Below are 72,089 nucleotides of genomic sequence, written 5' to 3' on the forward strand. Positions count from 1 at the left end.
TATTTTGAAATTATGAACCCAATAAAGCAACGTAGCAAATAACGATGCAAATACGCAACCTCGGACACCGGTATCTACAAAATATAACTTTTGTTTCTTTCTTTTAATTGGGATAGTTACTTTTAACTATCCAAACACAGCGTACATTCTTTAATTTTGGAATATTAAGGAAATGTTTTGTACCATATTAATCATTCTATTAACATGTTACATTTGAATCAGTTATCATTAAATGTGTTTGGTTCACTAAAATAATAGACCTGAATCAGTTTGTAAACCTTTTAACCAGTAAGTTTTAAAGTAATGCTCAACAAGCATTCTGTCCCCTTTATCCATTCACTTTTCTTCATAACCCTCAGTCTGCAACTCACGCACCACCTCCTTGATCCACCACATCGATGTACTCATCACTTAATAATGTAGAGATTACCAAATAATCCTATAACATATTAAATATGATACACAGAATGATCATATAATCTTCTTTTTGTTTCCTATTCATGATTGTTTTTATATAATACAAATAAATGCATTATACGAACCTCCATATATAAATGCTCTAAAATACAATGACACAAGGTTATAGTTAAGATATGAGATTTTATGGTCTTAGGTTTAAAACCTGATTTGAGTGGATTTTCCCATAATGATGGGTTTTCATCCTTGACGGTGTTTTTGAGTAAGTCAAGTCCATGACGTCAAAATCAAAATGAACGGTTTAATATCGCGTCTCATAAAGAATCATTTAAGTATTGGAAGCATTTCCGTAAGCTAATTCAATGTTGTGTTAATCTAGATTTTTTTCTGGAACGACGATTTTCTTGTGTGTTAAGCCACCGTCATATCCAATTTTGAACAACTTCGTTGCCCCACTATGACCAGACTATGTGTGTCTTAACCAGACCCACACTAACTTTAGAGTATGACTTAAGCGTCCCCCAATAAACCATACTGCCAACTGCCACTTGACAATCGTTGTGCCACCATAAGAACAAGACTCTCAGATGCAACACACGGTAGAACGAAAACTCGAGCAGATTCAAGATTCAAACTGACAATCTCGCAAAACCAAACTCAAATCATTTATTAACATAATATATCAAAAGTAACACAACTGACGATCAAACCTGAGTTCTCAAAAAAAAAAAAACCTTTACCACTATATCAAAAGTGGGAATAAATTGGACATGACTCAATGGTAGAGCACTCACTTTACTCGTGAGAGGTAGGAGTTCAAAACTCAATATTACCAATTTATACGGGAGATATGAGGGATGACCCTGACTTGCCAGGGTTCAAGTGCTAATCTCGCCCGGTTTTACCGGCTCCTCGCTGTCGTACCGTTTGGCGGGCGTGGGGGTCGGGTTTTATCCGGAGAATCCCTCAATAAGTGGACCGCTAGGGGCTCTGTCTGTCCAGACTCGTGACCGGCTCAGGCTACCTTTAACCAGTAAGGGCCGCGACGAAGTACCGGCGTTAGTCGTTAAAAAAAATAATTTAAAAGTGAGAACTTGTGATCTTCTAGATACTAAATCAGTGTTATAATATATACTCTTCAGTGACACGTACGTCAATAAATGATTACAAAAAGAATTATAATTATTACTTTTATATAATTTTTACAGCATAGTTTAATTAAATCGTACACAACCTACAGTGAACATGGCGTTTACCTTCTTCCCCGCATCCCCTGTATTTCTCTCTCTAAATCTCAAATCACCAAACTCGAAACCCTAATCCACCACCACTACTACTAAATACTCTATCCGTACAACCAATGATCACAATCTCCACCGTTAGATGAAGCAATTCCGCCGCCGCACGAGGATATGCATCCTCTCTTTACTCTTCCTCTCTGTATTCGCCCCGATCCTCCTTCTCTACGGTTCGATTGCTACTCTTTGTATTTGTTTCATTGATTATTACTATAAGGTGCGATAATATTATGTTATATTATTATTATCCGTGTTTTGTGGTGCAGGATCGGGTGGATTCGTTGAGGATTTATCGAGTTTGGTATGATCGATTCTGTTTTTTGTTTTTGTTAAGTTATTGTGTTTATTGTTGTTGATTAGACTGAAATTAGGTTTGTAAATAATATTAATAATAATAATAATAGTAATAATAGTAGTAATAATAATCATAATAATATCCGGTTTGATTTGGTTTTTGAAATGAGTTTGAGTCGAAGTAGAGTTTGTAATTGATGAGATCGGAGAATAGTTAAAACGATATGATTCATAAATATGTAAATGTTTCTTATAAAAATGATGTGATTTATATTACATGGGTTAAATAATGAAAGAAATGATCAGTTTATATAAATGTTCTATGAATGAACTTTATTTAATTTGTTATATTATATTTTTTCTTATACTTACTAAACTTAATAATAATATTCGGTTCGATTCGGTTTTCGAAATGAGTTTGAATCGAAGTGGAGATTGTAAGTGATGAGATTGGAGAATAGTTAGAATGATATGATTCATAAATATGTAAATGTTTCTTATAAAAATGATGTGATTTATATTACTAGGGTTAAATAATGAAAGAAATGATCAGTTTATATAAGTGTTTTATGAATGAACTTAATTTAATTTGTTATATTATATTTTTTTATACTTACTAAACTTAATTTAATTTGTTTTTGTGTTTATCTTGTTTTAGTGTTATATTATATTGTATATTATTAATATCCAATACTATTATCACTATCTTTATTTATTTATTTTTATTATGACTAGTGTTTTTATTATTCAATATTAATTTTATTTAATTTTTTATATTATTTTATCTACATCCCACCCTCCCAGACCCTGCTTATAGCATTGTTATTTGTGGGATTTTACTGGGTATGGTTGTTGTTTTATGAATGAACTGAACTTTTTGTTAAAAGTAGAAAACATTTTATTAAAATAATTATAGAAATCATTGTTATTTAATAGGAGAGAGATGCGGGAAACAAAAAAGTATAGAAAGATTAAATAATATGTATAATTAATTAGAGAGAGACGAGAAAGAAAGGGTGATGATGAACTCATATCATTTTACTCTTTTATTATGTAGTACTGTAGTATATAGTAATATAGATATAGATATAAATATAGATGTGGATGAACTCATAATGATTCATCATTCATTATTTTAATTATTTTTTCAGAAAGGAAGGAGGGATCTGCGGAAGCTTAATTTAGTAAAGCAGGTTAGTATTTGCATTTTGCAATGCTAGTTTCTACTTTGATTTGATTGAAAATTTCACGTGACAGAAATATTTTTGCTATTATTATTGTTTTTCGGTGGATTGAGTTGCTTACTGTTGTGTATTAGGAGGAAAGTGTTGGCTTAAGAGAACCAGTTTTAGAGGTTTACAAAGATGTAAATGTTGATCCCACTGTCAGCTCCAGATTCACAGATTTAGGTATTCAGTCTGATAATATTGAGTAACTTAATGTAACTTGATTGATCAATCGATGGATTTATTGATTAATGAGAACTGTCCGGTTCTTTATTATCAATGATTATCTGCTGAATACTTTCAGGAGGAGATGTTGATGCAAAAGGAATTAGTGGACAGAATCAAGAAGAGAAAAGACCGGTGACTTCAGTGATAGTGGTTTGATCCATGCTTTGATTTTTATATTGTAATTTATACATCTTATATTTTTGACTTTGAAAAATGCAAACAATTTATTATTTTATTTGTTTTGATGATGTGGCATGATCAGGATGCACAACCACAAGCACGGAGGGTAGTATTGGATGCAAAGATTAAAGAGATGAAAGATCAGCTGATAAGGGCTAAAGCTTACTTGAGTTTTGCAGTGCCAGCTGGCAATGCTCATTTAATTAAGGAATTGCGGTTACGAATTAAAGATTTAGAACGAGCCATGGGAGATGTCAGCAAAGACTCTGATTTGTCTAAGAGGTTACCGATCATTTTTTTTGCTTTTATATACATCATTATCGCTGCTCTTTAGGCGGTAGTAAAATGGATGGTTAAGCAGACTTTTTGACACGTGTCAAAGCTGGGCTTATTAGGCTGACCGAAAACACTTTTTGTGCAAAAGTTTTAAGTTTTGTACGGCCAATTAGCATGTCAAGTTTTATTACAAAACTCATATTTTTAAATACAGGTATGACCTGTTTGAGATGAACATAAGATGAATATAATGATTTTGGAGGTTTTGTAGATTTAAAATACACTTTCATCGGCGTTTGACTTATTTTATAGGTATGACCTGTTAGAGATGAACATAACATGCATATAACTATCAATAAGTAAATGAGGTGAAAGTACCCGCCTCTACTGTTTTCAATCAAAAATATCATCAGATTTATGTACTCGCAGATTTATCTTTGGATTTGTATACATTAACATGGTTTTAAAATATTTAATACTGATTTTTGGATATTGATCTCTTCAGGGCTTTTCAGAGGATGCGGTCGATGGAAAATTCCTTACAAAAGTCAGCACGAATTTACCCCGATTGTTCGTTAATGGTGAAGAAGCTTCGTGCGATGGCTAACAATGCTGAAGAACAGGTTCGGGTACATAAGGAGCAAGAGTCTTTTCTTGTACAGCTGGCTGGAAGAACGACTCCGAAAGGGCTTCATTGTCTTTCAATGAGACTAACATCTGAATATTTTGCTTTGAATCCTGAAGAGAGAAAGCTTCCTAGCAATCCAGATGTGCATGATTCAAATCTTTATCATTTTGTTGTGTTTTCTGATAATGTTCTGGCTGGTTCTGTTGTGGTGGACTCTACTGTTTCATCTGCAAAGGTATGCTGACCTGGCTTTATCTGACTGTTTCTTACATTTTTTATTATAGATAACTGCTGATAATTCTGACTTTGCTTCCGAAGGAAAAATAATAGATTGAGCGGGCTGGTTAACGGGTCAAAAGAGATTGGGATAATATGAACCACAGGCCCGATTGGTCTGGATACGCTCTTTTGTCTATTATTAATTTTTTTATAAGTAACTCTCTATAATCAGTAACAACCTTGTATTTTTTTTATCACACGACAAATGAAGAACTGAAGAAGTGAATAATGATTTTGATATAAAAATAGGTGGTTTGTGATTATACTTGAATATTATATTTTTGAAATATTAGAAACAAAATAAGGTAGTTGTTAACAGTAGCCCAGAGGGATATTGTTAGCAAAACCCTAAAAGTAGATTAAATCTTTCATTTAAAAAATGATTTGGAAGTTGTATGCGTTCCAATTAGCTTTTGTGAGACTTTCAATCCGTTTGGCTAATATGATCCATTCCATTTTTTATTTCTTGTTTCAAACCGTTTTGACCCTACCTGGTGGCTAATATGACTATCATACATATATTATTTAATTATTCAAAGGAAAAAGAAATAAAAACATTGTTGGTTCATGTAACACTGTCCGAACTGCTTTAGACTATAGAATTAGAAACTACTTGTTTTGACCCAAACCTGTTATTTAAACAATCATTTCCACTTATATATAATACTTATGTTATAGAATGAGCGGTAACTTTTTATTTTTTATTTTTTTTGTGGTGGATTCACAGGAGCCAGGAAAATTGTGTTTCATGTGGTGACAGATTCTCTCAACTTTGCAGCTTTCTCAATGTGGTTCATATTACATCTCCTAAAAAAGCTTCAATCCAGATTCATAACATAGACAATTTTGATTGGTTCTCTACCAAATACAACCCACCAAATACTGATGGCCGTGATTCACAGGACCCAAGATATACATCCACCTTAAACCACCTAAGATTTTACTTACCAGATATTTTCCCGACATTAAATAAGATTATACTTCTTGATCATGATGTGGTTGTACAAAAGGATTTAACTCCCCTTTGGAGAGTAAATATGATGGAAAAGTCAACGGGGCGGTCAAGACTTGTGGAAATGATCCTGCGCATCGCAGGATGAGTTTGTTACTCAACTTATCTGATCCAACGGTGGGAAAAAGATTTAGCAACGAGGGTGCACATGGGTGTTTGGTGTAAATGTGTTTGATTTGAAGAAGTGGAGGAAAATGAATTTGACCAGTGTTTATGGCAAATATCTGCAACTGGTATGTATTTTTTGTTTTTTCAGTAATTTATTTTCAGTTGAATTATTATTTGCTTTGAAAAAACATATATAATATAAGTGAAGACCGGGCTCGTGTATCAAATAAGTTCAGTTATAGAATTGAGCTTGGACTCGTGCTCGTTCAAACTCGGTTCGATTCAAGTTTTTAGCGAGCCGATACAGAGTAGCTTACGAGCGGCTCGGCTTGTTTACACCCCTACTTTTTTTATGACATTCTGTACCACATTTGGTTTTATGCATTTGAATACACGCATAATATTATGTTTGACCAGTTTTCTTTTTAGCTATTGTTTATAAATATTCTGTTTTTCGATATATATTGCAGGGGAAAAAGAAGCCAATGTGGAAAGCTGGTACCTTACCCTTAGGTTGGATGACATTTTACAATCAAACCATTGGTTTGGACCGGAAATGGCAAATTCATGGATTAGGATATTATTCTGGTATTAGACAAGAGGATATCGAGCGTGCAGCAGTCATACACTATGATGGAGTTATGAAACCATGGTTAGATATCGGTTTTGAGAAGTACAAAACATATTGGAGAAAACATGTCGAATACAATCACCCGTATTTGCAGCAGTGCAATATTGCCTAATATCCCTCACCCAAATTTTTATTTAAACACAAGAACACTAGTTTTTTTTTCTCATCCGATTTCCATTTGATACTTAGACACTAACACCCATCGAGCCATAGAATTTTTATTCGGTTTATTTGTTTATAATACCTGGTTAGGTGTAACTTTACTCGTGGATTGATAAGTTGCTCTTTCGGTTACATTAAATTGAATGAAGCTAACTCGATATAGTTATTTTTTCAGTGGTTGATTTGGTTATTTGTTTATTTGCACAATGTGTTTGATTCTTATGGCAATTGGGAAGAAGAGGCCGATTTGGCGGTTTAATGGTCGGGTTTTAACACAACTGCTCTTTTTCTCTTCGAAATAGTTAGATTGTATTAAAATTATAAAGATAGTTCATGAGTATAGTACGGGTGTAATATGAATAGCAATGGTTAGACGATTGGTAGATTTACATGAACGGTTTCAAGTTTCGAATTAGACTGAACCGTTCAATCACTAAACCTTTCAAAATAAACCATGAACCAAACTATGCGACTTAAACCAGCCAAAATGCCTACTAGGTCGGTTTAGGTAGATACTAATATTAATATGATTATAACTTTTTGATAAAAGAGTAAACTGCGGTTTTCTTCTATGTGGTTTATTCAAATATGCGGTTTTAGTCCAATGATTTTAAATATGCGATTTTCGTTCACGTAGTTTCATTTCACTTGCAATTAAACCCAACTGGCCCAACTAACCCCGTTAAGTGTGATCGTTAAACCCCTCACGTGAGGGGTAGATTTGTCTTTTTCTCCCCAAATAAACCGCAACCCTAATTCGTAAGCCCCCTTGCGTGAGGGGCTAAGGTGTAATTGGGAAAAAAAAGACAAAATTGCCCCTCACGTGAGGGGCAAACTGATGGGTTTAACGATCACTTAACGGGGTTAGTCGGGTCGGGTTTAATTGCAAGTGAAATGAAATCACAGAGACGAAAATCGCATATTTGAAACTATTGAACTAAAACTATATGTTTGAACAAACCATATGGATGAAAACCGCAATTTACTCTAAATAAAAACATTATATTTTTTGTTTTATTTGATCAATCACTTTTAATGAGAGTTGGCTGCAATGAGTGGTGGATAAAGGAAGATGTGGTGCAATCCAAGTTGTCTGGTTTGATTGGATAGACTTAAATTATTAAACCAATAAAAATGCCATTCTATTAAAAATAAACTCTTCAGCCACAGACAAATCACCACAGAGAAAATGGCATCCATTTCAGCTTGCACTCCAATTATTCTTCCAAAGAAACCTTCCACTCTTCTTGGTATGCTTTCTTGTTTAATTTTTATATCAATATAATATTATATAGTTTAATTTGTTTTCAGATAATATAATGATAAACAAATATGATTACTTTCACATATTTATGTATATATTTTGAACAAATTTTGGGTATATATCATCTTCAATTGATAGAATTGATGAAGTTTAAACTATCATTGTAGCAAACAAGTCAGATATGAAAAACCGGGCTGTGTCTTGTAGGGTTGACCCTTGCCTAGAGTTCTCGAATTGTTCTCGAGTCTAGATCCGAGCTGTAACATATAAATAAACTCGTTAGGTGACCCGATACGAAATTCATAAACATTCTCCATTGATCAAGTTAGTTTTATATTAAGATGATATAGAAATAAGTTTTGGAATGAAAAAATAAAATGAGAGGGCATAATCACATGTCTAAAACAACACCATATGCCATTGTCTAGTATTTTAAAGTTCATTAATTTTCTTTTTTTTATTTAAAATGAAACATGTTTTTTAATATTTTAGGATGAAGTTGCCAATGATTCTTTGTTTTACAAGAATTTAAAATTTTAGTTTAAATTTACAAAAAAGCTTATATTTAATATTTTAGTTTATAAAACTATATAACATTATAACATATTCAATATAATTTAATAAGTAATATTTACTATTTATTACATTTTGGCAATTTTTGTTACATCAACCACACACAATCATAGATTTGAAAGAACTAAGGTTGAAAGTTGGTTAAATTCTAGGTTACCGACTACATACAAAATGGGAAAAGTGCAATGTTCGGCTAAGCAAGATACAATAAAGGAGTGCGCATCACGTCTAGTGATGACTAGTGTGTCATCATTGGTTGCTACAACAGTGGTTGCAACCATGTCGAGCCCGATGGCCATGGCTCTAGTGGATGAGAGAATGAGCACAGAGGGAACTGGGCTACCCTTTGGTTTAAGTAACAATATTCTTGGTTGGATTTTGCTTGGCGTGTTTGGATTGATTTGGACCCTCTACTTCGTGTATACAGGAAGCCTTGATGAGGATGAAGACTCAGGTTTATCACTCTAGGGCTTTTTAAGTGTAAATTACATTCTTGTTTCGATTATTGGTTCTTTATTAGAAATCATGTTCATCGATTTCAACTTCTGGTTTATCATGAGATTGCAATGGAGTGAAATTGTGTTCTTGAATCCTATTCTTATGTGAATACGTGATTGTATGTCGTATTTTTCGATTTTTTTTGTTCATCTTTATCACCAAATACATTTCATATATATTTTTTTCTTCAGTTGATACATACATTTCATAAAAGTAGGAATTAAAAATAATGTGATAAGTACAATAATTGAAAGAATTATTGTTTTACATAAACACCATTGCATCAAAAAGTATTTGCAATTAGAAAAAAAAAATATTTGATTGATTGAAGTTTTTTTTAAAAGGAAGATTTTATTTGATCTATTCAATACATATATGAGATAGTAAATTGTGGTTTTTGTCTCTGTGATTTGTTCAGATATGCGATTTTACTCTAATAGTTTCAAATTTGCGATTATTGTCTTTGTGATTTTATTTCACATGCATTTAAACCCAACAACATTACCTGTTAAGGATTGTCCTTAAACCTATCAGTGTGCCCCTCACGTGAGAGACAATTTTGTTATTTTTCTCCCCAAATAATCTCCAACCCTAATTCGCAAGCCCCATCACGTGAGGGATTGGGGTATAACTGGGGAAAAAAGGGGGGATAATCTGCCCCTTACGTGAGGAGCACGCTGATGGTTTAATGACCAGACTTAACATAGTCAGTGGGTTCGGGTTTAATTACAAGTGAAATGAAACCATATAAACGAAATCACAAATTTAAAACTATTTAACTAAAACCATATATTTAAACAAACCAAGAGAACAATAACTAGAGTTTACTCTACATGAATTAATTGGATGTGCCTCAATAGTATAGCACTCACTTTACTAGTGAGAGGTAGGGGGTTCAAACCTCACTATCACATATTTATATGGGAGATATGAGGGATGACCCTGGCTTGCCAGGGTTCGAGTCCTGATCTCACCCGGTTTTACCGGCTCCTCGTTGTCGTGCCGTTTGGCGGGCGTGGGAGTCGGGTTTTATTCGGTGAATCCCTCAACAGGTGGACCGCTAGGGGCTCCGTCCGTCCGGACTAGTGGCCGGCTCGGGCTATCTTTAAACAATTGGGACCACGTACGAAATATCCGACGTTACTTAGTTAGCCGTTCAAAAAAAAAAAAAACTCTACATGAAAAATAAATAATTAGATGCTTGAATATGTAGAATGCAGTGATGAATTCGATGTGTTTGGACCCACATGACCGCCTTTGTTTGAAGATATTTATGAACTGATTTTTAACCGCCAGTTCTTACTTGATGTCACTTTGTACCCCCTTATATATTAGAAGTATTCAACAACAGACCCTGTAGTTATGAAAGGTTTCAATTTCACCCTTCATGTTCCAACATTTTTCTTTGTAAATGTAGGGTTTCTTTTACTCATTTATTTGAGCACAAAGAAGCTACATAGTTCCTCTAGCAAATTATCGTTCATGCGAAAAATAAAATGCTAAGCGAAACATAGTTATTGAGATGCCTCAAAATTGTAATGGTGATTTCTTAGCTTTAGGGGTTATTTGGTTAATTTAGATCTGAATGAGCATCTGTCCCATTCAGTAACAACAGAAGTCTGAATGATTCAGACCTAATTTTAGCCATTCAGATGTTTTTCTGTTTGGAAACAAACAGTCTGAAGTCTGAATGAATCATATGTTTACATCTGAATGGTTCCATTCAGATGCAAACAAACAGCCCCTTAGAACATAGGGTCATGTGTTGTGAATCGGTAGTTGCAACTTGCAAGTTAATAGTTTGATAAGATGGAAAATTGTCTAAAACCTTGTTTAAAACATGTATGGGCTAAACAGGGAACATCGCTACTGTCGAGAAGTAGTTACAAGTTAATAAACCATTCATAAGTAAATCAATCAGTTTTGAACAAAGTAGAAAAAACAAGCGAAGAATGCCAGATCAAAATCGTTGGAAAACCATTGATAATCGCTCCCTTCTTTTGTTAGCCAACAACTTGACCTAGTGAATCGTTGTAACTATCGCTTTTATAACCAATTCAATTCAAATTTTTATTTTTTCTAAAACAAAATATAAATTAATCAACATCACTTCGAGTGTTTTTAACTATTTCCCTACTCGTTAAAGTTAAAACAACTAACCTTTTAAGAAGATATATTCAATAAGATATTATAGTTTCCCTGTCTCTAAATATTTTAATTTCAACATACGGTACAAAACTTTTGATTTTCTTTACCTTAGAGCATCTCTAACACTCTATCTTTTAGGCGTTTTAAGCTCACGTAAATAAGAGTGGGAGAAGATGTCACCCAACGAGACTTTTTCAGAAAAAAAACATTCTCAACCAATTTCTACGAGAGAGAAAAAAATAACACCCGAGATAACTTTTGAAAGCAATCCGAACAACATGACCTGACAACATTTAAACATGGACGATAAGTCGATAACACCCGTTTTCCCATCAGTATCTAATTAACAACCTAACCAATAACCAAACATCTATTTTTCATTACCACCGCAAAACCGCAAGGACCACTATAGTCCATTCTTACAACTAAAAACACCAAACATTTAAAATCTCAAAACATAGTAACAACCATCCACATTAATCCGTCACACATTCTATCCATCCCACCAGCCAATCTCCAACTCACCAAACCAAACCACAACAACGTTAACATCAACTTTAACTTCATAAATTCACTAACCTAACCTAATGGCCAATGAAGGCCAGTTAATTGTACCAGTGGATTCATTCTCACAACCAGCTTCATTAATCAAGAAAACTGCTGTATCTAGAAGTTGGGTGTCTGTTGATACTAATGGACAGAGTACGGTTTTGGATTTGGATAAATATGGGATCATGAAACGAGTATCGATTCATGCTCGAGATCTGAGACTGCTAGACCCGTTGTTGTCGTACCCGTCTGCGATTTTGGGTAGAGAGAAAGCTATTGTTTTGAATTTGGAACATATTAAGGCAATCATTACAACTGAAGAGGTAACATTTGTTATTGGTACCTTACCGTACTGTACTAGTGTAACGTGCCAGTAATTCACTTTTTGGTGTAATTAATGGTAACGGTACAAACTGAACACAATCTGTAAGGTATTTTTAAATTATTTTTTTGTAATTTTTATGTTTCATATTTTTGGTATCGGTACAGTTTGATTTCAGTTTTTTAGCAGTACTGTTGTACCTGTACCAATCACCGGACTGAAAAATGGGTATGCGGTTCGGTGTATGTAGGGGGTGTAAACAAGCTGAGCCGAGCCTAAACTTGATTAATTAGGCTCGAGCAGTGGTTGTTTTGACTTACAAGAGCTCGAGTTTGGCTCTTTTAGGATGAACATTTTTTTACATTACACTGGTACTGTACCGTGTGTCGTGCACTGTACAGTGCCAGTAATTCACTTTTTGGTGTAGTTAATGGTAACGGTACAAACTGAACACAATCTGTACAGGTATTTTTTAAATTTTAAATTTTTATATTTTATATTTTTGGAATTGGTACCGATTGATTTCAGTATTTTCAGTAGTACTGTCGTACCGGTTCCGATCAACACCTGACCGAAAAATGGGTACGCGGTTCGGTGTATGTAGGGGGTGTAAACAAGCTGAGCCGAGCCCAAGCTTGATTCGGCTTGAGCTCCGCTCGTTTTAAATTACAAGAGCTCTAGCTTGGCTCGTTACGAGCTCTTTTTCTAAAGCTTGTGAAGGAAATAATATTGATTTCACATATAAACAAAGATTTTGTGAGAACTCATCACACTCTTTTCTTGTTTATTAATAAAGAACAAAAGACAATTCAACCACAAAATTATCGGTGTTGTTCGTGTTGCTCGATCTACTTAATCGTGCAGCTCGTGGGTTGCTCTTTTAAGCTTGAGCTCGGCTAAGGCTCGACTCATTTGTTATTTATTAATTCATTTATATACGTTTTTTTTATATATTTTGAGAAAAACTTTTAACGAGCCGAAGCTTGGGTCAAGCTCGTATAGTACCTTAAACAAGCCACAACTTGACTTGGGCTCAACTTTGTTGTTTAAATTTAATACATAGAAGTCCAAAAGAGGAGAAACTTAAACATACACAAGGCTCGTTAAGGCTCGACAAGCCTAAATGAGACTTACAATAGTTATAACTTATTTCAATTTGAAAGTGTGTTAACTAGATTAAGTTCTAGGATTGTAACACCATTGGTATTTTAGTATATAAATATATATAAAGTTATGATAATAATATTAATTATTATATAGGTATTGCTTCGTGATCCACTTGATGATAATGTTATCCCCATTGTTGAAGAGCTTCAAAGAAGACTGCCACCTGTCAGTGCTAATTGTTTACGCCAAGGGGATGATGAAGATGGTGTTGGTGTTGGGGGTCAAACTGAGGGTCAAACAAGTGAATCAATTGGTATATTATATAATTAAATTTATAAAAAAAAACTTATGGTTTTGGATAGTTAATGTTACTTAATAATATATTGATTAGTGTTCTTATTAAAGTTATTATTTTGGGTGTAAATGATGTTAGAATTCCCATTTGAGTTCCGGGCTCTTGAAGTTGCGTTAGAAGGTATTTGTAGTTTTCTTGATGCGCGCACACGAGAATTGGAAACCGCGGCTTACCCTGCGTTGGATGAGCTCACCTCTATGGTATGTTCATGTTGACGGGTTGAAATTGTGTAACCCGAACACGTCATACCTAACTTGTTTATCTGAATGTGATAAAATGGTTTAGTGGGTTGGTGGGTAATAAACTAATAATTAGGTTGTAAACGTGTTAACTGGGTTGGTGGATTGTGAAAAAATGGGTTAAGCGGATTGTTAGGTTGTAAAAAGATGGGTTAAACGGGTCATAAGGGGGTTCGTGTGTCGAATTGTTTAGCTAAAGGTGTTAAAATGTCAAACCAAAAAATGGTTCATTTGCATAAACATGCTTAACCCATCTATCTAAACGTGTCAAACATGTTGGCGGATGATAATCAAGTTGTAAGTAAAAATGGGTTAAAAGGGTTGGTGGGATATAAAAAAAAAATAGTTAAACAGGTTAGTGGACAACCTGTTTATTTAAACAAGTTAAACATGTAAATCCAAACACGACCCCTTTTGATTAAACATGTCAACCCAAACATGAACTGTTTTTTAAACGGGTTAGATATACTAACTCAAAACCTGATAATTTTCGTGCCGTTTCAAATATTGCTACCCATATTATTTGATGTAATTAACTTATTATTTGATCATGTATACAAAATATCTATATGACATATTGTGATGTGGTTAAGAGGGTCTTTAGATGTGCATTTAAATTTATAAGTTTAAGAGGGTCTTTAGAAGTTATTATGATTATAATGTCACACTAACATGAAGATTAACATGAAAGGGCTTTCATATGTTATGTGATTTTTGTTGCAGTTTAGTGATGTCCATTTTCGGGTTGTATTATAAATGTGAACAATGTGCAGATAAGCAGTCGCAATCTGGACAGGGTGCGAAAGCTCAAGAGTGCAATGACACGATTAACCAATCGGGTTCTAAAAGTACGAATTTTTTCTATTAAGTATTAACTTATAATATTCATCTAGAGATAGATGTAAATTTAACAAATTATCCTCTAATATTATAGCATGTGATTCATTTTTATAGGTACGAGATGAACTCGAACAACTATTGGATGATGATGATGACATGGCAGACCTCTATTTATCAAGGAAATTATCCTTCGCTTCTTCCCCGAGTCATGATAGTGCAGACTTAACGTGGTCTCCTCCGTCTCCAACCATAGAATCTAAAATATCACGAGCAAGTCGTACCACACCATTTTCGACCCATGGGGAAAACGATGTTGAAGAACTTGAAATGTTACTCGAGGTTCATTTTTCGCCAAATTTTTAATACTTATTTTTATTTTTTTAAATACTTGTGTTTATTGTATTTCTTGTATTGATTTTGTTTTGTTTTGTGTAGGCTTATTTCATGCAAATTGAATCTACATCAAATAAGTTGACTACAGTAAGTAATCACAAATGTTTTATCTTTCTTCTTTGGGCCCATTTGAATAAACAACTCGGGCCTGTTCCCAAGAACGATAAAAAAAAATTATGCCTCGTGCGAGATGAAACTTGGGCCTCCTTCGTATAATATAAACTCATCAATTATATATAAAAAACCACAATACGAATGCAACTTTTATAAAATAAACAAAACAACAGTAGTGTGTAACAAAATGATCAAACTTAAACGGATTTTGAGGCTCTCCTAACGTTTTGGGGAGCAACGCTCTTGATTATCCGACTCGATTATCGATTACATAGCCCATGTACCCAATGATATACATGATTGTAACCCGCCATAATAAAATTTTTTATAATCTATTTTATATATGTTAATATATATATATATATATATATATAAATTATAATATACATTATTATACTCAAACACTCAGTATACCTTAAAAGACTAAAAATCCAACTAGAAGGTAAACCGCCCTTTCTTCCTCACATTCGTGTCTTTCTGAATCAATAAGTTGCATCGGGTTTGGGCCTCATGCTCTCATATAGTGATATATATATATAAAAGTTATGAAACTATTGGCCCCTTTAATCTTTTGGGCCTCGTGCTTTTGCACGGATTGCACAGCCCAAGAATCGGGCCTTTAACAACTCAAAATTAAGATTTAAATATTTTATTATGTTTATAAATGTCAAGTTTAATATAATATTTTTTGGGTGTTTGCAGTTGCGTGAGTACATTGATGATACAGAGGATTACATTAATATTCAGGTAGAACAAACAACCTAAAATTAAGATTAGAGAAAATTGCATAAATAGTCCCTAAGGTTTCATCATTTTACAAACTTAATCCGAACACTTGTGAGAGTGTAGCACGTTTAGTCTCTACTGTTAATCTCAGTTAGTTTTAAAGAAAGCTGATGTCACGTATCATTGATGTGAGGGTAATTGTGTATCTTTTTAAATTTGAAAAACTAATAACATATTCTTTCAAACTCCGGAACTCCTAACGTTGGCTTCGTATACCTTCGGTTTTAAACTGAGCATTCGATTTTATTAGGATTTTAAATAAAAATGAGATTAGCCTCACATGAAAGACTATTTTATTAAGGTTTCATATTTGACAAAACACAATTACTTTAACATGAATGACACGTTGCATCACTTAACAAATTAATTGAGATTAACAGTTAATACTAATCGTAACCCTCAGGGGTGGATGACGGGCCTACCCTTACGGTGGTTGACCATCCCTTGTGATTTTTTTTAGTATTATCAGTGTAAAAATCTCAACCGAGCCATGTGAGTATATAAAGATAGTCAACTGAGAAGTTTTCGACCGTGTGAGAAATTTTTCTAGGTTCGCTACCGGCAGCGAACCCTCTTACAAATGTGTGGACTAAGTTTGCAGCTTTTTGAAATATGTGACCAGACTTGCTATTTGATCCAACCACAAAGATTATTTGTGTAATTTTCTCTTAAGATTAAATATTATTCCTAAGAAAAATGATATAATAATTTTTCTTTATATAGTTGGATAATCATAGAAATCAGCTAATCCAGGTAAGTATTATCATCCATTTCTTCATTTAATGTAGTTTATTTCTAAAAAAGTATTATTATTTTTTATTAATTTGTTTTTCATAAAATAGTTAGAACTCTTCCTACTATCCGGAACAGTTTCATTGTCTGTTTACTCATTGGTGGCTGCTATATTTGGTATGAACATTCCATACCCATGGAATAAAAACCATGGTTATGTATTCAAATGGGTAAGCACTTGTACCATGTGCTTTTACACTTGTACCAAATACATTATGAATTTTTAATAAATGTTATTTTCTTGAAGGTGGTCATTCTTGCTGCAATAGTGAGTGCATCAATCTTTATGTCAATAACCACTTATTCAAGACACAAAGGTCTTGTAGGATCTTGACAAGGGTTTGAATTACATGCTTTAAATGATTGTACTCCATATGCTATTCGGGTTGTACTTTCATGACCGAAAAGTATTGCGGGCTTGTATGGGTTGGTTTGGTTCGACAGTTGTATGTAACTATTGATTTTGTATCTGGTTGGAGAATCTGGTTTGTTTCGTGGGCGGCTTTAGAAATGTATAATAAACTTGTTGGTAGTTTTTAAACGTTCTTAGAGAAGATTAGAGAGTTTAACATTTTAACTCGAATTTTATAAACGTTTAATTAGGAGACTAGATGTTACATATTATAATTAAATCAAATGAAGTTAGAGATAATTATAACTATTGAAATCATATTTAATTTAGCCTTATATGTATATTTCTTTCTAACGACAATTTTCATTAAAATACGGCACACTAGCAAATTACGAGAGGTCCGCACAACACAACATTTAGAAATCAAAATTACACTAATCACTCTACGATAAAACTTAAACGGACACTTGTTTTAATATATTTATCTACTAGGTTAGTTACCCGTGTAGCACGCGGGTTAGAAAAAATAATTTTTTTTAAATAATAACATAATGTGAAATACAAAAAAAATGTATCACATATATTAAGATATATTATACGGTAAAAAATACACATAACGCAATTTAGAAATAAAAAGTTGTTAGAAAATTCATAAATCATAAAATATTTATTTGTTATTTTCTATATCAAAACCTAGTTGTAAATGACTACTTTTTTAAACCAACTCGTGGACCAAAACTCATTCTAATCTTAACTGTTTTGACATGAACAATGTTTGATACGTTAACCGATTAAAGAAACCCACCCATTTCGTATTGGTTACTTATAAAAATCTAATATTAATAACCAATGCAATATATTTTATATTAAACAAATTAACATATTTATGACGGTATTAATTCTTTTAAATTAGGACGGAATTATTAAAAATTGAAAATGAAATATTAAAAAGAGAAATGTATTTAATATGAGAGAGAAGAGGGAAAATTTTATAAGAATCAACATAATGATAACATGTGATATTTATAAAGCTTTATTTATTAAATAGTATAGATTTGAGGATATTGACTAAAGATCAAAAACTTAATTAACAACCCGCGTCACTTCTTTGCCATGAGACATTAGATACTAGATTATATGAGGAAAGAGAATTAATTGTGGATTTAAAATTATCAATTATTTAGGGTGTTGTGAGTCTATAGAGATTTATAAGGAATTATAGATAGAGATCGATCAATTAGGAAATATCATGTGAAAAGAACGACTTATTAAAAACATTCTTAATATTAAAAAAATCAAATGATATACACACCTTCATTCTTTTTGCTTTTGATACATTTGGGTCTCTTGCTCCCGATGCTGCTACGTGTCTAAAAAGAGTTCAGCGGGTCGTGCACAGTTCCTTAACGACACCGAAGAACGATAATTTTATTTTCAGTAGAATCGGTTTTGCCATTCAAAAGGGGGTGGTGGCGCAGCTTGTTGCCCGCTTACCTGCCTCTTTATTGTAATTGGATTCTTTTATTTGAAATGAAATCCATCTCAATTAAAAAAAATGATATACCTCCGTTAAAAAGGTTTAATAATAGTATAGTTAAATAATGAGTTGATGAATTCTTGATATTTGAGTATTAATAATTAATAAATGGCTAAATGTGTGTTTAATGTTTGGGTAATAAGGCTATGCGTATGGAGGAACTACAAATTGGGGCGTTTTGCGTCGTGTGACGCCCAGTCAGCAAGGGGTGAGAATTTGTTTTTGGGGTGTAATGGTGTAAGGGTTACAATAGTTATATAATATATATATATATATATATATATATATATATAACACATTAGAATATAATAATAATAAAAAAGAAAGGAAGCAGGCGATAAACTGTTGTAGCCCCGCCCCTTTTCACCCCTTTTTATTGCCCACTACGTGTGGCCTAACTAATGATTTCTGTAAATGTAATTAAATATTGGTGTAGGTATAGTCAAACCTACTTTTTATAACAATAATTTTTTTCACATAAAATCTTCTAACTTTATACCTGTGGATTGGAATGATATAGACCATATGTAGTGGGAGAGTTATGGGTAAAGTTATGGCCTATAACTCTTCTTTACACCGCCCCCCTTAAAGTTATGAGGTAAAGTTATAGGTTCAAGGTTATGTACATAACGCACATGGAAAGCAATAAAATAATAAAGTTATGGCTTTATGGAGGCTTTATGACTACACTTACGGCTTTATGACTACATTCTATTTTTATATAAAATCATAGTTCTGACTGGGTGTCACGTGTCACATAATACATAGGGTTAGAACTTTATGACTACACATGGTCAACTCTAAGTATAAACTCAACATCTTTTAAGAACACACTATACTACTAAATCATAAAGTTTTGAATTATAGTCAAACCTATTTAATATAGTAAAAATAGTGTGATATGGAAAACCCATTTTTTAAATCTTCATAAAATGAAGATAAATAAATATAATTAATTATGCATTTTCACTCATTTACTATCTAAGCTTAAATGGTTCTTCAAATTTTAATCACATGCATTGAATATTTTGGTTTCATTAAAAAAGCGAATATTACTCATTGAATAAATCATATCATATCTACTCTATTTATTGCATATTGTATTAAAGAATACTACTAGACATTATGATAATAAAAACTTTCTATAAAATTGCATATATACTTTATGTATTGTATATAAATTTGTGTGATCAGAGAGGAACACACTCAAATACTCAATTACTCATTGTTTGGATCTTGAAAGATGAGTATTTTGGCTACAAAGAAAAGCTTTCTTTTATTTGTTGTGGTCTATTTCTGTAGTTTTCTAATAACCCCTTCTCATAGTCAATGTCCTTTCACTAAAAATTATTCCATTTATATTTACAATGGAGACTATTCTTCACAATTAATCAATGCTTATGTGAAATCAAAAGACGACGATCTTGGGCTTCACAAAATTACTCATGAGCGTCCCTTTTTTGTTCAAGTATCTTTGGTAATACTCTTTTTAGCGGAGATTTTTACTCCAATGCTAAATCTGTACATTTTCATGTATTTGATAAAGAAATAGAGCATATGTTTCCATGCAAATATGGTGGGCGTGCAAGTGTTTACTGGCTACTAAAAGAAGATGGGTATTACGTGTCAGGGGAATTTAAATCGTCGCCTAACGACCCGGCATGGATGTTTAGAGGAAAATGGGAGTAAGAGATTACTCATTTTGTTTATGTAATAACTACATTCTAATAAAGTTATATCATGATATGTATGTGAATTTTCCCTTATAAAAACTATTTGAAAACAAATATATCTAGCAATATAAAAATCAGCCTTTACTCGGTCTCTCACTATTGTCCTTTGCGAATTTTTTTTTAACAAAAAGGCTAAAAACAAAACTTAACTCTAAAATAATTTAAAAAAGTGCAAAACACCCCACCCCATTCTCTAGTCCTTGTCTCAAAACCTCGCGTCTCGATAATCAACACGTGTTTATTTCTTTTGTTGTTGATACTTTTGGTTTTCTTGCGACTAAGGTGTGGATCTACGTAGCAGAGTCAAACGAGTTATGCATAGTAATATTAGGACTCCAGAATCAATGAAAGTGGTTAATAAAAGACTTAGTTTTTCAATCTAAAAAAAACTAGCGGCCCAACTTGTCACTTGTTTGCTTTCTAGTTCGATGTAACAAAATATATTTTTCTAATTTATAAATTAGATTAATGTGCTCGGAATCAGATCCGAGTGTTCCCATTTGAATTTGGGTTTGTTAATTAGAATAATTCTTAATTATTTTTTTTTAACGACCAACAAACATATAATGCGACTCAATTGCTAAAGGTCACCTGCCAGCTGGCCCGACCCAGCCGTACGGAGCCCTTAAGCGCCTCTAAGTTATCTCCAGTTCTAGGGAAACCCACCCGCCCGAAGGCCCACTGGTGGTAAAACCCGGATGTCCTCATAATCGAACTAGAGATCACAAAGATCCCAATCTTTTTTCATTGAGCCCCCCCCCCCAAAGCGGGAATTGAACTTGGGTCTCAATTAAGAAACCCAAGCCCCCTACCACTACACCACATTGAAAATGACTAATTATAAGGTATAGGCTTAATTAAACACAAAAAGGTTAATTTGGAGCAATTACATGATTCTTTATATATATTTTTAAGAATTCAATATTCCATCCCTTGACATCACTTCTAGTTGTAAAAATAACAAATGGGTTCACAATCACTAGATTCAAAGTCCATCACTTGAAGACTTGAAGTCACGTTAGTTATTTGATTTTTTTAGCTTTTTAAAACTAAGGGTAAAACAATAATTTTTGAAGATGAGAATTTCTAAAGCATATCTACCCCATGGACAAAAAAGATGACAACAATAGGACGGATATCCGTAATTTCTCAAACCAAGCGACGAAAAGTAAAACTTTGACATCGCACATGACATGCCGTGTAACTTACTCTAAATGTAATGATACCAAGTCGAGAGTAGAGTTAAAGGTCGTTTATTGTTTGTCATTTTAGTCCAAAGGCGCAAGTTGGATCGGAGATAAAAACCAATTCAAGAGTATAACGATCTAGAAAATAAGTAAAAGATTTGAATTCGAAGATAAACTAGAGATTAGATTATGTTGTTTAGGTTTATCGCTTATGAATCGTCAATGTTTATTTAATTGAGTTTGAATTAGAATGTGATTAGTTTAAAGTTTAGTAAAACTATAGGTCACGTAATTGTTTTGTGTGTCGAGTTTTTGAGTTTAATAGAAATGAGTTGGGACGAGTTTTTCTCTCAAAATACATGTGTTTGTATTCTTGATTCGATCGTATTTTACTGCTCTTGTTCCTTTATATTAATCTCTTATCTTGAGCAAAACCAAAAGAGGGTTATATCCAATTGAACAAATTAAAGAACTTGCATCAAACCTAATTCTCAATTTCCCTTTCAAAAACTAAAAGGTTAAAAACAAACATTTGGTAGTAACCTCAATCCTATTAAGATTTTGAACTGCAAACCTACTATTCGTAATTTAAAATGAAATTGATTTGTAATACATAGATTATTATAATCGAACTAGAAGTCCCCTGCGTTTAGTTATCGATATAAGGATTAAAGAAGAAGACGAAATGTGTAACAAGCGGGGCGAAGGAACAATAGCAACACTTGTCTTAACTTAATCACGCTTAGAAACTAATTTATTTTTTAACAACGTTTAAAACTACTCCCAATACTCGATAAAACCTTCCAGAGACAGAATGTCAACCATCCATGATGACTTTGATGTTCCAGGCTTAACTCACTCACGCATAGCCTAATTGTTATTACTTTATTTCAAAACTATATTGCAATAAAATTTGCTCTACTTGTTTGTAACGTAATTATTACTCTATTTCAGACCCTACCAATAACGTACCAATAACGATCGCTATGGGCGAGATTTATTGGATATGGTTGTTAAGTGTTAGATGTGCTTCCTCTCACTTTAACTTCAAGATCTGTTTATATAATCGATTTCTCACCTATACATATTTGTGTATGTGTAAATGGGTGGTATATGATATACTCATACTCAAACTTATCTTTGGTTTTGAAATGTAGCTTGTGAATACAACATATTATATCATATTATATACTAGGGACAATTATATTCAATTTCTTTATTTATTGCATATTAGATTACACAGTAAAATGATAAATAACATAAATTATATACGGGTAAAAACCGTAAAATGACACATACTAATCATTAAATACTAAGATATCATGGTCAAACATAGTCAAAATGTGCATTAAAACAAAACGGGTTAAACAGATCAAAATGTATTGAATAAAAATAAAACATGTCAAACGAGTTATAGTGAATTAGAAATGAAACGGGATAAAATAAGAAAAGGTTTTTACATTTTATGTTCTTTGATACAAACAATATACTTAAAAATATAATTATAATTATAGCATTAAACAAACAAAATTAGAAAATAAGTTAAGATGGGTCAAACGTATCAAAATGTTAAGATGTCATGGTGAAAATATAGTGCATTAAAGTAAAGTGGGTCAAACGGATCAAAATGCACATTGAATTAAATTAAACACATCAAAAGAGACAAGAAACATGGGAAAGTAATAAAAGTATTTCACATTTTTGGTCTCTTTTACAAACAATATACGAAACAAGTAGAGTTACAATTGTAGTGTCAAACAAGCAAAATTAGAAAGAAAATTACTTAGTTGTGAAATGTTTCATACAATGAAGGAACTATTATGTTTAATAATTAGATATTATGGTACTATATTCAAGCTATTAATTTATTGCATAGTTTACTTCAAACATGTTGTAAAAGCGTTGTAATTTGTGCATGGCAAATATTTGTTTGTAGATTTGCAAATTAATTTTCATTATACATACATTGTATATAAATATGTGATATGAGAGGAACACACAAGTACTCAATTTTAGAGCTTGAAAAAAATGGGTATTATTGATATGAAAAAACTTTCTTCACTTTTCATTGCATTAACCTATTTCACTTTCTTTCTCATAATCCCTTCTCAAAGCTTTTGTATGTTTTCTACATATTGGACAATTAAAATATTCAACGCAATTCCAAATTCACAAATCGACGCTCATGTGAGATCAGGTGACGATGATCTTGGCCATCACAATATTACTTTCGATCTTGGGTATAAATTTGATTTTTGCGATAGCATCCTTGGAAATACTCTCTTCGTAGGAGATTTTTACTATAATTCTCGAGCTGCGCATTTTCATGTTTTTGATGGACCGGCAGCGTTGACTACTTGCTAAAATTGTGACGAGGCAAATCTTTTTTGGCTACTAAAAGAAGACGGGTATTACTTATCAAGTCAATGGAGACCATATGATGATCCAATATGGGTTGTTAAAGGACAATGGGAATAAAAGATTTGTTAGGATGTTTATCTAATAATTCTACTCAAATAAATTTATATTAATGATATATGTTTGTTGTTAGTCCTTAATTGGTTTGGGCTGACCTGTCAAGCCTATCATTGGTTTGTGTTTGTTGTTTTTTATTTTTTTACAAGTGAGGCTCATAACTTATGATTACCAAACAATTTCATTGATAAACTTTGACTAGTTTAAAATTTAAAAAAAATAAATAAAAATTCAATAACCAAATAATTTCTCATGTAGCAATACATTGTATGTGACATATCCTGATTCCGCGTAAAGTTTGTTGTATAGTTTGTATATCAAACGAGATTATTAGAAGTCGTTAACTATACTAGATTCTGGATCAATATGCTTGTTAGATAACCTGGTGGGGGTGTTGTGAAATTTGTTTTATTAACTTTGGGACCAACTAATTGAAGAAGCCCTCTCACGGGCCCAATTGAATAAGTTCTTTCACGGGACAAACAAAAGTCCTCTCACGGGACAAATAGAAGTCCTCAGTTAATGTCACAACCTTTTGTTTGTCCTGTTTGGGGTAATTATGGACCTTTTTATGACCCCAAGACCGACTATTCTATATGTTACGTTGCGTACTTGTATTTATTGATTGGTATATGATACTTAATGCCTTAACTGATGATTATAATAAATAGAACTCACTCAAAAACGCTGTCATTTTCAATATATATCAGGTTTAATTGAGCTTGATCTTAGTTAGTATTGTCTCTGATTCAAGCTATGGATGTCGTATGTTTTCCGTCACGATGGTTTTATGTTTAATTCCATTTGAACTATATGCTTATGAATGATATACATTAATACTTCGTAGGTTTGGAACCTTACATTCTACTTCATCTCGATACATCATGCATGACGACGACATGTAATACCCCCAAGTTTTTAAATAATAATATTAATATTAATAACAATACTAGAAATAGTCGAGGGAATATATGAATATTGAATAGATGGAATGTTAATTAATGTTTTGGTTGACTTGATATGTGTAGTATTATTATTAGGGGAAAGTGAATACGGTGCTGTGAGTCGTACAACCTTACACGTAAAATCAATCAAATCGTAGTGTTGATAAAAATAACCCTAAAAACTAAATACCATTAAAACGACGCTCTATTCTCTGCTTCTTCTTCATACTTGACAAATCCATAAACCCTAGAGATATACCTTCGTCTGTTGCTTCTAACAATGAAGACGAAGATTAACATTGAAGACGAAGATCAGGCTGTTTCCTAATCTACCTTGCAATTCTCGGATCAACCTCTGCAGGTAATGTTTTGCGGTTCCGATTGAAATCGATCATCTAAGTTCTTTTATCATTCATGTTATGTTCTTTGATCATCAAAAAGCCTTGATCTTTATGGAGTTGTAGTTTGATTTCATGTTTAAAAATGTATTCTTGTAACATAATTTGATTATTAGACCTCAATTTTTAGGATTCTTGGAAACCAAACTGAATCTTTATGTTTGCAATATTTGATATACAATGAAATTGGGGGTGTGTTTTGCTAGTTATATATCTTATTTTTCCCTTGAATATGACTACTAAATTCACGGGGTTTGGGTTTAGTTTAAACGGGTCAGGTCAAGTTTGGTCGGTCAACCCACAAACACTACCGGTGTTCCTTACTTTATTCATGATTATGTTTTAGGATGTCTAACACCGATACCATCATGTATCTGTTAAGATAATGAATTGAAGGTTAAAGTCAATGTTAATGTCAATTGCAGTGCCACACAACAAATTTGAAAAGCATTTCATGAAAAATGGGAGAACTTGGTACAAAAGATTGCATTATGTGATCATTAACAAGCACCAAAATAGACCAATTATAAGCAAGTCAAAGGTCAAAGCATCATCCACCAAGGTACACCACGCATTAACTTCAAGTTCTGAACATTTCATATAGTTTAGAAAACTAACAATAGTTTTACTTATATTTCAGCAAACACATATGCCCGAAAGGTCCACTTTGGTATGGCTTCAGCTGTCGTGAGTTCAAGAACGCAATCGAGCTGCACCACCTGTCAAGAAAACATGAAGATATTTATCGAAGATGGCCACAAACCGGCACTTGTCACATACACAACACTCTTAGCTGCGTTAACCCTTCAAAAATAGTTTAATTCGATCCCATCCATTCTTTCAAAAGTTGAATCCAACGGCTTAAAACCCGACTCAATCTTCTTCAACGCAAGACAAATGAGGAGATACTTCATCATCATCATCATCATCATCATCATCGTACTCAGTATATCCCACCAATAGCAAAGCTATGGTAGGGTCTGAGGAGGGTAAGATGTAGGCAGCCTTACCTCTACCCCATAGGGATAGAGAGGCTGCTTCCGGTGAGACCCCCGGCTCGATAGTAGTTTTGCATCAAGCCTTGGACATAAGGCACATAGCACTCAATCATCGGGACACCAGCTGATCGGTGCATGTACCCTTATCTTTCAGCTATCAACGCCACTACATGATGCCTGATTAACCGTCCGTCACTTTTAACGTTATTTTCACGAGATTAGTAAAATAACGTCAAAATTAGTGCAATTTCACTTTTGCCCACCCGAGGGTTCACACATATATACATCATATGTGCGCACCGCAAGCAAGGCTATTATCTTATAATGTTTATTATCTTTATGTCCATGTAAATGATTGTCATGTATTTGAAACAAAATGGAAAATTTTAGATTTGTTATGTACTTTGTTAGCACAGGCATAGATTGAAGAAATGAAAAAAAAAAAAAAATCTTTATTAGCACAAATAAAAGTGTAATGCATGTATGTAATAAATTTCATCTATTTTGAATGTTGCATAGTTTTACATTATTAACAACATTTAGTCATAGTTTGCAAAGTTTGGACAGTTTGTAAAGTTTGGACAGTTTACACACACGTTTTGGACAGATATGCACCATCAAATATGCAGCAATTCAGCTTCGACCATTTGCACACACATTTTTTTCCTGTGTGCATAGCTTGCACACTTGCCCGTTTCAATTTATATTGTTATATATTGACCCGGTTTCAATTTATATTGATACTTTTTTACCCGATTAAGTTTCTATTTCTATATTTGGGTGCGTTTCAGTTTATATTACTATACAAGACCAAATACACAATCACTTAATATTATATTGATCAAAGTGTAGGCGAAAATTTCAGCCCTGACTATGACAGTTAAGTTCTGAACATGGCTTGATTTTATTGCAGATGTGATATTGTCATATTACCTCGCACACTCCGTTTTTGTACACTTGGTTTTGACTCGTTTAAGTTTGTATTTCTATATTTTGGCCCGTTTCGTTATATGTCACTATATTTTCAGCCGGTTCTAGTTGATACGTTTTGACTCGTTTAAGTTTGTATTTCTATATTTTGGCCCGTTTCATTACATGTTACTATATTTTCAGCCGGTTCTAGTTGATACGTTTTGACTCGTTTAAGTTTGTATTTCTATATTTTGGCCCGTTTCGTTACATGTTACTATATTTTCAGCCGGTTCTAGTTGATACGTTTTGACTCGTTTAAGTTTGTATTTCTATATTTTGGCCCGTTTCGTTATATGTCACTATATTTTCAGCCGGTTCTAGTTGATACGTTTTGACTCGTTTAAGTTTGTATTTCTATATTTTGGCTCGTTTCGTTATATGTCACTATATTTTCAGCCGGTTCTAGTTGATACGTTTTGACTCGTTTAAGTTTGTATTTCTATATTTTGGCCCGTTTCGTTATATGTCACTATATTGGATTACAAACTCATTCAACATGGTATTTGAATTCACAAATCCATCAAAAAAAGAATGAATGCTCTCGCTTCTTCCACTTGATGTCATACCAGCAAAAAAACAATCTTTCAAGAAGGCTTTAGCCCAATACTTGCGTTGATTATACATCTATCCAACTCCCACTTTCAAATTGGTATCTACTACATAAAAATTCCCAATGATTTTCAAATTCTTCAACAGTATTACTCTTTATCCACTGTTTGTATGGCTCTTCAATGTCATTATAACGAACTGTAAGTGCTCGAAGATGTTCAATCTGATGTTTCTTTATATGCCATGAACAGAAACGATGTCGGGTTTTTGGAAAAACTTTTTTAATTGCATTTCCAATAGCTTTGTCTTGATCGGTAATTATTGCCAATGGATGCTTATCAAACATGCACTTTAAGAAATTTTGAAATAACCATTCAAAAGTCTCTTGTTTCTCATTCTCTAACAGTGCACCGGCAAAAAGCATGGACTGGCGGTGATGATTCACCCCGACAAATGGAGCAAATGGCATCATAAACTTGTTGGTCATATATGTGACATCAAACACAACAACATCCGCAAACTTTATATACGAGTCTCTTGATCTCCCATCTGCCCAAAAATATTTCTAGGAGACCAATCGTCAAATAAGTCCACAACAAAATAAAGGTCGCGGTCTTCTAGTAATTTATCTTGAAATATTTAATAAGGCCGTAAAACTCTTTACCCTTGTATTGTTTTCGTTGTTCAGCTAATATATCAGCACATTGTTTTGATGTAACATCATTTTCACTTGGATTTTTCATAGTATTTACGACCTTCTTGATTTGACAAGGTCTCAACCCGGATTGACCAAGTTCCAACATCAGAGATTTGCAAACCAGTGAGCGGTGAAACTTCCCATGAGACCTGTGTTTCATTACCTTGGTTGGAGTAGCGGTTATTTCATGGTTGTGTGCACTGTTAAATGCATTAACGAACCATTTCCCATCTTTACCTTTTGAAATTCGAAGAAACGCTTCACAACCGGTCCTTAAATTCCTGCGACGTTTCTTAGCTTCTCCTGCAGAACCATCACGCTTCAAATCTTTAAAACCCTCTTTGTTGCATACATATTTCTTTCTATAAGCCTCGTTTGTTGTCTTATTTTTATGAGTCACACGTTTACGTATTCCAAAACCATGTAAAAACGCATAACCGTTATAGAATTCATATGCGTCATCGGGAGTATCGAAAACCTGTCCAATTACTTCGATTGGTACTTCTTTTTCAACCCCAATATCCAAGTCCGCAACTTCTGTTTCGTCTACTTCAACGTCGGAACCGTTATTTGTGACCAAATACCCATTTGCATCAATGTGTTCAATAAGATTTGTTTCAAAAGCTTCATACTCTGATTGAACACTTACTAAATCCATTGTGGTGTTGATGTTCTGCATCAATAAAAGAAAATTATTGGAACATGTAAACTGATAATCAACAAAGTGAAAGAAAGAATTAAAACGTGGATTAGTACACAAATTTCCTATCAATTAATCAAGAATCAAACATCAATATTCGTTTTCATTTAGCTTAATCCTATCAATTAATCAAGAACCTGATCGATTTAAGAACGTACCAATCTTCGTATGTCCTTGTTAATCGTCGATCATCTGTGAACTTCATAGGGTTGTTGGGTTTGCAATGAAGCATAAGAGAGCATAGCAGAGAATAGAGCGTGGTTTTAATGGTATTTAGTGTTTAGGGTTATTTTTATCAAAACTACGTAGTTTTGATGGTGTAAGGTTACCCGACTTACAGCACCGTATTCACTTTCCCCTTACTATTAATATATCAAAACCAAAATTTAGGAAAATAAATATGATGGTCTTCTGAATGGGTCAATTCAGTATAATGCAATAGAAAGTAAATGTTATTTCTATTTTGATGGAGTTGTAAGATGGTTAGGGTATGAAGTAGAAAGCCAGGGGCTCAATCATTGTAGAGTGTAAAATTTTAACCGACTAACCCTAAAAGATTCATTTTGAGAATCAACATAAACTTAACGTTGTTAAGTTTAAGTTTAATTTAACGAGAGACCACTGAGAGCCAATTTTCTTAAATTCGGGGCCGCCAATAGGAATAAACTCAACTGAAATTATTATCGACCAATAACATTTAGTTGAGAATATTAAAATCAAATTTGCCTAAAACAAAATGGGTCAAACGGATCCAAATGCATTAAATTAAATTAAATTAAACACCTCAAAAGAGATGTTGAAACAAGGGAAAATAATAAAAGTATTTCACATTTTTTTCTCTCTTTTACAAACAATACACAAAACAAGTAGAATTACAATTGTAGTCAAACAAACAAAACTAGAAAATAAATTAATCAGTAGTGAAATATGTTTCACAGAAAATATAAGGAAACTATTATTTAAAACATGTTTAATAATTAAATATTATGACATCATATGCATGCAAGCTATTAATTTATTGCACATTTTACTTTAAACATGTTGTAAAAGCATAGTAATTTGTGCATTGCAAATATTTGATTGTAGATATGCAAATTAATTTTCAATATACATGCATTGTATATAAATACATGCATGTGATATGAGAGGAACACACAAGTACTTAACCTTTGGAACTTGAAAATGAGTATTTTTGCTATGAATAAGCTTTGTTCACTTTTCATTGCATTGACCTATTTCACTTGCTTTCTCATAATCCCTTCTCAAAGCTGGTGTTATACTACACATTGGTTTATAAAAATACACAGCGCAATTCCAAATTCACATATCTATGTTTATGTGAGGTCAGGTGACGATGATCTTGGGCATCACATTTTTACTCCTGATCTCCCCTATAAATTTGATTTTTGCGACAACATATGGGGAAACACTCTCTTCGTAGGAGATTTTACTATCAGTTTCGATCAGCACATTTTCATATTTTTGATAAATATGTAGAAAATACTGTTTGTGCTGAGTGTGACAAGCAGAATCTTTTTTGGCTACTAAAGGAAGACGGTTATTACTTATCTAATGTATCGAAACCATATGATGATCCAATTTGGGCGCGTAAAGGAGATTGGGAGTACTAAAAGATTTGTTTATGTCGTTTATGTAATAGTTCTACTTTAATAAAATTATATTAATGATATGTGTGTGAATTTTCTGTTTTGTGGTTACAAAACAATTTCGTTGGTAAATTTTGAGTGGTTTTAAATTCAATTAAAATTGTCAATAACCAAATAATTTAATTTCTCATGTTGTGAACCATAACATATAGCACCCCCAACAAGTTTTTAAATAATAATATTAAAGTAATAACAATAATAAAAATAGTCTAGGGAAAAATATGAAATATTATATAAAAAACTGCTCTTTAGAGGCTAACAGGTCATGGAAGATACACTAGAGGCTAGCAGATCATGAAAGACGCCCGCTGGAGACTAACAGATCGTGAAAAACATTTTTGGTGGTCAAACAAATCGTGAAAGACGCATTAAGGCCTAACACGTTGTCAAAGACGTGTTTGTATAAGACATTTTTGAAAACTTTTATTTTATGAACGAAAACAAAATCTCTCTCCATAGTTGAGACATTTTAGAAATTTTCTATTTATTTAATGTGGCCACTTATTTTGTTATTTGATGGAAGTTTAAGTTGAAATTGATGTTGGGGAATTCATGATATGAGACTTTGGTAGAATAAGCATCTATTGAAATGCAAATAATTTTGTGCTTGGGTCATATGAACAAATGGATTTTTTTTTGAACGACCAATCAAAAAATATATTAACAAGTAAATGGATTAACATACATGAATGTTCGATAGTTACATGATTGACTTTCAATGTTTTGTGTTTCGTAAATTTATCATTTTTCTTTAAGCATAAGTTAAACGCGTTGTGTTTAGATTTTAAACAAAACTATTCTTGTTTATAATACAAAGAAAGATAGTTTTAAGTCATTAACTCATTATGCTATTAAACAATCTGTTCATCGGACGCGTATAAAACCAGTCAATAATAAAATTCAATATTCAAATATATTTAACTAGTTCTTAACAAAAAAAACAAAAACAAAACAAAAACACCATCAATAATAAATTCAATGTTCAAATATCATCCACTTTAAAACAAAAATAATGAAAGAAAATAAAAAGGTTTGTGAGAATAAAAATCTTTATAAAGACATGAATTAAGAATCAAATCCTAACAATTTGGCGACAAACACTTACCATTGAAGATCTTTACTTGCTTCATAAAACCTTGGTTGAATCCAAACAGCCTTACACATCCTTGTTTTGGTCTCAGAAACATTAACAGCTTCTTTCAAGTACACTATTCTCTTAGAGTTTTTATTTTCATATGTTAATCCACAAACATCAACATATTCATCATCTTCAAGCTTTATCTTCTTCTTAAGAAACATGTTTTCATAGTAAATATACGGCAAATACTCCGTATCTTTGCGCATCATTGAAGGTTCAACGATGTTGTACTTTGTCCCTATCTTATCCTTAACCGAAAACCCCAACACAGATTTCTCACCAAACATGTAATAAAATGTTTCACCCTTGTTATCATATGTTGCTCCGGTGACATTAAGGTTTGATCCGTGGTACCCGGACACTTTATGTTGTGTCCAAGTGTTTTCCCCCTTTGAAATCATGTTTATTTCAAACCAAGAACTATCAATAGGGTTGATGGTGGAAACAATGCATGTTTTCGATGTGGGAGCGTTGGAGAACGCTCCCACGTGGCCCTCGATTTGTGGTTTTGGGAACTCTGGGAGGGGGATTTTGGATAGGGAAAATGGGGAAAAGAAAAACATTGTGTTATCCTTGTGTAGAAGCAACCATCCTTGATATGACGCGAGACAGACTGCGCCAGCGATGTCTGGAATCTCTCGGTTGTAAGTTTTTGAGTCATTGTAAATGACGCATTTTGAATCTCCGGATTTGTGGAAGAGTAGCCAGGGTTTTTTGGATGATTCGATTGCAGCCGTGGCAGTTGATGAAGCAGAGCGAAAATCTTTACATGTTCCTCGGAAACTTAAGAGTTCGAGGAGCGGTAATTTGATGGCGATGAATGATAGTATTTCCATCGGAAGATCGGTCCATGATCTCGGTCTTTCGGTACCCATTGATCCTATGATAGCATTTATAACAAATAAATTATGTCAATATGCAAGAACATGTCACAATATTATCATTCTTTTATATTTTTTAGCATTTTATACAATATATAATTTCTTGAGCAAAATGTGCAGTTGATAATATCAGATTATTAAAAAAAATGTGAGTTAAACAAAATCAATAACATTAGAAGAAAAAACAAAACAAAAAGTTAGTATGTGAGGGCACTCCTAAGGGTTTTTTATTATTATTTTTCCGGTTGGCCGAGGCCTTGCAAACTTTTATTAATACTCCTAAGGGTTTAATTCTTCCTAGCTTACGGGTTCGGAAAATTTCAAGGGACGGATGACCGATTGTTTATCACTTAGATTTGGATTTTCTACGGGTTTGATGTTGAAATTTCTACGTGTGCAATGTCAAAATACACTAATATATATATAACACTAAAACAAAATTTTGTACAGGTTCGACCGACCCGTTCCCCTGAAGTTGCCTACGCCCATGCTAGCTTGCGAGTATTTGAGTATTTCTATATATCATCTCTTTACTAACTTCAAAAAGAATGATTTTGGGAGGGTAAGGGGAATCACGGAACGAGGTTCAAGAGAGTCCATTGACCCTCCAATCACTAGAACTTGGTTAATTTTTGTATATAAAATTTGAACTTAAAAAAAACATAAAGTTGAACCACTACAACCTTATGATGACTTTCTGACTAAAAGGTTTTAGTTCCGGTTAGAGTTGGTGGTGATTAATCAGTAAAGATACATGCATGCATATGAAGCTGCATGCATGAAAAATTTAAGGAATGAAAAAACAAAATAAAATCTTTTAACACAATAATAAACAGAAATTAATCAAGTACCTTTGATGTTCTAGGGTAGAAGATAACTTCGTCAAAATATTTAACGGCGTTGAAGGCAATATATAATAATAATAATAATAATAAAAATAATATATAGTGACAATAGAGATTGGGCTATTTGTTACATCTCATTTCAAAACTCAAAACCCTAAAATAATATCTTATAAATTTGAGAAGAGAGCCGTATGTTTTATTAATTTTATTTTAATTCTAGAGTATAGTTATCATTTTTTTTTTATTCTATACCAACTTATCCAAGCTTTTCAGCCGCCAAAATAGGGAGTGCATTTTACACGTTTATAATTTGCATTTTACATGTTACTTGCTTATTAATTGCAAAAACAGAAACTTGTGGGCTTGAGGGGCTAGGGCTGTGGGCTTAGTGATATAAACTTTTTGACAACAAGGCAGTTGTAAATTGAAATATTAGACAACCAAAAAGCAGGCCCGGCCCATAATCTATACTCCTTTTATGTAAAGAAAAGTTTACGGTTCTATCAAAAGTGAGTCTTTATATTTAGGTTTTTTCTTTAGTTATCATATAACTCATTCATATAATAAGGAATTGATTGGAGATGTGATTTTGATGGTTCTCTCAAAACTTACCATAAATTATATAGGTTTGACAACTTTAGAGAATGAGCTGAGAATGCTCTTATGGGATAGATATATTGTTTGAATAGCAATTCCCTATATAAATGGATTACTATTCGCTCTATATTGATTGCATATATTTTTTAAGGAAAAAAAAAGAAATATGATTATAAAATGGAATTAAACAGTATTATTTAGTTGAACAGAGATACATATGAGGAGTTAGATGTATGATTACTTCAATTGTAAACAAACTAGTAAATTACACGACGCGTTGCGTCGGGACTGGTCAGATACGCCTATGTACCTGTCATGTTACTCTAAATTCTAAGACGCAAGCGTTAAAACAAATTATATATTTAAAACGACGTTTATTTGGCTGTTAAAACCCGAATGTTGGTAAACCCAAGCATTGTCGGTACCCCGCGTTGTGGCGGTGAATCGACATGAATTTGGTCATTTTCAGTTACGGTACAGTATAAAAAATGTTGGTAAAGAACCTAAGCATTGTCTATACCCGGCATGGTGGCGGTGAGTCGACACGAATTTGGTCGGTTTCAGTTATGTTTGTTACGGGACAGTATAAACAATTTTTGTTTAAAATAATATTGTCCTATGTTTGACATTTATGAATGCTTTTTAGGATATTTTATCTGGTTTATCTTTTTGACTTTGTAGTTGAACTAGGTAACACCCGACGCAACGCGTTGCGTCGACCGTCTGGTTTGGTTTGTTACAATGTTCATATGGTACCGTTATTCACTATAACCGAAAGAGAAACTAACAAAATAAAGTCGTGATATGCCTAAAAGAATATAAGACGTATTATATCAATAATAAATTGAAAATGATAACTTTACAATATTTATCCCGCAAATGACTTGATTCCATTGTTTGTCACATATATGCAATTTATTTTATTGCGCAGGTTTGATTGCCTTTCTTTTATAGTTTGCTAAAGAAACCAATTTTGTAAAGTGAATAATATTTTGTCGTTCAAACAAACATGAATTGTATATTAACAAACAAAAATAATCTCCGCTACGGTACGATCTTCATCTCCACAAGGCCGTCATAGAATATCTGAGAGCTCTTATATATAACTTTAATTGATTCCATCATATCAACGCCGCAAAACTACAATTGTCGCACCAAAAGGTTGCAGTCGAAACCCTTAGCCATCAATACGTAAAATGATAAACACTTAGTCAGACTACCCCGCGAGATCGCCGCCTATCTCCATTCTCCAACCTCCTCGCTAGCCTAATCGCATGGCTGATTACCGACTACTTGTTCAACGACATAAACATCTATTTGTTATGAAGCTCATAAGGTTGTACCAAGGTTCCAAACATCATACACAAAACACACAAATTATAGTGCTATATTGTATTTATCAAAGCAACAAAGAACTGAACTTGCAAATATATAAACTTTACTGTAGCAACCCATTGTATATATCTACTATTATAATAAACAAAAACATTGATTTGCCACATGACACTTAATTGTACCATTTTTTTACCAAATGGCATCATTGTTATTCAACTTTGAAAGTCATAAGACTCATAACTATCTAATTAAAACAATAAATAAATATTTTATACTTTCCATGTTAATGATTTATCTATCATTTTATTATAGTAAATAAAGTAAAAAAATAGAAATAAAAGAACGTATATAGAACTTTTGAAACTCATTTTACTGTGTGTAAATTTGTGTTGTATGCTTTTAGTTTATTAGTGATCGATACAGAAGATACCATGATTCGTCTTTACTTTGAGCAATACGAAAATGGTTCATTTCATTTGATTATTTTTTACTATTAGTTCTATATAATAAAAATGTTTTATATGTATTGATAACTTTTGCTAAAGTGATATAATATAACACTCAAGAAGAATAGTAGATTGATGATAATGCATACCAATACTCTTTCTTTCATATATAATAATTATGTGCATTTTTTTATCACTGATAGTGAAATTCATTGTGCTTATTCATTGTCACAAACTTGCACCAATTAGAGTTTCATGCTAAATTGATATAGAAAATAAGTTGTTTTGATCCCTAAAATATAATGAGGTCATGGTGAGTTTTTTTTTTTACTTTATGATATCCATTTAAATTCATGAAGCAAAATTCATATATTCATGAAAGAGTATCCTGGTGGTGATGACATTGTGTTGTCTGTTATAGACACAACACTCGTTAAAAAAAACTTACAAGTTAAGTCCATAAAGTATACTTGACTATTATAAATGATATGAAAATGGTTGTAATTATGGGTGTTGCAAACCGATTTTATACAAAATCATTGTAAGGAATAAGATCATGAGTAGGGTATTCGAAATACTAATGTGTTTCTTTTAAGTTGGTTGTTTATTATTATGATTTGTTTGTGTTCTATAATCTATACAAGAATCTTATAATTGTTTGATATATGAGAGGAATGATGGTTTGGTTTTCAGTGGGATACTTATTTGTTGTTAATAAAATCTTTGCAACAATTTTTTTACAATGATTTACATAACGGGTAATAACAAGTTTCACTTGAAACAAGCTCACTTTTCGTATGACTTGGAACATTTTGGGCAAGTTCAACTTGTATTCGACCCTTTAAGTAAATGGGTCAAATTCGATACTTGTGTTCTCTTATAGTTGGCAAAACGGACGAGCCGTGTCGTCATCGCAACGCATAAGAACCGGTTTGGTCGGTATAAGTTAGGGTCAAAACTGGTTATTTTATGAAAAATATTACTTTTAGTTCCGAACATGTTTTCATAACAGTTTTTTATTTGCACACAGATACAAAACTCACTATAACTTTTTAGTTTGTTGTATGTTGTTGAAGCTCAGTAAAATGTGTAAAAATCATCTAAAATGAAAATTTTAATAAGATTGCATGTTTAAAATGGAAAAAAATTGTGATAAATTCCAATAACTTTATTAGTATTACAATTTCTTTGCCGATATTACCAAATATGCAGTTGCTCTTGCTTCTAATTTTATAACCCAAGGTATGAATTAGAAAAAAGTTATTGAGTAAGCCACACAAGTTTATTTTTTGTTGGTTATGGATGATTAAAAATTTAATATCAACAAACCCTCAATTTAAAACCTTTGGTAATTTTTTTACCGGTAGAAACTCTTCTAACTGTTAGTTCAACAGCAAGATATGTTAAAAATAACACAACAATATACTTAGAAGCAATTTTTTACATTTTTTTAGCTCTTATGTGACTTTTCAAAAGTTTTGATTGTTTTGTGTACATGATTATTGCAACTTGAAGAACCAGAATCATATAAGATAATGAATGAGATATAATTTTTCAAACCCGTGTAATACACGGGTTTATAACCTAGTAATAATATATGTACTTTTTAAATTAGGTTTTAATAGTATCATATTTTTTAAATTTGTAAAGATAAAAGAAGAGATAGATTATGAATGATGTTAAAGAGGATTCCTCAAAACATCGGAAGGAATCAATGAAATATGACACAAACTATATTAGGCTAAAAACAAATTAACTCTGATAATAAGCTTAATTAACGATTCTTGTGACATTAATGTTTATTTCCGTTGCTTTTACTATCATCATCAAATGTCATTCTAGACCAATGTGACTTTAACAAATATTGTATCCTTGACAACCCTTCCATGGCGTTAATTTGTGTCTTTTTCTTATATCTCGTGTTTGAAATTTTAAACTGAGACCTTTTTGCAGACCCCTGAGTTCTACTGTGTTATATATGGTTAAAATAAAACATATGATATCCTGCATACCACATCACATGAAATCTCAATCAAAGATTATTGAATGTATTGGACATCCTAATGTTGGTAACTTCGGACTCTAGGTCATAAGTCGGTGAACTTTAGTGACCAATATTGTCATGTCGGTTATAGTTATGTTTCTAATCACAACATGTTTTCTAATTGGCTTGTAATTAAATTAGATCATGTCTTTGCTAGCAAGTTGATGTTGGTCTATATCAACCGGATTATGGTTAGACACTATGGAACACACGAGATGCAACCGAGTTAAGGTTTCTCAAGAAAAAACACATGAGTTATGTGTAGTAGAGGTTTTTAAGGTTTCTCAAGAAAAAACACATGAGTTATGTGTAATAGAGAGTTATTCCATATTTGTTTTGTGTGTTTATGAATTAATGAGTTTTATTAATTCATTCTTGAACCAACACATGACATCTTGAGTTAGTTTTTAAATGACTAATAGCCAAGAGTAACCTCTTGCAACAACATAAAAGGAAAAAAGAAAGTATGGATCAAAGTATTGGACGGATAATAAGGTAAAGATCATTTTCTTTAGGTAAAAACAAATGAGAAGGCATACCACATGCCAAGTAGTAGGTATGGACTCAAAGATGAGACAAAGATGATGTAACATCCTAAAATTTATAATGTTAAATAAAGAAAGTTACGTTTAGTGATTTCGCGTTATTAATTAATTAATGTCGAGTAAAGAACGGATCATGGACTTAGATTAATTAAGATGGGTTAAATGAGAATGGGCCTTAGGTCCATGGGCTTTAAGGGATATAAATATCCCCTAAACAACCTAAAACCCTAAACCCTCATTTCATTTCCATCATAATCTCTACACACTCAAAAACACACACATACACTACACCATATTCGGCCGAGAGAGAGAGAGACATCCGAGACCAAGAATCAAGCCGACCATTATTAGATCTTCAATATACGAGATAACCAAGCAAACCGCGACCACACCGAACGTATAAAAGGTATGTTCTTGACCTTTAAAGTTTACGTAGTGTTGAACGTTTTTACCTTAAAGGTCCAAGCTTTATAGTATATACGGGATATATATACGAACGAAAACGGTTAGGGAACGTAGGGGGGTGATGTCGAACCATAACAAGGATATTAAAATCGCCAAAATGCTTGATAAAAACCAAACCCGTAGCTGACCTGAACAACTTCGCCTGCAAAAGCTTAACTTCGCCTTCAAAGCATAACTTCGCCTTCAAAGCTTAACTTCGCCTACGGCCAAGTTCGCCTTCAAAGCTTAACTTCGCCTACGGCCAAGTTCGCCTAACTGGTAACTTCGCCTAAGGCCAAGTTCGCCTAACTGGTAACTTCGCCTAAGGCCAAGTTCGCCTAACTGGTAACTTCGCCTAAGGCCAAGTTCGCCTAACTGATAACTTCGCCTAAAGCTAAGTTCGCTTAAGGTTTAACTTCGCCTAAAGTTAAGTTCGCTTAGAAAATAAATTAAAAACCTAATGGAAAATGTGTTAAGACAGTTAATGTAAATAAAATTTTTCCAAGCTGACCTGGCAGCTCGACCCCAGCCAGGGGCTCTGCCCCTTGGACCCTGCTAGGGGCTGCCGCCCCTAGACCCCGCTGCCAGGGGCGCTGCCCCCGGACCCCCGTTCGTTGTGGGTAGTAGTTAAGACTAGAAAGATGATATGAGTAGTGATAGTTAATTGATACGTATACTTGTTATACAGTCAGCCGTGCACAACTGAAGAAAGGGATTACGATTAACGGTGAACGTAACCGTGTTTAGGTGAGTTTCTAGCCCCAATTATGTGTTATGTTTTCGGGGCTGTGTGCATACTCGATATGTTTGTTAATACACTTATCCTAAGAGATAAGTGTATGCCTTTTGTGAATGATGTGATATGTATGAATGATGGCTTGACGGTACGTGAACGATCTTCGGATATTGCACGTACTGTCAGGTTGTAACGCTAAGTATAAGGTAAGTATGATATGTATGCTTATGTGTATGAATGTGATAAAGTTAATAAAAGAAGGAAAGGATGGTTGTATGGTTACGAAGAGGGTACCGGGCCCTAATAATACTCGAGGTATGATGTATGGTTGTATGGTAACGAAGAGGGAATCGAACCCTACTGATATTCGAGAACTAGGGAACCGAACCCTACTAATATTCGAGGAAAGAGGGTACCGAGCCCTAATAATACTCGAGGAAAGAGGGTACCGAGCCCTAATAATACTCGAGGAACGTAGGGCGTAATGCTTTTTATAACGTAAGATATGAAAGTAAGTTAATACAAAAGAAAGTATGAAAGTATGAAAGTATGAATGAAAGAATATAAGTTTATGTGTATTGTATAGTGTATGATTAACTACAACTCACTCAGCGTAGCTGACTTTTAGTATGCACGCAGGTGAGTAGGATGAGGCAGCTCGCTTGAGGAGACACGTGGCACTGAATAAGAGGCTGGCATCGGAAGACTCAAGACGTTTAAGTTTAATGTTTCGTTTATTTTGAAAGACAAAATGATGTTTTAAGACAAGACGTGTTTTGTTATGAAATGTTTTATGAAAGCTTTTATATTCCGCGAATGTTTTAATTAACTCTGATATTTAAAACTGCGTTTATGAGTAAATCCAACACGAAAGTAGGGCTATCGGTAACGGGGCCTTACAGATGACCAATTTTAAAACTAGGCTAAAAGCAAGTTCAAGCAAAAACATACGGTGCTTTATTTATAAACTGAAATTAAACACTAGCTTAAAATGCTACACTAGTTGTATATTCATTCCTCATTATTATTTTATATTACTTTTATACTATAAGTGGTATGGTGTTTGCCCACAAATATGAAGATGATATGAGTTTTGCATGCATCATACATAAGTCTATGTCTATGTTAAGTATTTTTTTGTTTTAGTTCAATCACATGGTGATACTATGTACGACAAAATTTACCATTTACGCTCTTAAATGAACGCAAATACTTTTGCCCATAAAACCCTTATGCATATATGTGCTGCCTCCCCATTGTATACGCTTTTTAGACAAACTCAGCTTTGTACAAGTACCGTTTTACATACACACGCATATGACGTCAATATTTTTTTAAAAAAACCGGTCCGACTAGCAGACAAGTAACACAATCAATTCGATTGCGAGTTCCTTAGTAAGGACATTGACAAAATATCAATAAGTCTATTAACTTATTTTTCTATGGATTTTTTTTTCTTGGGACATAATACAAATATCACTAGTCTAACTAGTAAAAAAAGAAGTTTGATCTTGATTTTCAGATTTTTTATCATTCAAGCCTTGGTTTCACATAAAATTTAAATTTGCAACTTTTGAAGCGTCTTGATCCATATAGTCAAATTTAAATTATATATAAACTTTTAGTACTTCATAAATAAATACATACATATATTTTATTTTCTCATAATTATATTTTTTTTTAACTTAAACCTGTTTCACAATCCCAAAATTCAAATAACTTGGTTCAAACAACCCGAAATCTAATTCGAGGACCAACGGAATCAAATAGCTTGGTTCGAATTGTAGGAACCGAATTCGTGAATTGAATAAATAAACAGAAAATTAACAAATAGTTTTATTACTTATGCAATACAATACAAGAATCTGAAATACAATACAGAATCAAAGAAATAAACCAAATACAAAAAAAAATAAATAAATAAACGGTTTGGCTGAGGATCGTGTTGAACACGGGGCCCTTAAAACAATATTTCGAGTCTCCCAAGAGAACTCGTTGTTTCCCAGGGTACAACAGCCGGAGCAGTGGTACTGCCGGAGTTAACCGTAAACCTGAAGAATGTTCGAATAAAAGAAACCAGAAATGTAGAAGAAGAAGAAGTTGGAAAAACCTTGCAACAATGCTTGTGTTGTGTGTAAGGTTTGGTGTGTGTTGCAACTTAGTTTACCTCTCTATTTATAGAGGAAAAACAAGGTACAAGTTTTTCATCCCACCAATGTGGGATACACCACTATAGTATTTTTTTTCAAATACACACAATCACACATCGATATCTCATTCATCAATGTCTATTAGTGTGCATTTGTTGTGTCATAACAACCTACTAATGCACACGTAACAAATTTTCCAACAATCCCCCACATGAATGGAAATCGATTCTTCGAAGTAAATTTCAGCAGTTGAGTATTGCCGGATAGGTAGGTGTTACCCTTTGAACCTTCCGTTGTGAAGCATACTTAGCCTCCTAGCGATTTGTAGTCGCGATGACTTTGAACAGACCCCCATTTGTGTAGACGACAATATGCCTTCACACAATACTCTCCCTGGTTTGGTCAACCCCTCATTCTTGTGTCCGTTATGTGTAAGGCTCCGAACCCGGTAGCCCTACTTTAACGTCGGATTTACTCATAAACACAGTTCTTCAAATCAGAGTTTATTAAAACTTTTCGCGGAATATAAAACATCAATCATTTGTTACAAAACATTAAATCTTTTCTTTGATACCATAACACAAAACTTTATATTTAAAACATCTTTACTTCTTTCTTCAGATGCCAGCCGTTCAATCCATGCCGTGTGTCATCCTCATGCTAACTCTATAATCAGCTCACCTGCGTGCATACTAAAAGTCAGCTACGCTGAGTGAGTTCTAGTTAATCAGGCAACATACAATCTATTCCCATATATTACTTCCCGTATCCGAAGACACATACTACTACCTTAACCTTGTATAAATATCCATAGGAGGATCGTCACGTAATATTTATTAAAAGAACCATTACCCTACCATATATAATTTCCATAGGAGGAACACCATACTATCCATAGAAGGAACACTTTACTATCCATAAAAGGAACACTATACCTTCCATAAAAGGAACACTATACATTCCATAAAAGGAACACTATACCTTCCATAAAAGGAACACTATACCTTCCATAAAAGGAACACTATACTTTATTATCTAATATCCATGTAAGGAGCTAGTCACTTCCCTTGACGATACGTGCAATATCCGAAGATCGTTCACGTACCGTCAAGCAATCAATCGTATCGATCACATATACCATACACGGCATACACATAAAATTATATCCTTTCGTTCATACTTTCTTACTTTCTTTTGTATTATCTTACTTTCATATCTTACGTTATAAAGAGCATTACGCCCTACATTCCTCGAGTATTACTAGGGCTCGGAACCCTCTTCGTAACCATACAACCATACGTTATCATTTCTTTCTTCTATTATCTCTATCATGTTCATACACATAAACATACATAACATACTTACCTTATTCTTAGCGCTGCAACCTGACAGTACGTGCAATATCCGAAGATCGTTCACGTACCATCAAGCAATCATTCATATATTTCACATTATCCATATAAGGCATACACTTATCTCTTAGGATAAGTGTATTAACAAACATATTGAGTATGCACACAGCCCCGAAAACGTAACACGTAAATGGGGCTAGAACTCACCTGAATTCTGCTTCTTTTTCTGATAGCTGCAAATGTAACACCCCGTAACCGCAGCGGAAACGTACACGGGATGCAACAGACACATCTGATATCAACAGCATTGCTTATAAAGGAAATACCACTACATTAATTTATATCATATTACATTGTTGCTAATTCGTTACTGTCTAGGTGTTACACACGAGTTTTACCGATAAGACATTAATATATTCATTACAAAATATAGATCAGCAAGCTTCCAACAAGTAGCACAGATCATTAAGCACATATCAATCATTCCAACTTGGGCATACCTAGAAAACATGTAAAGAAAACGGGTCAACTACGAATAGTTGGTGAGTTTCACTAATTTACATAAACACTGACAGATCATTTTAATAATCATTTATTAAACAATGTAATTATGCGGGGAACTATGTTTCCCCAGAACATTTATGACCTCTGGGAACTAAGTTACCCCAGAACAATAATAACCTCTGGGAACTATGTTACCCCAGAACAATAATAACCTCTGGGAACTATGTTACCCCAGAACAATAATCACCTCTGGGAACTATGTTACCCCAGAACAATAATTACCTCTAGGAACTATGTTACCCCAGAACAATAATCACCTCTGGGAACTATGTTACCCCAGAACAATAATCACCTCTGGGAACTATGTTACCCCAGAATAATAATAACCTCTGGGAACTATGTTACCCCAGAACAATAATAACCTCTGGGAACTATGTTACCCCAGAACAATCCCACACGATAAACAATTTATATATTCTATGCATCAAACCATATATATATTTAAATATACAAGTGTTTCCATACAATCAGTATGTACTTAAATACTTTAATAAATACATGCTTTCCGCCCCGGGAAAATATTTAAAACAGTTCAGTAAAAGGGGCTCGTGAAAACTCACCTTTCTGTGAGTCGGGACGTGATACAATGAACTGCTATATGCCTGGATCTGTAATATAATATATAATCGTTACTATATAATTCCCATAAATTAAATCCGTGTTAATCGGTACATCTGGGGACCTTGTTAACCCAGTACTGTACTCGATCCGGGGACAATGTTAACCCCGTGACACTCCTAAGGACTCAGATTGTGCCATTACTTAGAGACGGACGGTCAAAATTATCATTTTTATGTTTTCCTTGATTTGCGTGCCTAGCACGGTCATCCGTTTTTAATTTCAAAAATGAGTTTATTCACACCCGACCCGAAAATGGTGTTTGACTGTTACTTTAGTTAACGTGACGAAATTAGAGCTCGGTTTGGACACCCCGTTTGGCCGCGGGGCCCGTTTCCGTCATTTAGGTGCCGGAAACAGTAAAATCGGGTGAAATTACCCAAATCATCCGAATTATTTTCGGATGATTTTCTTTTATTTAATTTACTTAGTATTATGAAAATGGTCTATTTTTAGGTTTTTATATACCAGTCAGCTCGCTTATGCGAGTTTTGCCGGTTTACACGTTTTAAGCTTTAAAAATTTGTTTTTATGTTCTTTTTAGTACAAATAATCACCCGTTTAGTCTCGGGTCTTGAAATTTTGGACAAAACTTATTTTGACAGTAATAAATTTTATAAAAATTTTCCAGATTTATTTTTTTATATTTACATTTATTTATCTATTTTTAAACACTATTAAAACACTAAATATGTCAAAAATACCAAAAGACTTTAGAAAAATCCAAAATTTTTCCGGGATGATCCCTGCCATCCTCATAACTCCCTGGAATTTTTCCAGAACCCAAAACTCATTTTTCAAGCCATTTTCACAAAAACCGAGCTAAAAAGCCCTAGAACTCGTTTTACCGAAAAGCCCCTTTAGACTTCTCCAACTGAGCTCAAATTTTGTGTGTGACTTTTATATGTTATAAAAAGCTTATCCTAAATTTTTCAGAATTTTTCATCAAGTTTAGCTATTTTTCACCATTTTTGGCCAAAACCGAGCATTAAATTCACCAAATATTCATCTTTTATCCAAAAATTACCAAAAATTCACAGATCTCATATTTTCATGTGTAGATCATCTCTGTGAAATTTCATGACCCGACTCTAAGCACACTACAATCTGTCCAAAATCACTAAATCACACGAAAACCGAACTATTTTGTGTTTTCTAGCGTTAGATCGCAAAGATCTTGGTTTCTAGCCTTTGCTACCCACTAGATACAACACTTACAAGCACAATAACACTATACCAAGCAAGTTACACCAACAATCAAACCATTTCTTTCATAGTGTCGGTTTTGATATAAAAACAAAGGTTTTAACCGTAAAAATCCGTTCTCGACTCTTTTTACTCATTTCTTGGACCAAGATCCCTTGTATAACTTGTATACATCTCTTGATCATGCAAGAGTCGGTTTCATCTCGGGTTTTCTCCCGTCTTTCACATAGAAATTCATTTTACAAGATTCTAACCGTAAAAATTCGTTATTGACACTTCTAACTCGTTTCTTGGATCAAGATCCCGTGTATAACTTGTATACATCACTTGATCTAGCAAGGATCGGTTCCATCTCGGGTTTTCACCCATATTTCACTTGGAACCTCTTGTTCTTGCAAAACAACTCAAAATTAAGAAATCAACACCAAAGATCTTGCATTATAACATGCTTATACCTTGTGTTCTTGGTTAAAAATGATGATCTTGATGAACACTTGAATGTATGGAAGGAATTGAGAGAGTTTTGATCTTGTAAAAAAAAAGAAAAATGAATTGATAATAATGGATAGGGGGCCGATCGGTCCACCTTATGGGGTGGGGTGGGTCCCACACATCCATTCTAGGCCACACATTCGGATTACGCAATCCGGATAATGTTGTGGATAATCTGGTTCAGTTCGTTTCTCGTTTAAACTCGTAATTCGGTTTAAAACGAGCCTAAAATGGTTGTTTTTCGGGTTAAAATAAAATTTACATAAAACCGACTTAAAAAACTTTAAAAACTTAACCCATGACATTAAATGACTTAAAACATCGTATTGTCGGTATTTGTGCATCTTTTTCGGTTTGATCGATCGTCTCTTGCTTGGTTTGATGTGAAAGGTTTCGTTTATCGTACCGACGTACTAATAAATCGAAATCCTTTTTCTGTGCTATAATTCACTTATCCCGAAGCATTAATACTTCAAAAACATCACTAAACATTATATACTTCGTCTATAATGCAATTCCCGATTCGTTCGGGTTTCAATAATCGTTCATTGGTTAATTGTAATTCCAATACGATTCACTATATAATCGAGTATGATTCGTACTATGAATCATATATACTCGTATATACGTACTATAACTCATATAATCAATATTAAATGACACGTAAATAGTATATACCGGCTAGGGTATACCTGGATTTGCAGGAATCGTTACATTCTCCCCCCGTTATAAAAATTTCGTCATCGAAATTTTACACGTCAACTACTTCCTTTTGAGGAAATAGGTGGGGGTATTTCTTCCGAAATTCATCCTTTCGTTCCCAAGTAAATTCTGGGCCTCGTTGCGAATTCCATCTAACTTTGACCAACGAGATCTTATTGTGTCTAAGTTGCTTGATCTTACCGTCCACTATTTCAATGGGCTCCTCTACGAATTTGAGCTTATCATTTATTTGAACACCCTCTAAGGGTAACACCGATGTCTCATCCGCCAGACATCTTTTCAAATTTGACACATGGAACACGTTATGAACTGCACTTAGTTCCTCAGGCAGTTCTAATCGGTAAGCTACCGGACCGATTTTTGCAGTGATGCTGAATGGCCCAATGTATCTAGGGGCCAACTTCCCCGCCTTTCCAAATCTGACCACTCCTTTCCAGGGTGATACTTTCAAATATACCTTTTCACCCTTCTCAAATGACAACGGTTTTCGACGGGTATCGGCATAACTCTTCTGCCGATCCCGCGCGGCTTTCAGGTTGTTCTTGATTTCAAGAATCTTGCTGGTCGTCTCCTGGACTAGATCCGATCTAATGACTTGCGAGTCACCCACTTCAGACCAGCAAAGTGGTGATCGGCATTTCCGTCCATACAATGCTTCATAAGGTGCTGCCTTTATACTGCTATGGTAACTGTTATTATAGGAAAATTCAACGAGTGGGAGATGTTGATCCCAGTTTCCCTTAAAGTCCAGTACGCAGGCACGAAGCAAATCCTCCAAAGTTTGAATGGTCCTCTCAGACTGACCATCGGTCTGAGGGTGGTAAGCTGTGCTTAGGTCAATACGTGTTCCCAATGCTTCTTGGACAGCTTGCCAAAGTTTGGAGGTGAAATGGCTATCCCTATCGGAGATGATCGAGATGGGGATGCCATGACGAGACACTATTTCATTTATATAAATTTGCGCAAGTCTCTCAGTGTTATAATTATTCCTAATCGGAATAAAATGTGCCGATTTGGTTAGTCGATCCACGACTACCCAAATTGCATCATGTCCCCGGGGTGTCTTAGGGAGGTGTGTCACGAAATCCATCGTGATTTGCTCCCATTTCCATTCGGGAATCTCCGGTTGTTGTAATATTCCCGAGGGTTTCTGGTGCTCCGCCTTAACTCTCGCACACGTCGTACACTTGCCGACGTATGTGGCTACATCCTTTTTCATACCTGGCCACCAGTAAAATTCTTTCACATCCTTGTACATTTTATCTGATCCCGGATGTATGGAATATTTTGATTTATGTGCTTCGTCCATGATCAAATTACGAAGGTCGTGAAGGGTCGGAATCCAAATCCGATTTTTGAAATAGAGAATTTCGTCCACACGCTGTTCGAAATTCTTCTCGTTACAGAAAAGTCCCTCTTTTTCCAATTGGTCCCCTTTCAACGCCTCGCGTTGAGCGACTCGAATCAAATCCGAAAGGCTCGACTGAACTATCATCCCCAGCGCTCGCACTCGCAATGGCTTAACCCGATCCTTCCTACTCAAGGCATCGGCTACGACGTTAGCCTTGCCGGGGTGATAACGGATGTCACAGTCATAGTCACTTAATAATTCGACCCATCTTCGTTGTCTCATATTCAGTTCTTTCTGATCGAATATGTGTTGCAAACTTTTATGATCGGTGAAGATGGTGCACTTTGTACCGTAGAGATAGTGCCTCCAGATTTTAAGTGCGAAGATGACCGCTCCCAGTTCCAGGTCATGAGTAGTGTAATTTTTCTCGTGAACTTTTAATTGTCGAGAAGCATAGGCTATAACCTTACTATTTTGCATCAATACGCATCCTAACCCTCTCCGAGATGCGTCACAATACACGACAAAACCATCGTCTCCGTCGGGGAGACTTAAGATTGGCGCTTGGCACAATCTTTGTTTTAGCGTTTGAAACGCCGTTTCCTGCTCTTCACCCCATTCATACTTCTGATCCTTTTGAGTCAGGAGGGTTAAAGGTTGGGCGATGCTGGAAAAGTTCTCTATAAATCGACGATAGTATCCAGCTAAGCCTAAGAATTGGCGGATTTCCTTTGGAGATTTAGGCGCTTGCCAATTCTTAATTGCTTCAACCTTACTCGGATCAACGTGTATTCCTTGGTGGTTTATAACGTGACCGAGGAATTGCACCTCTTGTAACCAGAAGTTACACTTGGAGAATTTTGCATATAACTTCTCCTGATCCAGGAGCTCTAGAACTAACTTTAAGTGTTGCTCGTGCTCTTCTTTACTCTTTGAGTATATCAAAATATCGTCAATAAATACACTGACGAATTTGTCAAGATAGGGTTTACAGACTCGATTCATGAGATCCATGAATACTGCTGGCGCATTTGTTAGCCCAAAAGGCATAACTAAGAACTCGTAATGGCCGTAGCGAGTCCGGAATGCAGTTTTTGGGATATCCTCCTCCTGAATTCTAACCTGATGGTATCCCGATCTAAGATCTATTTTTGAAAAGTAGCTCGCACCTTGTAGTTGGTCGAACAGATCATCGATTCGGGGGAGAGGATACCTATTTTTGATTGTCAACTTGTTCAATTCCCTGTAATCAATGCACATTCTAAGGCTCCCGTCCTTCTTTTTCACTAATAAAACAGGTGCACCCCACGGGGAATAACTGGGACGTATAAATCCTTTATCCAACAATTCCTGCAACTGGTTGGATAATTCTTGCATCTCGGATGGTGCAAGTCGGTAGGGCGCCTTAGCAACAGGGCCAGCTTGAGGTAACAGATCGATTCTGAATTCGACCTGCCGGGTTGGAGGTAATCCAGAAAGTTCCTCTGGAAAAACTTGTGGAAATTCGCGTGCCACGGGAATATCGTCCAACCGTTTTTCCTCAGAATCAGCGGCCGTCAGGCTCGCTAGATACGCCACACATCCCTGACGTATATATTTCAACACCTTGAGGTGGGATATAAATGGTATCATGGTGCCGGATTTTTCTCCATGCACTAATACCTCCTCGTCATCCGACACCCGGATCTTGACGGTTTTCTTTTCACAGTTTATTTCTACCCTGTTACGTGCCAACCAATCCATTCCCACTATCACGTCAAAACTACCCAATTCTACTGGTAACAAGTCAATCAGAAAGGATTGTTCGTTCAGAATAAAAGGGCAATTCCGAACTATCCGATTAACTATCATGGTTTTACCGTTAGCGACTTTTACGGTGTAAGGTTCTATGGTTTCACCAATAGGAAGGTTTGCTATCGAAAGGAATCTAACGGAGACAAAACTTCTATCGGCGCCTGTATCAAATAATACGGAAGCGTAATGATCAGAGACGAGGAAGGTACCTGTCAATACGCTGGGGTCCTGGCGCGCCTCGTTCGCCCCCATCACGAATGCTCGGCCTCGCGCCGGATTGGACGACGATGCCTGACCCGTGAGTTGTCTCCCGTTTCCTCCCTGGTTCAGTTTCGGGCAGTTCCTTTTAAAGTGATCCGTGCTGCCGCATTCGTAGCAAGCACGGCTAGTGGTCACCATCTGGTTTCCTTGCGGGTTCTGCTGTCGGGCTGGTTGAGTTCTAAATGGTTGCGCACGAATAGGTTGCGGTTGTCGGTTCAGGTTGTTCAGATTTGTCTTACAATTTGGTGCGTAGTGTCCAATCCTGCCACACCGGTGGCACACCACCTCTTTGCACACGCCACTATGGTGGTAACCACATTTCCCGCACTTAGAAAACGTTCCCTTCTGCGGTTCTTGCCTCCCGCCCGAACTAGTCATGGCATAGCTCTGGGCAGCGGGCCTAGTTCGTTTGCTTTGCTGCTTTTCCTGGATTCTATGATCATATGTACCCCCGTTTTCCCCCAGCGGATTCTCCTGTCACCTTTAGTGATCCGCTCCGCAAGAAATCATACGTGACAATGCCAGCCTGTGTCACTGCACTTTCATACGTCTGGTGTCCCCCCGCGTTGACTATACTCCTCACTACTGGAGTAAGTCCCCAAATATAACGTTCCACCCTCTTCGTCTCCGGGGTGACCAACCACGGTACTAATCGTGACAGTTCATTAAACCGATTGGTATAACCCAAGTGGTCCGCCCCCTTCATCTCCAGATTCCACAACTCATTTTCCAGTTTCTGCAATTCATTCTTTGGGCAGAAATGTTCCAACACAAGAGCCTTAAGCTCCGTCCAGGTCATGTGGTTTGTCGCCGCCTGACCTCGAGTCTGTACTATGGTGTTCCACCATGTCAAGGCATGGTCGGTGAATGTACAGGTGGCGTACTTAACGACACAATCCTTGGGACAGTTGCTAATATTCACCACTGATTCTATTTTCTCTATCCATTTAACTAACCCATTCGGTCCTTCAGACCCGCTAAACTCTAATGGCTTGCACAACATAAAATCCTTGATCGAACATCCCCTGGATGCACGAATTGGTTCGGTACGGTTTGTCTCTACCGTAGGTATAGGGCCATTGCTGTCAGTAACGACCACCCTAGGCGGTGCGTCATTACTCGGAATAGTGTTATCATTCCTTGGAGGATTAGCATTTTGTTCCCCGTCATTATTTATGGGTGTTTGATTGCTCGGAGGGGTTGGATTGGTCGAGTTGTTGATACTGGCGGTGATGCGCGATACTATATCCGGTATCGCAGCCTCCAACTGTTGAGCAATCAAACGGCTCACATCTACTTCCGATATTTTCGTTGATCGTTTCGGTGCCATTCTACACAACATCAAGAAATACATATAATCAATACCATCTCAAATTATAAAACACAATACATATTTCATTCATTAGTAAACATTGATACATATTACACAAACATCAGTTTACATACTTTCCAGTCAACATCACACAACTAAGTTTTAATACAAGGGCCCTATGTCGGTATCATCTCGACATAACCCGTAAAAGGGTCAGTGCTTGAATGATACCCAAAAGTATCTATAATGATCTGCCCCAAAAGAGACCCACCCTAGGGGCCAGTGGTTGTATCATAACTAAACAAGATTCACTCCGTGTTAGTATCACCACTAACTACTTACACAGAGTATCAAAAAAATGGTCCCTGTCTATCCCCAAACCCAAAACAACTAAACATGGTGGTAAACCAACCCCACCAACATCGCCACCAGCACCACTAACACCGCCATCAGAACCCGAACCCGACTCTCCAACCGGTCCAGCATCCATTGGGAGTACGAGCACTCCCTCTTCAGTTGGGCTATTGCATACTGATGATCCAGTATGCAATCGCCCAGGTACATTCTCCTTTGGACTCCCACCGTCAAGGCGGCGGAGTGCTCGTTTACTTGCTCGGTGAGCGTCCGGAGCCAGGCCGCGGCATCCCGCTCCTGTCTCGGGAGACCCCACACCGGTAGGGTCGCAGGCTCGGGACGAGAGCTAGAGGACTCGCCCCTACGAGTAGCAGGTCGGGGTGGGGGCGAGATAGGTCGGACCGGTGGAATACTGATCCGCGCCGTGAGGCGGGGTCCGAATCCAGTGGGGTGCAGAAGCGACCTGTGGTGCGGGTGGGGTCGGGGATCTGGCCATCCTAGCTGAGGAGGACTGGCCGGAATTCCTCAAGCTAGCCTCGGAAGGCTCGGTGCTGGATGCTACAAGAGGGCTCCCGGAGTCCCCGGAGCTAACCTCCTCCGGATCCTCCTCGAACGACGCACTGGGGGTCCTTGACATATTACCTGCACACAAGTTAACAAACATATAGTTCTTTCCATGGTGTAAATCATAATCAAATTAATATGCACTTACTTATACAACTTGACTACATAACAATATTATCACATATTTGCACATATGTTGCCAATTTTACCTATTAAAGTCCCCCGTGACTTCCCCTGAATTCCCTCGTGTAGACAAGTCTGTTATTATGTTCCGGACCACAATAACCCACTTGTCCATCCAAGTTCATCCCGATCTCGTCACAATATATATTTAGTTGATATTCAGATCCTATAATACATGAGCTACTGGTTATATTTTAGGTATCTTTTAAAGACATCCTAATTCTTTATAACCAATGGCTCTGATACCAAGTTCTGTAACACCCCGTAACCGCAGCGGAAACGTACACGGGATGCAACAGACACATCAGATATCAACAGCATTGCTTATAAAGGAAATACCACTACATTAATTTATATCATATTACATTGTTGCTAATTCGTTACTGTCTAGGTGTTACACACGAGTTTTACCGATAAGACATTAATATATTCATTACAAAATATAGATCAGCAAGCTTCCAACAAGTAGCACAGATCATTAAGCACATATCAATCATTCCAACTTGGGCATACCTAGAAAACATGTAAAGAAAACGGGTCAACTACGAATAGTTGGTGAGTTTCACTAATTTACATTAACACTGACAGATCATTTTAATAATCATTTATTAAACAATGTAATTATGCGGGGAACTATGTTTCCCCAGAACATTTATGACCTCTGGGAACTAAGTTACCCCAGAACAATAATAACCTCTGGGAACTATGTTACCCCAGAACAATAATAACCTCTGGGAACTATGTTACCCCAGAACAATAATCACCTCTGGGAACTATGTTACCCCAGAACAATAATAACCTCTGGGAACTATGTTACCCCCAGAACAATAATAACCTCTGGGAACTATGTTACCCCAGAACAATAATAACCTCTGGGAACTATGTTACCCCAGAACAATCCCACACGATAAACAATTTATATATTCTATGCATCAAACCATATATATATTTAAATATACAAGTGTTTCCATACGATCAGTATGTACTTAAATACTTTAATAAATACATGCTTTCCGCCCCGGGAAAATATTTAAAACAGTTCAGTAAAAGGGGCTCGTGAAAACTCACCTTTCTGTGAGTCGGGACGTGATACAATGAACTGCTATAAGCCTGGATCTGTAATATAATATATAATCGTTACTATATAATTCCCATAAATTAAATCCGTGTTAATCGGTACATCTGGGGACCTTGTTAACCCAGTACTGTACTCGATCCGGGGACAATGTTAACCCCGTGACACTCCTAAGGACTCAGATTGTGCCATTACTTAGAGACGGACGGTCAAAATTATCATTTTTATGTTTTCCTTGATTTGCGTGCCTAGCACGGTCATCCGTTTTTAGTTTCAAAAATGAGTTTATTCACACCCGACCCAAAAATGGTGTTTGACTGTTACTTTAGTTAACGTGATGAAATTAGAGCTCGGTTTGGACACCCCGTTTGGCCGCGGGGCCCGTTTCCGTCATTTAGGTGCCGGAAACAGTAAAATCGGGTGAAATTACCCAAATCATCCGAATTATTTTCGGATGATTTTCTTTTATTTAATTTACTTAGTATTATGAAAATGGTCTATTTTTAGGTTTTTATATACCAGTCAGCTCGCTTATGCGAGTTTTTCCGGTTTACACGTTTTAAGCTTTAAAAATTTGTTTTTATGTTCTTTTTAGTACAAATAATCACCCGTTTAGTCTCGGGTCTTGAAATTTTGGACAAAACTTATTTTGACAGTAATAAATTTTATAAAAATTTTCCAGATTTATTTTTTTATATTTACATTTATTTATCTATTTTTAAACACTATTAAAACACTAAATATGTCAAAAATACCAAAAGAGTTTAGAAAAATCCCAAATTTTTCCGGGATGATCCCTGCCATCCTCATAACTCTCTGGAATTTTTCCAGAACCCAAAACTCATTTTTCAAGCCATTTTCACAAAAACCGAGCTAAAAAGCCCTAGAACTCGTTTTACCGAAAAGCCCCTTTAGACTTCTCCAACTGAGATCAAATTTTGTGTGTGACTTTTATATGTTATAAAAAGCTTATCCTAAATTTTTCAGAATTTTTCATCAAGTTTAGCTATTTTTCACCATTTTTGGCCAAAACCGAGCATTAAATTCACCAAATATTCATCTTTTATCCAAAAATTACCAAAAATTCACAGATCTCATATTTTCATGTGTAGATCATCTCTGTGAAATTTCATGACCCGACTCTAAGCACACTACAATCTGTCCAAAATCACTAAATCACACGAAAACCGAACTATTTTGTGTTTTCTAGCGTTAGATCGCAAAGATCTTGGTTTCTAGCCTTTGCTACCCACTAGATACAACACTTACAAGCACAATAACACTATACCAAGCAAGTTACACCAACAATCAAACCATTTCTTTCATAGTGTCGGTTTTGATATAAAAACAAAGGTTATAATCGTAAAAATCCGTTCTCGACTCTTTTTAGTCATTTCTTGGACCAAGATCCCTTGTATAACTTGTATACATCTCTTGATCATGCAAGAGTCGGTTTCATCTCGGGTTTTCTCCCGTCTTTCACATAGAAATTCATTTTACAAGATTCTAACCGTAAAAATTCGTTATTGACACTTCTAACTCGTTTCTTGGATCAAGATCCCGTGTATAACTTGTATACATCACTTGATCTAGCAAGGATCGGTTCCATCTCGGGTTTTCACCCATATTTCACTTGGAACCTCTTGTTCTTGCAAAACAACTCAAAATTAAGAAATCAACACCAAAGATCTTGCATTATAACATGCTTATACCTTGTGTTCTTGGTTAAAAATGATGATCTTGATGAACACTTGAATGTATGGAAGGAATTGAGAGAGTTTTGATCTTGTAAAAAAAAGAAAAATGAATTGATAATAATGGATAGGGGGCCGATCGGTCCACCTTATGGGGTGGGGTGGGTCCCACACATCCATTCTAGGCCACACATTCGGATTACGCAATCCGGATAATGTTGTGGATAATCTGGTTCAGTTCGTTTCTCGTTTAAACTCGTAATTCGGTTTAAAACGAGCCTAAAATGGTTGTTTACCGGGTTAAAATAAAATTTACATAAAACCGACTTAAAAAACTTTAAAAACTTAACCCATGACATTAAATGACTTAAAACATCGTATTGTCGGTATTTGTGCATCTTTTTCGGTTTGATCGATCGTCTCTTGCTTGGTTTGATGTGAAATGTTTCGTTTATCGTACCGACGTACTAATAAATCGAAATCCTTTTTCTGTGCTATAATTCACTTATCCCGAAGCATTAATACTTCAAAAACATCACTAAACATTATATACTTCGTCTATAATGCAATTCCCGATTCGTTCGGGTTTCAATAATCGTTCATTGGTTAATTGTAATTCCAATACGATTCACTATATAATCGAGTATGATTCGTACTATGAATCATATATACTCGTATATACGTACTATAACTCATATAATCAATATTAAATGACACGTAAATAGTATATACCGGCTAGGGTATACCTGGATTTGCCGGAATCGTTACAGCAAATCCCTTCTCTATCTGAGCTCGGCTGACTGTACAAGTTACATGTATCAAACAACTATCACTACTCATATCATCTTTCCAGTCTTAACTACTACCCACAACGAACGGGGGTCCGGGGGCAGCGCCCCTGGCTGCGGGGTCTAGGGGCGGCAGCCCCTAGCAGGGTCCAAGGGGCAGAGCCCCTGGCTGGGGTCGAGCTGCCAGGTCAGCTTGGAAAAATTTTATTTACATTAACTGTCTTAACACATTTTCCATTAGGTTTTTAATTTATTTTCTAAGCGAACTTAACTTTAGGCGAAGTTAAACCTCAGGCGAACTTGGCTTTAGGCGAAGTTAAACCTCAGGCGAACTTAGCTTCAGGAGAAGTTAAACCTTAGGCGAACTTGGCTTTAGGCGAAGTTAAACCTTAGGCGAACTTGGCTTCAGGCGAAGTTATCATCAGACGAACTTAGCTTGCAGGCGAAGTTAAACCTTAGGCGAACTTGGCTTTAGGCGAAGTTAAACCTTAGGCGAACTTGGCTTCAGGCGAAGTTATCATCAGGCGAACTTAGCTTGCAGGCGAAGTTCATTAGGCGAACTTAGCTTGCAGGCGAAGTTCATCGCGTTGAAGGCGAAGTTGCCCAGATGAAGGCGAAGTTACCCAGACAGCCGCTGTTCGGTTTCTTTTCAGCATTTTGAGCGATTTTAACACCTTTGCTATGGTTCAATATCACCCACTACGCTTCCCGACCATTTTTGATCGCTTATACACTAAAAAGCTTGGATCTTTAAACCTTAAAGGTCAAGAATCATACCTTTTTGAGCTTGTTTGGATCTCGTTTACTTGCTTATCACCACTAATCGCTCTCTCTCTCACTCGGGTCTGCCGGATCTGCCCGGATCTGCCTTCGGTCCGGCGGCGGTATGTGTGTGGTGTGTGTGTGTGTGGGAGTTTGGTGAAAATGAAGATATTTTGGGATTTTGGGGGTATTTATATCCCTGAAATCCCATTCTCATTTAACCCATCTCAATTAATCCAAATCCATAACCAACGTCCATTACCCGACACTAGCCCGACCCATACCAACTCCTATTTTTTTATTTATTTCCTGATAACCCGAGTAAACTTTCCCTCTATTATTAAGTAATATAATTAATATTATCTTGAAATTTCGGGATGTTACATTATGGTCATGGATCACGGTCCTGGTTCTGCGAGAGCTCTAGGAAATTGCGCCTTCCCACAATTCCATTCGAAGCGACCACACTTCTCTCTAACATAGGTGATTCCCATGAATCATTAAAAGCATCATGGTTATTTCACTTAACCTTAATATGCTTAATCTCTCCCAAATGTCACTGGTTTTAGGTTACTCCCCTAGGAGAAAGGACTAGGAAGTTCAAGACTCCCTTTGGTTTTGGGGTACTCCCCCACAGTGACTGCCTCTGGTCATATGATTAAGTTTGCCTATTGAACTTAGCTCTTGGGATCTCCAGTCTGCTAAGTTAGGTTTCCCTCATACTTCCTTTATCGCGGGCTTTAGTCCCATTCCTCTCGACAACATATAAAATTTATCCGTGCTTAAGCCTTTTGTTAACGGGTCTGCAATGTTATCTTCTGACCTCACATGGTCAATCGTGATAACACCCGTTGACAGTAGTTGTCGTATCGTGTTATGTCTACGTCTCGTATGCCTTGATTTTCCATTATACATTGAACGTTGAGATCTACCAATTGCAGACTCATTGTCACAGTGTATGCAAATTGCCGACAACGGCTTTGGCCATTGTGGAATGTCTTCCACGAATTGACGTAACCATTCTGCCTCTTCCTCAGATTTGTCTAAGGCAATGAATTCAGACTCCATTTTGGATCTAGCAATTACAGTTTGTTTGGATGATTTCCAAGATATTGCTGCCCCACCAAGTAGGAACACGTACCCACTTGTTGATTTGGAATCTTTCATATCCGAAATCCAGTTTGCATCAGTATACCCTTCGATCACACCTGGATGGTTGGTATAATGCAAATCATAGTCTCTTGTGTATCTTATGTACCTAAGCACCCTTATAATAGCTTTCCAATGTTGAACACTTGGATTGCTAGTATATCTACTTAGCCTACTCATCGCGTATGCTAAATCGGGTCTCGTACATGTCATGAGATACATTAGACTTCCAATGATTCTTGAATACTCTAATTGAGCAACCGGCTCAGCTCTATTACATAGATGTAGAGTAGTGTCAACAGGAGAACGAGCCACTCGCTTGTCTTCCTTGTTGAATTTTTCAAGAATCTTGTCGACATAGTGTGCTTGACTCAAAGTAAGACCTTCTTTGGTTTTAATGATTTTTATTCCAAGAATAGTATCAACTAAACCCATGTCTTTCATATCAAATCGTGCCTTTAACATGTCTTTTGTAGATTGAACCATTTTATCATTACTCCCAATGATAAGCATGTCATCCACATAAAGGCATAAAATAACATAACCTCCATTTGTGTTTTTAACATAAACACATTTATCACACTCATTAATTTTGAAACCATTGCTAATCATGACTTGGTCAAACTTTTGGTGCCATTGTTTTGGAGCTTGCTTCAAGCCATACAAAGACTTGATGAGTTTGCATACTTTGCCCTTTTGACCAGGGGCGGAGAAACCCTCAGGTTGCTCCATGTATATCTCTTCTTCCAAATCACCATTTAGAAAAGCCGTTTTTACATCCATTTGGTGCACTTCCAAACTTCGTAAAGACGCGATTGCAAGCACCAACCTTATAGAGGTTATACGTGTTAAGGTGACTAAGTGTCAAAATAGTCTAGACCTTCCTTTTGTCTAAAACCTTTGATCACTAGCCTCGCCTTGTATTTATCAATACTTCCATCGGATTTCATCTTCTTTTTGAATATCCAACGATATCCAAGTGGTTTGCAACCAACTGGAAGATCTCCCTATTCCCAAGTATGATTTTGTAAGATCGAATCAATTTCATTCTTGTTTGCTTCTTTCCATTGAGGTCCTTCAGGTGAGGTCACCACTTCATGGTAGGTATTAGGTTCACCTTCAACCACAAAGCTTACGAAGTCAGGACCAAAGGATTTTGCAACCTTTTGTCTTTTGCTTCGTCTTAAATCACCATCCTCAGTCTCGGGCCGTTAATGTGTTCCTTCATGAACCAAGTCGTCATTTTGTGTTGACGAGCTTGCACCTACATCATTCGCTCGTGATGATGAGGCCTCATGCGTGTGTCCTAACTTAGGAAACACATGCTCAAAATACGAGACAGTATTGGGGCTCGCCTCCATGAAAGTGTTTACGTGTACATTTGGATTTTTGGATTCATGTACCAAACACCGATGTGCACTACTATTGTGAGCATATCCAATGAAAATGCAATCAACAGTTTTGGGACCAATCCTAAGAGCTTTAGGAGGTGGTACGGTGACTTTAGCTAGGCACCCCCCCACTTTCATGTATTTGTACGAAGGTTCTCTTCCCTTCCATAACTTATAAGGAGTCTCGTCCCTATTCTTGAGAGGTATCTTATTTAAAAGATAATTTGCCGTTAAAATGGCATCCCCCCTCATGTCATGGCTCACCCCAGAACTAACCAACATGGCATTCATCATCTCTTTCAATGTACGGTTCTTTCGTTCTGCCATGCCATTTGATTGTGGAGAATAAGGAGGGGTTAATTCATGTATTATGCCACTTTGTGCGCATAAATCCGCAAATGGTGAAACGTATTCACCTCCTCGATCTCTTCTCACACGTTTAATTTTCTTGTTAAGTTGTAACTCAACTTCATTTTTAAACAAGATAAATTTTTCTATTGCTTCATCTTTACTTTTAAGTAAATATACATAGCAATATTTTGAGCAATCATCAATAAACGTGATGAAATATTTGTTTCCCCCTCTTGTTGGGCGCATTTTTAAATTGCACACATCGGTATGAATTAAATCAAGTGTTTCGGTTATTCTTTCAACTGATTTGAAGGATGATCTTGTAAGTTTGGATTCAACACATGATTCGCATTTCGAGTTTGTATCAATGTGGAATGTTGGTATGCTTTTTAATTTAATTAAACGACGAAGTGAATTGAAATTTACATGTCCTAATCTACCATGCCAAACATTTGAATTTAAAGACTCAATAATATAAGCAGAAGTAGATGCCTTATTCATTTCATTTCCAATCACGGTTACATCAAGTTTAAACATACCATTGAGGGCATAGCCCTTACCAACATACATTCCACGCTTAGTCAAGACAAACTTGTCCGACTCAAACACTAAACGAAAAACAAACTTATTAAGCAACCAACCCGAAACCAAATTCTTACGAATTTCGGGCACATACAAAGTGTTGCTCAAAGTAAGCTCTTTTCCCGAAGTCATCTTCAATATCACATTCCCTTCACCCTTGATGTCGGCCGTTGCTTGATTCCCCATAAACAACTTAGCATCACTAGCAGCCTCCTTAAAGGTGCTAAAGAGGGTCTTGTCACCACACACATGACGGTCGCACCCGTATCAATGAACCATCCTTGCGGTTTGTCCCCCACAAGATTGATTTCTTCAATCATTGCTGAGAGCTCGGTGATCATTGCCACCAACGGTTCACCATTTTCATCCACCATATGCGCACGCTCACGCTTAGGCTTCTTGCATTGGTTCGCACGATGGCCATTCTCATTACAATTGTAACAAACACCTTGGAAGTTTGAAGATTGAGGTTTCTTTTTCACAACCTCCTTCGGTCCAAGGTTCACCTTTCCCTTTCCCTTATTCATTTTACCCTTACCCTTATGCCCCCCCTTAGAAGATTGTCCAAGTTCAACCATGTTGGCCTTAGCCATTGGCTCCACACGAGCTGATTTTTGAGTCGTTTTATTGTCTTCCTCAATTTGAAGACGAACAATTAATTCATCAATAGTCATCTCCTTTCGTTTGTGCTTAAGATAATTCTTAAACTCAACCCAACTAGGAGGCAACTTTTCAATTATGGCTGCAACTTGGAACGTTTCACTAAGTGTCATACCCTCGGCATGAATTTCATGAAGTACAACTTGTAGTTCTTGGACTTGGGTGATCACAGTCTTGGAGTCAACCATTTTAAAGTCCAAAAAACGGGCCACAACAAATTTCTTTGTTCCCGCATCTTCGGTTTTATACTTCTTGTCTAAATACTCACATAGTTCTTTGGCAGTCTTTTTCCCACAATAGACGTTATACAATGGATCCGCCAAACCATTGAGCACGTAATTGCGACATAGAAATTCAGAATGTTTCCAAGCGTCCAAAGCACTCACACTTTGGGCATCATCTTGGGCAGTGGGTATGGGGGCTGTTTTCTCCAAGAACTGTGCTAAGTTCAAGGTTGTCAAGTAGAAAAACATTTTCTGCTGCCACCTCTTAAAGTTGAAGTCTTGATCGCATTTGGGTTGGTCCCGTACATGTTTTTTGTGCGATTTTAGGGGAAATATATGGGGGGTTTGGATCAAATTGTCATATGGGATGGTTGGTTTTTTGTTTAAATTATCAACTTAGAGTAGACTTTTAATTGGGAGTTTTTTTTATGTTGTTTTGGTGCATTGCATATTTGATTGGCTAAAGCGAACCCGGTTTGAGAAGAACGAACCGAACCGACCCGGTTTGAGAAGAACCGGTTTCACCCAAATCGGTTCATGAACCGACCCAAATCACCGGTTTTGACACCGGTTCTCCTTTTGAACAACCAAACTGGGTTTAAAACCTAACAGGTTTGAGGAAAACCGGTTTTAAACCGAACCGACTTGGACCAGGTCGACCTCACTTGCTCTTAAACCGGTTTTGACTAGGCTTTGACCAAACCAGTTCGGTTTATAAACCAGTTCAGTTTGGGAAAAAAACCGGTTTTGTACACCTCTAGTTTAAGGGGTTCACATGAAATCTTGTTGTGTTGGTGATGTGAAAAGGGTGTGGCTTGCTAAGAGCTTGTGCAGTTAGTGATGAGCTCGGTACTGAAACTTGGGCACCGTACCGATCCCGTAACCTTAAAAAGTGGGTACATGTACCGTAGGCAAAATACTGGTACTGTGCCGATCTTGAAATCTCAAAAGGTGAGTATCGAAAGTACATGGTTAGGTACCAGTTGCTTATTCGTAGGTTTTAAAAGTATGAAAATTGATGGACCTCCCAGATCACCGACGTAAACCCGCTTCCGGGTCAGGCAACCCGGCCCAGACTACAGTCATCACAGGCCCATGTCCATTATGTTAAGTTAGCATACATATGTTTGTCAATTCCATTTACCTATGTTTGCATGTTCATGGTAGGAATGTGATTGGTACCAGTACTATTCGGTACCCGGTACCAGTATTCCATGCAAAATTCGGGAGATACCGTACCAGTACCGGTACCGAAAACTTAAAACTTGGTACCGATTTGGTACCGGGTGCAATCGGTATTCGTATCGAAAACTCTCATCTCTAGTTAATAGTAGTTAACTAGTTATCTTGCATGAAGGTTAATTGCAATTTCACTATGTCATGTTTTCCTTCTGTTGTTCCGTTGTAAGCCTATAAGAAGCCTTTTGCTTGGTTTTTCTTCATCTCATCTCTATATAATGTTTGCCTATTAGAAAAGGATACAGTTACATCACTATATTACATAGTGATATAGCATATGTGTATGTATAGGAGTTTAAGCTTGAGCACAAATTGTTATAACTGATAGGAGTATGATATTATTAAAAACTAGCGAAAATTTAACCCTCGAGATTTGGCGAAGACGTGGTCAGAAATTTGTGTTGTTTTGGTTCATATTCGCTATAGTAACCGTACACGCCAATAAAATATATGTCGAAACATACCTAAAATTATTCTTTGAACGGTCATCTTATTAAAACTAGTTATTATTTTTTATGAAAAGAATTGTTATTGTTTATTAATGGATCAAAGTTAATTATTAAACTCTGTGAGAGATTTAAATTGTTAAAACTTAGGTGTCTGGTATTGACAAATGTTGTATATGACCAAGCCATTTGCTTGGTTAAGTTGTTTATCAAAAACTTGTGTTCTACTTTCAAATAGAAGATAAAAAAAAATCAAGCATCACATTGCCCACACAAATGGACCAATTTTCTGATAGTATATAAGGTTATTGATTAACTCATGAGTCATGACCGATTAATATTCATATTATGGTGGAAATGGTTTGGTTGAATACACAATTGTAAAAGATCATTACTAGTGGTTTGGTTTTGGTTTATGTAACAAACTTACTTTACAAGCCAATATTTCGCATTTATTTAATTTTTTTTTTCGAGCCCTAATAGAATTGGCTCATTTTATATTTCATAAAAACATCCAAACGATTTACAATGAAGTGGCAGGTAAGCGGGCAACAAGCTGCGCCGCAACCCCCCTTTTGGATAGCAAACCCAATCCGACTAAAAACAAAGTTTTGATTCTTATGGGCTGATACGTTACTATACACAACTTTCTGAACCCTATTCAAAAGGTCCACGGCATCCGGAGCTAAGAAACCAAAAGTGTCAAAGGCGAAGGGGATAAACACGTGTTGATTCTCCAAACAAGCTCTCTCGTGTTTAGCAACCTTGCCCGATGCCGCCTTCAATGCTGCCTGGCCTACTACAAATCCAGTGTCCCTAATCCCAACAAGAGGGGACACTCCTGTGAGGTCGACACAAGCGTGTTTCCCCCCTACCCACCCAAAAACAAGTATATCGGCCGGTTGTAATGTAGATCTTCCTTCTTGAGGATCCGTAAGAAAGTTTATGGGGGCTTCCTTTTTAGCCGAAATTCCGGCTCGTTTAAGAACATCGCATAGAACATCTCTCACCAAATCATGCCTGTATTTAAACCCAGGCAACTCTTTGCAGTGAACCGCATGCTCGCCAAAAGAATCCAAACAAACCTTACGGCAAACCGGGCACGGCTCATCTCCTCGGGCTCAAGATTTCTTAAGTGTTCTCCCTATTGAAGGATTTGAAGGAGTTGACTTCCAATTCCAATTCTTTGTCAACCGAACACCCCAAAATGAAATTAAGAATTCAATTCTAACAAAACAAACACATGGTGTTATAATAATTTATTTCTAAATCCTTTGAATTCCCACAAATAGAGAAAAGTGGGTTTATGAAGGCTCAACGGTATAAACTGAACCAACTAAGGTGCGATACATAATTGTTGTCCAAAACAGATGAGCAAACTTTGTTTAACAAATAAAAGGCACAAGTTAAAGGATTCATACCGAAATAGAACTATTGACGATGACTATACATATATGTAATATCACAAAGTGTTTAACATGTTTAAATAACCGGTGACTACTAGAAACCCGACATAATAGTTATTCGAAGCATAAAGAAATATATTGTCATAAATTTCAATCCCGATAGTTAACGAAAGGAATGCATACAAAGAACGTAACGTTACTCTAAGTAGCATTAGAATAACGAACGGGTTCAGACATACAACATCAACCACTCAATTCGCCCAATATTTCTGATTAAATAAACAACCAGCATAATAAACTTACTTCTTTTAGTTATTACCTTAGACCAATGGTGAATCTAGAAAGTTTCATTAGTGAGTGCAAAAAATAGGTCATTTTAGAAGGGTCAATTCATAACAAGTCATGTCAAAACTTGTCGACAAAAAGTTACATTAATTTGTAGCGAACTCTACGAATAGAACACGAACTTTAGTAACAGAATAGGCAACTAAACCACAAGTTTGGGTAGAAGATGCAACTTGGCTAATTCACAATGCTTCCTAATGTTTCAATAACTAATGTTACATGTTGTGTTTTACTTTTATAAGTAGTTGTTTGATATTACTCAAATTGTGTTATCAACTTACAACTAGAGCTGGACCAACACCAACATACACTTCATTATATGTGCATAGACACCAACAAAAATATGTGCTATTTATGAGTTTGAATTGTTAATATTATTACGGTTCGTAGTGTTTTAGATATGTTATGTTTCAGACTTTATTGCCTTGTCTGGTTTTTCTATATAAGAATCTATTGGAACTTTTTTAATGTCCTACTATACATGCAACTATTATACTTTACATGTATATCAAAACATATTGGCATGTTAAACTTAAAATCCTAAAAATAATTAAAAACATAGGATTACAATCATTAATCTAAGAGCATCCACAACAACAAACGCATATAAACCGTCACTTCATCGTCACATCATATTTCAAACTTTTCTCAAAAACCCCACTTTCTTTCACAACAACAAACCTTTACAACCCTATTAAAAAAATATTAAATATGTATGCATATGTGTATATTATATGATATGTGTGTGTATGAGAGAGAGAGGGGGGACCCACACTCTAAGTTTGCTACAAGTTTGTAGTGGCAAACCTTCATCAATCCATAATCTTTTACAATGGTGAAGTTTGATTTCTTCCAAGTTTGTAAGATGTCACATGGGATTGAACCTTGGGAAGTGTTGCCGATTATGGATGCTCTAAGCACATCAAATAAAGTCACATAATTATGCTAGTAATTCAACTATCTCCCCCAAAACGAATGTAATCACTTACAATGATACCTTAAGCATTTTAGAGTGTTCATCTTTAGTAACTTTACGACCAACTTATCACACTCAATTTTTACGCGTTTTAAAAAATTCTTGTAACCACTTGTTACCCAATCAATAAAGCATAACACAAGCTAAAAAAATTTCGTAGAAACCTTAAAATGTTATCAAAACCTCTTCAAAATATGATAACATACGTTTCCAAACATACGTTTTGACCATCGCCGATTTAAACTCAATTATCTCCTAACTTACTCATCGTTAACCGTAATGTAAACATTCATTGTAAAGCTAACTTAATTTCCTACTCAACTAAATATTTTTTATAAATTTTCATTAAGTGTAGGTTAAGTTGTGATAAAATGAATCAAGCATAGAAACACATTCATATAAAATATTGATTACAACTTTGATCCAAGGCTACATCCATCTTGTATCACAACCGTAGATTAAAAACAATCAAACGGGTAATATTTAAAATGAGACCATCCGTGTAGTAAACATATCAGCCAATCAGATTCCAGTATCTCTCATTAAATCCACTATATATTTAAATCCATAATATTCACCATTTTATTAACATAATAACACCATCTTCTTCTTCTAATTCTAAATAACCTGCAACTTTTCAATCTATCATCAAACCCTAGGTTAAGTAATGGCGACTGAAGAACCAGTTGTGGCGACGGAGGTTGCTCCGGCGGAGGATGCTCCGGTTGAGACGGCGGCGAAGGAGACGAAAGGTAAGAAGACGAAGAAAGCGGCGGCTGCTACGAAGAAGCCTAGGAAGCCTGCTCAGCATCCTCCGTACTTTGAGGTAATTGATTGCATTTCGGTTATTGAGCTGGTTTTGACCTAATTTTGTTGCTGGTTGATGAAATTGAATTGATGTTTGACCTGAATTTGTTACTGGTTGATGAAATTGACTGGATGACTGAGCTGATTTTGACCTAATTTTTTATACTAATTGATTGGAATTGACTCGTTATTAGATCTAATTTTGTGTCTGTATGATGAAATTAACTTGTTATTTGACCTAATTTTGTTACTAATTGTTGAAATTAGAACGTTATTTGACCTATTTTGTTACTAATTGTTGAAATTAGAACGTTATTTGACCTAGTTTTGTTACTAATTATTGAAATTAGAACGTTATTTGACCTAGTTTTGTTACTGATTTGATGCAATTGACTCGTTATTTGACCTGATTTTGTGTCTGTGTAATGAAATTGGCTCAATGTTTGACCTAATTTTGTTACTAATTGTTGAAATTAGAATGTTATTTGACCTAATTTTGTTACTGATTTGATGAAATTGACTCGTTGTTTGACCTCTAGTAATTGTAACTGATTGATGAAATTAACTCGAAATTTGACCTAATTTTGCAACTGATTGATGAAATTGACTCGTTGTTTGATTTAATTTTGTTACTAATTGATGACATTGACTAGTTATTTGGCTTAATTTTGTTACTAATTGATGAAATTGACTCAATGTTTGACCTAATTTTGTTAACTGATTGAATGAATGTGCAGATGATTAAGGAAGCAATTGTGACATTGAAGGAAAGAACCGGCTCGAGTCAGATCGCAATCGCAAAGTTCATTGAAGAGAAGCACAAGAACCTTCCGGCCAATTTCAAGAAGATACTGTTGACTCAGCTCAAGAAGTTTGTAGCTGCTGGTAAGCTGGTCAAAGTCAAAGCCTCCTACAAGCTGCCGTCGGCTAAATCTGAATCAGCTCCTGCTAAGAAGAAACCTGCTGCAAAAGCCAAGCCAGCAACCAAGAAAGCCCCGGCTAAGAAGAAAACACCTGCTGCTTCAAAACCTAAAGCTGCAGCTAAACCAAAAGCCAAGCCGGCTGCAAAGACCAAGCCGGTTGCGAAAGCCAAGCCAGCTGCTAAAGCCAAGCCTGCTGCTAAAACTAAGCCGGCCCCAAAAGCCAAACCGGCTGCTAAGCTGAAAGCTGCTGCTCCCGCAAAGAAAAAGGCGGCTCCAAAAGCTAAGCCGGCAGCTAAGGCTGCGAGGACGTCTACAAGGACATCGCCTGGGAAGAAAGCTCCTGTAGCGAAGAAGGCAGCTCCGGTGAAGAAGACATCGGTTAAGAAGGTGGCGGCACCGGCGGCTAAGAAACCAGCAGCTGCGGTGGCGAAGAGAGGTGGGGCGACTACAAGGAAGGCGAAGAAGTGATGATGATGAGTGAGCGTTTGGTTGTAGGTGTTTAGTTTGTATGTTTGATTGTTGGATTATTGATGATGAATCATGTTCATGGGAGTTTATAGAGTTTGATGGATGGTTTTTAGTATATGTAGTTTGTTTAGGTGTTGGATCGTTACAAATTCTGGTTGAAAATTGAAATGGAATCAAAGATGTTTGCCATCTGCTTGATGGCGGGTTGGTTACTTGTCTGAAAGTTTCTATAAAGTTTGTATTTTTTATTTTTAGTATTTTTCTTTTTTAAATATGAACTCTCTTTGACTAATTGATGCTATCTCTTTACTTAATTTAAGAGTTAATTGCCCGTTTGCCCCCTGTGGTTTGTCAAACTAGCACGTTTGCCCCCAGTGGTTCCGAAATAGCACCATTGCCCCCTGAGGTTGTTTTTTTAGTACCCGGGTGCCCCCAAACATGAACGTCCGTTAGTTTTCACCGTTTGGTGTCAGAAAGTTTAGGGTATTTTCGTCTTTTCACCGTTTATTATTATTATTATTATTATTATTATTATTATTATTATTATTATTATTATTATCCCTGCAACACTCTCCAGTGAACCAAACCCCCAAATGGTAACCTGCTGCATCATCAATTCAAACCACCAGCCATGGAACTCAATTCACCAAACCCTAATCCACATCCCAAATTGCAAAACCCAATTCGACATCAACCAAATCCACACTCGATTACTCACTACTGGCTTCATCAAAAGCCCTTCTTTAACCACCAAATTGATCCTCAATTTCGCCAATTTTCCACACAACCCGTTAATCCAATTCGCCCGATACGTATTCTTCGCCCATTTCGTTCCAAGAAAGCTATATACACAGGACCCATTTGTGTGGAATGCAGTAATCAAGAGCTTTTCACATGGGAATGACCCGAAACAAGCTGTGGTTGTTTTGGGTTTGATGCTCGAAAACCGTTGTTGTGTCGATAAGTTTACGGTTTCCTTGGTGTTGAAGGCGTGTTCGCGGTTGGGGTTGGTTAAAGAAGGGATGCAGGTTCATGGGTTGTTCAAAAAGACTGGAATTGGGAGTGATTTGTATTTACAGAATTGCTTGATTTGTTTATATGTGAAATGCGGGTGCGTTGAGCTTGCGCGCCAAGTGTTTGATAAAATGCCTGAGCGGGATTCGGTTAGTTTTAAACTCCTTACACACCTCCGCCAACTTCTCCCTCGCCTCCGCCATCATCTCCACCTCCACCGCACTCGGCTTCCTTCCGCCTCTCATCTTCCCAAGCGTCGCCAACACCAACACTATCTCCGCCACTCTCTTCACCTCACTCGTCATTTTCACATCCTCATTACCAGTTTTCACCTTCTTATTACTCAAATTTGGGTTTTGCAATTTGGGATGTGGATTAGGGTTTGGTTCACTGGAGAGTGTTGCAGGGATAATAATAATAATAATAATAATAATAATAATAATAAACGGTGAAAAGACGAAAATACCCTAAACTTTCTGACACCAAACGGTGAAAACTAACGGACGTTCATGTTTGGGGGCACCCGGGTACTAAAAAAACAACCTCAGGGGGCAATGGTGCTATTTCGGAACCACTGGGGGCAAACGTGCTAGTTTGACAAACCACAGGGGGCAACAAAACACATGGTTTGTGAAAGCAAAAAAAGAGTTTTCTGCTTACATGAGGGCTTATGTGGTGGTGCTTGGCTGCTCGTCACCCCTTCACTGGATATATCTATATCTATACTATATATAATATACGAGTTAAGGGCCTCTTAAATTTTAAGAGGTACCACTCTTATTACATATTATACAAGTAATGATGCATAAAATTTTAAAAGTATAGGGGCAAATTAGTCTTTGCTCATTAAAAAACAAGTTACAATAATGGTCCTTAAACTTCAATCAAGTTTTGTTAATTTATTAAGTATTTACACATTTCTCCCTAATTCTAAACCAACTATCCACACGACTCTTTAACAACCGTAACTTTTTAACTCTTTAATATTTTTTCTAAAAAACTACATCATAAAAACGACATTTTATTCTCTTTAATTTGAGTATGGTATTGCTATAGTTTATTAATTTTTAAAAGATCTAACATGTTACGCGATTACCATTTATTATCGACAACTGGTCGGACATGTTCGGCTAATGGTGTTGGAACGGGTTAGATTGGAACATGTTAATACAAAAAGGGTTAATTTAGTTCATGTTTTGATGAGTTTAGATCGAAAGGGTTCATGTCAAAACGGAATTCGGGTTGGAACTGGTCCGTCAATACGGATTGGGTTAAAAAATAGATTATTTGAAATTACTATACATTTCATCTTTACCTTTTGCTTTTCGCCACCAGTTACGCGCGTTTAAGCATCGGTTATGTGGATAACATACCGAGTTGCTCACGTATAGACGTTATGTGACGCGCTTACTGGCACCGGCTACACGTCCGATGCCACATTAAATGCATACCACTGTCGGGTTACGTACGTACCGTTGCGAGGTTACAAACATACCAACACCAATTACGTTTGCACGTACACCGCTGCATCGCGCGAGCAACTGGCTAGTTATATTATATATACATGTCCTAACTCCTTACAAAAATACTTTATTTCTTTATTTAGATAACGGACCGAACTAAAAACTGACAAAAAAACCGAATCAACCAAACCAAATTAATCAAAAACCGATGACCGTGGTTTCATTTTATGCTAACCATCAAACCGTACCAAACCGAACCGAACTTTTTAACACCTTTTCAATTAACCTTAAAAAAGAATCATTTTATTGAACCCTAATCCCACAATAAAACAAACACTTCTTCTTCACTTGTAAACTAAAGTCTAAAGATTCAAAATCTTGATTATCAGTTCATGAACCCACTTCAAATCCAAACACCAAATCAACACCAATCTCTTCATTAACACATACATATGCAAACCCTAACAACAACAATCAACACCCACAAACCCAATTATGGAATCCCGTCATTTTTCACCCAAAACCCTAAATTAAAAAACCCCAATTTGAAACCCAATTACGCTGTTAGAAGCAACCATGTTCAAATTAATTGCAGGGGTAACGGAGTTGAGGTCTCCGTTAACGGTAACCGGCGTTTAATTCCGTTCAGTTTCTCCGGCGAGAAGGAATTTGACGTGGCGACACTTGGCAACCTGTGTGTTGATGTGGTGCTTAATGTTCCAAAGCTGCCGCCTTTAGGGTTTGATGAGAGGAAAGATTATATGGAACAGCTTTCGAATTCGCCTCCGGATAAGGTAGTACTTTTTTTTCTTGGATTTTATTAATTAGGGTTTAGAGCCTTTAGTAATTATAATTAGTTAATCACTTATTATCTTGTTTTTTTTTTTTTTAAACTGTAGTTATTTTAGAAAGCCCTTGTATATTGTTTTGTTGCAGCTAGGGATGTAAACGAAATGAACGATTGGCGGGAAGTTCGTTGTTCGTTTATTAAATGAACGGACTGAAATTGTACTTTGTTTTGCTGGATTTAATTATGGCTAGACTAGACTAGACTAGGCTCGAGCTTGGCTCATTTATTTAATTATTTTGTATATGCTTTTATATATATATATATATATATATATAGAGAGAGAGAGAGAGAGAGAGAGAGTGAGAGAGAGAGAGAGAGAAACCTTAAAAGAGCTTAAGGTTGGGTTGAGCTCGGATGTGCAATGTGAAATTAATACACAGAAGTCTAAAAGAGGTAAAACTTAGAAATACACAAGAGTTGACGAGCCTAAACAAGCTTCCCATACAATGCTCGAGCTCGATAACTAAACAAGCTTTATTAAGGGTTGGCTCGAGTTCGAAAAAGCTCGGCTCGTTTTTGGCTTTTTATCGATCCGAGCTCGAGTAGCTCGTGAGTAGAAAATAGGTACTCTGTTTTCTTGGATTTTTAATTAGGATTTTGTAATTAATATTTT

The 72,089-nt window shown here is 35.6% G+C and overlaps 4 protein-coding genes and 1 pseudogene across 6 annotated transcripts; 3 read left to right on the plus strand and 2 right to left on the minus strand.

The window, feature by feature from the left end:
- Positions 1–1,632: 1,632 nt before the first annotated feature.
- On the plus strand, positions 1,633–6,855 carry LOC143574798 (putative galacturonosyltransferase 6; annotated as a pseudogene). Its single transcript, XR_013142658.1, has 9 exons — positions 1,633–1,885; positions 1,982–2,016; positions 3,161–3,202; positions 3,328–3,418; positions 3,540–3,613; positions 3,726–3,925; positions 4,425–4,786; positions 5,557–6,071; positions 6,417–6,855. The product of XR_013142658.1 is annotated as a putative galacturonosyltransferase 6 (transcript).
- A 4,838-nt stretch (positions 6,856–11,693) lies between these two features.
- On the plus strand, positions 11,694–17,143 carry LOC143574797 (magnesium transporter MRS2-I-like). Of its 2 annotated transcripts, none has more exons than XM_077059326.1 (10): positions 11,694–12,094; positions 13,354–13,513; positions 13,634–13,755; positions 14,568–14,642; positions 14,749–14,973; positions 15,070–15,114; positions 15,844–15,888; positions 16,651–16,680; positions 16,774–16,889; positions 16,967–17,125. In XM_077059326.1, the coding sequence occupies exons 1-9, from the start codon at positions 11,810–11,812 to the stop codon at positions 16,840–16,842; spliced, it is 1,056 nt and encodes a 351-aa protein (XP_076915441.1). In that variant the 5' UTR covers positions 11,694–11,809; the 3' UTR covers positions 16,843–16,889; positions 16,967–17,125. The 2 variants fall into 2 exon arrangements, with proteins under 2 accessions (XP_076915441.1, XP_076915440.1); XM_077059325.1 differs by having other exon boundaries at positions 11,695–12,094; positions 16,770–16,889; positions 16,967–17,143.
- Positions 17,144–27,931: 10,788 nt separating this feature from the next.
- On the minus strand, positions 27,932–29,219 carry LOC143574804 (protein FAR1-RELATED SEQUENCE 5-like). Its single transcript, XM_077059329.1, has 2 exons — positions 28,529–29,219; positions 27,932–28,413 (listed from the first exon to the last, which is right to left on the minus strand). The coding sequence occupies exons 1-2, from the start codon at positions 29,217–29,219 to the stop codon at positions 27,932–27,934; spliced, it is 1,173 nt and encodes a 390-aa protein (XP_076915444.1).
- Positions 29,220–32,029: 2,810 nt separating this feature from the next.
- LOC143574805 (uncharacterized) lies at positions 32,030–58,511 on the minus strand. The gene is made up of 2 exons (XM_077059330.1): positions 58,115–58,511; positions 32,030–32,946 (listed from the first exon to the last, which is right to left on the minus strand). Exons 1-2 carry the CDS (start codon positions 58,509–58,511, stop codon positions 32,030–32,032), a joined length of 1,314 nt encoding a protein of 437 aa, XP_076915445.1.
- An 8,039-nt stretch (positions 58,512–66,550) lies between these two features.
- Positions 66,551–68,235, plus strand: LOC143574814 (uncharacterized). The gene is made up of 2 exons (XM_077059337.1): positions 66,551–66,777; positions 67,496–68,235. The coding sequence occupies exons 1-2, from the start codon at positions 66,619–66,621 to the stop codon at positions 68,147–68,149; spliced, it is 813 nt and encodes a 270-aa protein (XP_076915452.1). The 5' UTR covers positions 66,551–66,618; the 3' UTR covers positions 68,150–68,235.
- Positions 68,236–72,089: the final 3,854 nt, after the last annotated feature.

Source organism: Bidens hawaiensis, unplaced genomic scaffold (genome assembly GCF_021521415.1).
Source record: "Bidens hawaiensis isolate Kalapana, Puna unplaced genomic scaffold, B.hawaiensis_p1.1 tig00027112_1, whole genome shotgun sequence".
NCBI lineage: Eukaryota > Viridiplantae > Streptophyta > Magnoliopsida > Asterales > Asteraceae > Bidens > Bidens hawaiensis.

Excerpts from the sequence above, each read along its gene's own strand:
- LOC143574805 (XM_077059330.1), bottom strand. The coding sequence starts at position 58,511 with ATGAGTAGGCTAAGTAGATATACTAGCAATCCAAGTGTTCAACATTGG. Across the intron at positions 32,947-58,114 it reads TGACAATGAGTCTGCAATTG|GATCAATGGGTACCGAAAGA; the intron begins GTAGATCTCAAC and ends ATGCTATCATAG.
- LOC143574804 (XM_077059329.1), bottom strand. The coding sequence starts at position 29,219 with ATGGATTTAGTAAGTGTTCAATCAGAGTATGAAGCTTTTGAAACAAAT. Across the intron at positions 28,414-28,528 it reads ACAACGAAAACAATACAAGG|ATGGGAGATCAAGAGACTCG; the intron begins GTAAAGAGTTTT and ends ATTTTTGGGCAG.
- LOC143574814 (XM_077059337.1), top strand. The coding sequence starts at position 66,619 with ATGGCGACTGAAGAACCAGTTGTGGCGACGGAGGTTGCTCCGGCGGAG. Across the intron at positions 66,778-67,495 it reads AGCATCCTCCGTACTTTGAG|ATGATTAAGGAAGCAATTGT; the intron begins GTAATTGATTGC and ends ATGAATGTGCAG.
- LOC143574797 (XM_077059325.1), top strand. The coding sequence starts at position 11,810 with ATGGCCAATGAAGGCCAGTTAATTGTACCAGTGGATTCATTCTCACAA. Across the intron at positions 12,095-13,353 it reads CAATCATTACAACTGAAGAG|GTATTGCTTCGTGATCCACT; the intron begins GTAACATTTGTT and ends ATTATTATATAG. Across the intron at positions 13,514-13,633 it reads TCAAACAAGTGAATCAATTG|AATTCCCATTTGAGTTCCGG; the intron begins GTATATTATATA and ends AAATGATGTTAG.